At 36.0% G+C, this 72,089-nt stretch overlaps 3 protein-coding genes and 1 long non-coding RNA gene across 13 annotated transcripts; all 4 read left to right on the forward strand.

Moving 5' to 3' along the window:
• The first annotated feature begins 11,744 nt into the window (after window positions 1-11,744).
• Window positions 11,745-17,625, forward strand: LOC113271699 (acyl-CoA-binding domain-containing protein 1-like). Of its 5 annotated transcripts, none has more exons than XM_026521600.1 (9): window positions 11,745-12,128; window positions 12,925-13,146; window positions 13,246-13,393; window positions 13,835-14,564; window positions 14,659-14,764; window positions 14,878-14,975; window positions 15,348-15,439; window positions 16,766-16,863; window positions 17,275-17,625. In XM_026521600.1, the coding sequence occupies exons 4-9, from the start codon at window positions 14,053-14,055 to the stop codon at window positions 17,434-17,436; spliced, it is 1,068 nt and encodes a 355-aa protein (XP_026377385.1). In that variant the 5' UTR covers window positions 11,745-12,128; window positions 12,925-13,146; window positions 13,246-13,393; window positions 13,835-14,052; the 3' UTR covers window positions 17,437-17,625. The 5 variants fall into 5 exon arrangements, with proteins under 5 accessions (XP_026377385.1, XP_026377383.1, XP_026377387.1 ...); XM_026521598.1 differs by having other exon boundaries at window positions 13,246-13,389; XM_026521602.1 differs by having other exon boundaries at window positions 13,246-13,389; window positions 14,881-14,975.
• A 143-nt stretch (window positions 17,626-17,768) lies between these two features.
• Window positions 17,769-19,983, forward strand: LOC113271701 (11-beta-hydroxysteroid dehydrogenase 1B-like). Of its 2 annotated transcripts, XM_026521604.1 has the most exons (7): window positions 17,769-18,044; window positions 18,324-18,376; window positions 18,467-18,659; window positions 18,756-18,841; window positions 18,933-19,064; window positions 19,155-19,322; window positions 19,420-19,983. In XM_026521604.1, exons 1-7 carry the CDS (start codon window positions 17,906-17,908, stop codon window positions 19,636-19,638), a joined length of 990 nt encoding a protein of 329 aa, XP_026377389.1. In that variant the 5' UTR covers window positions 17,769-17,905; the 3' UTR covers window positions 19,639-19,983. The 2 variants fall into 2 exon arrangements, with proteins under 2 accessions (XP_026377389.1, XP_026377388.1); XM_026521603.1 differs by lacking the exon at window positions 17,769-18,044 and having other exon boundaries at window positions 18,061-18,376.
• Window positions 19,984-23,471: 3,488 nt separating this feature from the next.
• LOC113271702 lies at window positions 23,472-27,231 on the forward strand. Of its 5 annotated transcripts, none has more exons than XR_003322284.1 (8): window positions 23,472-23,613; window positions 23,785-23,851; window positions 24,060-24,645; window positions 24,852-25,168; window positions 25,275-25,363; window positions 25,628-25,781; window positions 26,420-26,720; window positions 26,814-27,231. It is a non-coding gene; the product is annotated as an uncharacterized LOC113271702 (long non-coding RNA). The 5 variants fall into 5 exon arrangements; XR_003322283.1 differs by having other exon boundaries at window positions 24,060-24,316; window positions 24,530-24,645; window positions 26,420-26,862; XR_003322285.1 differs by having other exon boundaries at window positions 24,530-24,645; window positions 24,852-24,943; window positions 25,043-25,168; window positions 26,420-26,862.
• Window positions 27,232-37,470: 10,239 nt separating this feature from the next.
• LOC113271703 (11-beta-hydroxysteroid dehydrogenase 1B-like) lies at window positions 37,471-39,290 on the forward strand. The gene is made up of 6 exons (XM_026521606.1): window positions 37,471-37,786; window positions 37,890-38,082; window positions 38,170-38,255; window positions 38,344-38,475; window positions 38,580-38,744; window positions 38,841-39,290. Exons 1-6 carry the CDS (start codon window positions 37,604-37,606, stop codon window positions 39,132-39,134), a joined length of 1,053 nt encoding a protein of 350 aa, XP_026377391.1. The 5' UTR covers window positions 37,471-37,603; the 3' UTR covers window positions 39,135-39,290.
• The last annotated feature ends 32,799 nt before the right edge of the window (window positions 39,291-72,089 follow it).

The following is a 72,089-nucleotide window of genomic DNA, read 5'->3' on the forward strand; positions in this document are numbered from 1 at the left end:
TATCTGAATGCTTACAAATTCGAGTACATATTTGCTGCACTGCTTCCAGGTAGAGTAAAAATCTGTAAGAATCAATGATAAATAAATTAGAAAACGTCATATATGTACTGATAGGTAATACACAAAAGAAAACTGAAAAACAATTGATAATAACAATTTATGAGTCTTGTGACTCTATAGATTATCATTTCCACATAGTGACTAAGGGTGAAAAAAACAGTTGTGTACCAGGTGGTGTCTGTTTGTAGCATGAAGCAAGAAATGGGTATTCCAGTGAGACAGCAATATCGCACAGCAGCAGGTAGTCAGGAAACTTGTGGTAGAAAAAAGAATTGTTCTGCCTCAGAGGTCTACATGATTTTGGGAGAACGATAAAGCTTTCAAAAACTAGTATCAGTTAACAAAATCACATTATATAACTATAAATATTAGGCTAACCTTTTACTTATCTGCATGCCCATGAGCCTACATTAGGCCATTTGGCATTTAAGAAACTACACAGGGTGAGGTCTATCTATCCAGTTGAGGATAACAGTTCCAGAGCAGTAAACAACATCGAGAAGATGCACCAAGCTACTATTCTATTTATTTTGGTATGTATGACAAAAGCAACAAAATCCGAGCAACATACATGTTCCAGGTGCACCTCTGCCTGCTAATTTTTCTTCTAATGAGGATGTGGATGAAGGGCATGGAGTAATTTATATAGCTGAGATGCATCCACTGGTGATCCAAAGTTGAGTAACGCAGAATGGGTTCCCACCTTCACTTGTCCGTGATAGATAAGATACAAATTGTATCATGAATCTTAAAAGGAAATACAGAAAAGAGGAAGACCACATAAGAGGAAGAGCACAAACACATGAATCAAAATCCCCTTCAATTCTTCACCAAGTGGAGCACCAGCAATGAGTAAGATACAGTCATGCAATTCCAATTTAACTCCTTCAATTCTCATCTCTCTAAAGATACCCAACGCTTCTAATGCATTTCAAGAACACTTATTCATCAAACACTTCACAACATCACTAACAAACATAAAATTCAAATACTACACATATGAATCAAAGAAGGTCTATAAACAAATCTAAGCAAAACCCAACTGTGTACATTCTTTTCATCAACTATATCCCCACAAACTTTTAAAACAGCAAGAGAAGTATAAAATTTAGGACGAACTCTGGACAGTGATGTTTATCAACAATTGATAATAACAAAAGAAAACTGAAAAACAAACCATAAAAGTATCAGATCTACTAATGAAATAAACACAAAACATGATTGTTTATTTAGATCTGAACTTGTTCCATCAAAATCCACAAGTATACCATATACGTACCGATGATTAATACACAAAAACAACTTAAAAGCATATCAAAAACAACCAAAATGAAACTAAAATCAGTTGCATGTGAAAACCAAGTAATGAATCTCTAAAAACCAGAATCGAAACACTTTTTTTCTTCAATATTCCATATATATACTTCTAGATCGAAGAAGAAAAATATCAAAAACTACAAAAATAACAAAATTAAAGCATAATTTTTCAGTACATCATATATGTACTGCTGATTCATAATCTAAACTTCAGCTGCATGTGAAAAACTAGTAACGAATCTATGAAAAAAATAGAATGAAAACCGAAAATCATTGTTAATATACATACCTGGAAACACAAACAATCTTCTCGTCGTAAATCATAACGATGCATCTTCTTCTTCTTCTCAAAAATAAACTAAGTTTCTATCAGTACGGGATATACATACTGTTGATTCATATACAAAAAAGAACTGAAATACGTCTAAAACATCTAAAATGGAAGTGGCATAATCGAATCTAGCAACGAAATGAACAAAAAATGTGATTATTCATCTAGATCTAATATATAGTCGACAAATCAACCATGGAGATCGAAAACATAATCAAGCACAACAATGATTAGAACGCCAAAACCTTAAAAGAAACATTATAATGGAAAATCTTCATCATTTGATTCGGTAGAAACGAGAAAGAACAAAAAAAAATCTTCATCTTCATCTGCAACAATGGTGAGAGGAAAGAGAAGAAGAAAATGAATATGAAATGTGAACAATATTTCTCATGCTTTTAACATATTAAATAGGAAAGGTTATTTGTGGTATTTTCATATTACGTATACCTGATCTCGCACGTGTGCAGGACCTGGGCTAAAAAAATTTGGTCCATTTTCATTTTTTCTTTTAATTATGGACCTCTGATTACTGGGCTTTAATGGGTGGACCTGCCACTAACTAAGAACACTATAATGGTACCTATTGGGAATTCCTACTAAAGCAAAACCAACCCTACTTAGTACTTACTTTGAAAGTCTTTACATATTCACAATGGGTTAATACAAGGACACGCTTGGGAGTTTTTCCTTTTTTTTTTAGAACATACGTTTAAGTGCAAATTCTTGCATTCGATGGATGAGGTAAAAAGAAAAGAAAAAAAAAAAAAAAAGCAAATAAAACAAATAAAAATGAACGAGGTACAAGTGTCTTACAAGGTTCAGTTTCTACTTCTGTGTGTTGTCCTGTCGATCAACAGCCTATGTCGTTGACCAGGCCTAGTTGGGCGGACGACCGGAGGGTCAAAGGGAGGAATCCCTTTTATGACCAAAAATATATACAAAATCACTTATGGTGGGTTTGTTTGTAAAATTCACCGATTCCAGAAATTTATAATCCAATGGGATTACAAATTCTGGGAATCATGTAAATTTTTTGTGTGTTTGGTAATTCAATATAAATTCCTAGGATTTATAAAAGGTTTTTTTATATTAAAGTTTTTGTACCGTTTGACATTACCCTCAAATCTTAAAATTGCATATATATAGGATCTAGAGTTAAAAAAAGTGGGACCATAAATCCCTTGATAAATTTCCCAGCAAATCTTAGAGGGGAGGGGTGGAACTCTATATGGAGGATTTGCTGGAAAACTGAATCCCGTAAGAAACGTGATTCCAAGGATTTAGGCAACCAAACATACAAAGGAAAACATAATTCTACCAAATCTCCTGGACCCATGAATTCCACCTTTAAAATTCTACATCAAGACCCACCATTATTCACTTTATTTAACGAGATTAATCACTCGTTCACCTCCTCCATCACCTCCAAAATCAACACCTCCAAACCACCTTCGCCAACACCGCAACTAGACTACCAGCTCCGCCACCACCACTAACGATAACAACATGTTCCATCACCATCACCACCTCCACAACCAGTAGTAGCTCGGCCAGTACCATCATCGAATAATATAATTCATCTCTACCCTAATCATTATTCGTCACTTGACTAACACCAGCACCACCACCACCATAACCAGGTACATAAGCATCTCTTCTCATCTTATTTTTAGTTCCAATTTCAAATGCAACTTCGATTTCAAACCTAGTTTTTAATTTCCATTTCAATTTTAAAACCCAATTTTCGATTTCCTTTAGATTCAATAGTTTTCTTAATTTTCGTTTCGATTTTAAATGTCATTCCGATTTTAAGCACAATTCTTGATTGCCTTTAGATTCAAGGGACAAGAGGCGAAATGCCCCAAAATCGACCCTAATCTTGTGAAAATGCCCCGGATATTAGGGACTAGATTAAAATGCCATAATCCGTTATTTTTGGGGCATTTTGGTCAAAATTGGCATCTTGACCGGTCAATAGAGTTTTGAAATTCCATTTTTATCATTTTAATCAAAATGTCCCAATCCGCCACTACCACCGCCACCACCAAACGAACAACCACAAACCACCACCGCTGCCACCACCACCACGACGACCACCACCATCACCACCCCCACCACCGCCACCTCCACCACCACCACCGCCAGCGCCACCATCACCACTACCACCAACACCACCACCATCTCCACCATCACCACCGCACCACCACCACCGCACCACCACCACCTGGACCCTAAATCCTGAACCCTAAACTCTGAATCCTGAATTTTAAACACTGAACCCTAAATTATGAATAATGTACCTTGAAGAGCAATTTCGACTACTTAACTCTCATTAACGGAAAATTTAACGGATTGGGACATTTTGATATATTCCTTAACTTCCGGGGCATTTTCACAAGGTTGGGGTCGATTTTGGGACATTTTACCGTTTATCCCTAGATTCAATGGCTTTATGAAATCAAGCTTAAGTAAGCTTAGTGTAAACTTTGGGGGTTGGAATTAAACTCTTCAAGTTATAAGCTGTCGGTTCCGTTAAAACCCTGATTTGTAGTCTTACTATAAGAAACAAGAAAGCTACTTTTGCTCTCGTTTTTCAAACCCTTAAACGTATGTATTTACTTCTACTTGTCTCTCTGTTGAATTTGTTATTACTAGCATTGATTTTGGGTTAAATTTGGAATAGAAAGGTTTGAACATGGTGTGAGAAATTAGGTATTTTTGTTTAGTTAGGAATGAAAAGTTCTGAAATTTGATGACTTAATGTGAGATAGTGGGTATTTGGGATCAAGGAGTTCTTTTTTGGGTTTGTTATTAGGGTTGGAAGGGTGATTGGAGATTGAGTGTAGATGGAATGGGTATTTGAGGGGTAATGTCGTATGAGTTTTATGAGCTTATAATGAAATAGAACGAATCGAAGCTAAAATGAAGTTGATTGTAGTTTGGAGGTGTGGGGAATTCGTTGTACTTAAAATTTACTTTCTTAAATGTTGCTAGGTTACTCTTTTAGCAATCCACGTTGGGGTCTTGATCGTACTACCAATTTTCAGGGTTGAAATGAAACAATAATTGGATTTGTTGAAGTTAGTGCACTTTTTTTATAGGCCTGTAACGAAATTGTAGTTAATGGGTTAGTGGAATTTTTGAATTCTTTGATGCTTCAGCCGAAATGCTATTTGATTGTTTTTCTTGGATAATTAGATCTTTCGATTTTAAATGAATTGATTTTAGGTATTTGTTTATTAAATTTGAATTAGAAAAATTTGAACTTTGTGTGAGAAATTTAGTGTTTTTTGTAGTTAGAAAAGAAAGTGGACGATTCTATAAGAGAGGTTGAGTGTTTTGGATCAGGGGACTCTTTTTTCGGGCTTATTTTTATTCTCGGAAAGCTTGTTGGCAATGGGGGTTTATGAAATTCTCAGGTTGAATCCATTAGAATTTGTAGGGATCAGGTCAGAAGGTTTTCTCTTGGTTATGTTGTTTCTATCATGTCACAAGTGAAGCCCTGTTACTGTTTTTTACATGGGTTAACAATAAATTATACTCTCAACATATCTAACTACCGATTATACTCCAACGACTATTTCATTCAAAACAAACTATTCGTGCGGGAAGAATTGTTGAATCTCAAATATCAATTTTATTGGCTTAATCAACTTTTTAAAAAAGTTCTAGAGGGCTTAGAAATTTTTCTCAACCATTAGTATCCGTTTAAAAATCTCTAGTTAACTTTTATCTAATTTTTCTTTTCTTTCGCCTATGAATTAATTTTTCTACATTCTTGTTCTAATAGTTTTTACCGTCTTGATTGTTTCTTTTTGTTTTGTTTTCTCTCCTCTCCCTTAAAGTTTGTTACTTCTTCTAATGGTTTTTTAAATTCTTTGCAAGGCCTCTTTCAACATCATGGCAGGCATCCATTTTTGGACTTTGGCATGGTGGTTTTTTCTTCTGTCAACTTTATTGTTGCAGCAATCAACAGTTCTGACTTCGTCTCCAATAGTAGTTTTGCAGCCCATCAACAAAAGGATGGTTTCTATCAGTATGATCCAGTATTTCAGTTTAGAGCATGTTTATGATCCCAATGATTATATTGAGTCAAGTTACAATGATTTTTTCATTCCGATCCATAATGTAAATTTGAATTTTCAAAATTCAAAGTTTCCTCCTATTACTCAGCGTGATTGGTGGGCATGCAATTCAGTATTGATTACGTATCAGTTGACCTCTATCCCATTCAAGTCCACCTATATTTTTCCAGCTCAAAAGAAGATATCTTTTCCTTTTTCCTCTCAAAATAGTTATACCAGTATAACTAATTTTGGTGATATTTTATACGCTTCTCAACAATATAACACGGAGAAACCAAAGTATTGGCGTATCATCTTCCCTAAAGTAAAGTTTCAACTTCTGTTGAGAGCTATGGCTTCATCTTCAAACAATCAGGTCTCCTTAATTACCTCAAAAATACAGGCAGCCAAGCTTCGTGATCTCAATGCAAGACAAGTTAGGAAAGTTGTTGGTTCGAATAAAGCTATATCATCAGCAACGGAAGATTTGAGCAAATCTCTCATTGGAAAGATATTCACAAAAGATACTTTTGAAACAGATCAAATAAGAAAAGAAGTCACACAATTGTGGAAGCAATACAAAAATATTGAATATGTGTGCTCTTGATAAAAAAATATTTTTCTTTTTAAGTTCACCTCAAATGAAATTGTTGAAGCTGTTCTTAAGAAGGGATCCTGGAATATGAAGAAGTATCATCTGAATCTCAAAAAATATGATCCCTCCATTGTTGTAAAGGATCAGGTTTTTTCTCATAAAGAATTGAATGTTCAGTTCAAAAATATCATTATTGAACATCATTCGGTACAGGTTATTGATGAAGCTCTAGTTGAATTAGGTCCTAAGATTAAAATTGTACCAGACAATTGTAGACATGTCGCGGAATCAATGATTACTGCAAGAATCAAAATAGATCTAAAGAAACCTATGCATAGAGGTGGATGGTGGAATACAACAGCTGGTGGGGTAACTTGGGTTCGCTATCATTGGGAAAGACATCCTCATTTTCTCTGCAAAGAGTTCTTCACTATAGACCATGATGATGAAGAGTGTGAAAACATAACTTTGGATTTAAAAATAAGAAAATACATAAATGAGGAATACGTCACTTACTACCATAATCTTCCTAGAGCCTATGGTGTTGAAATAACTGAGGATTTAGATCTTTTGTTGTAAAGGGTTTGTGAAGTAAGTCAGAGACAGTGTGAGGAAAAGAAAGGGCGGAGAAACAAGAAGAAGAAAGAAGAGCTAAGAGATCGAGAAGTGAAGATACTGAAGAGTACATAGTGCCAAAAGTCACCCTGAGTCATGTTTTACAGTCTCATGATATTCATAAGAACATTTTTGGTCTTAATACTGGATCATCTGTTAGATTGGAACATTTTGATGGGATGAAGCATGACTTGGCTGAGGAAGTAGAACTACCTGCCAGAGAGTACTCCCATGCTATGAATGAGGCTACTGCAATCTTGGTAACTATTTCCTTACCTACTACTTTACAAACTACTGTTCCTAATTCTTTTGCTTTTTCTTTAAATATTTATGCAAACATGAAAGCACTAGCTTGGAATGTTCAAGGTCTAGATAAAAAATTCACCAGAGATCAAGTTTTTGTTCTGGTTAAGAAACACTCACTTGATTTTTTGTTTCTCTCTGAAACAAAAATAAACAGTGATAAAATGATATCCTTAGCTAATTCTTTAAGTTACTGAAATTATGATTCACATTGATAGAATTGGTCTAGCTGGTGGGCTAATACTAATGTGGAAAGATGGAGTGCATTATGAAGTACATAATGCCTCAATTAATATGATACATATTATCACCAAAATTGATCCTAGTAAACCAGATGTTCTTGTTACTTTTTTGTATGGTTCAACCTATTTTGATAAGAAAAAAGAACAATGAGACTTTCTTCAAAGAATTAGTGAGAATATCAGGCAACCTTGGATTGTATTAGGTGATTTGAACTTCCATATGCATGACATATCTGAAGCTGTTAACTTTTCTATTGAAGATAGGTTTGTCCAAGATAAAGTTAATACTTGTGGTCTTATGGATATAGGTTTTACTGGTAAACATTACACTTGGACTAGTAATAGTTTCGAGACTGGCAGTAGAAAGTCTAAAATTGACATGGCTATAGGTAACAACTATTGGTGTAATTATTTTCCCCAAGCTAAGCTCATGCACTTGGTTCAAGTTGGATCTGATTATTGTCTTATTTTGTTAATACCACAAGTTACTAGCAGGAACACCTGGAGGCCTTTTAAAATTTTTTCCATGTGGATGAAACATTTTGCTTTTAAAACTCAATTATCTATTGCTTGGGATACTAATTTTTCTGGATCTGCTGGTTTCCAACTGATGGTTAAACAACATAGTACTAGGAAAAGACTTTCACACTAGAATAAAATTGAATTTGGAGATATTGATATAAATATTAATAACCTACAAACTCAATTGGAAATAGATCAAAATGATACTTCTGGGGCTCAGCATGAAAACATTTTTACCCTCAGTAGGAAATTGGATGAATGGTTTAACGTTAAAGCTGAATTTTATAAACAGAAATCAGGTGATACCTTCATTACTGATGTGGATCAAAATACTAAATACTTTCACACTTTAGCCAAAAGAAGGATGTTTAGAAAGAATATTGATTGCTTATGTGATGATAATGATGTCTGGTATAATGCTTATGATGATATTGATAATATGCTTCTTAGCCATTTTGAGAAGGTAAGTTAAACTTCTAATCCAGTTTTTACTAAAACCACTTTTGATATCCTCCCAACTGTTATTACTGCTCAAGATAATTCTCAGCTAAATAGAATACCTTCATGTGATGAAATCTTTGAAACCATTAAACATATGAATGATTGGGGATCACCTAGGCCAGATGAGTTTCAATCTGGTTTTTACAAATACAATTTGGACATTGTAGGGAAGGATGTTACTAATGCTATTCAAAGTTTTTTTTTAAACATGGTTCATGCCAACAGATTTCAACAAAACTTATCTTAGTTTGATACCAAAGACTGATAATGCTACTAAACCTGTAGATTTCGGACCTATAGGTTTGTGTAATACTATTTATAAGGTTATTTCTAAGGTTATAGAAGATAGAATTAAACCTCATCTAAAGCATCTGATTTCTCCTTATCAAGTTGTTTTTGTTCCAGGTAGAGATATCCATGACAACATAACTGTGGCTCATGAGATGATTCACTCCAAGAAATACAAAGAAGGTCATAGTGGTACTATGGCTTTAAAAATTGATCTTTCTAAATAATTTGATAGAATAGAATGGACCTTCTTACTTGGTGTTCTTAAAAGTTTTGGCTTTGATGAAAAATTTTATGGTTACATAAATCAGTGTATTTGTACTACACACATCTCTGACCTTTTGAATGGGTCCCCTACTCATGGTTTTAATCCTTCTAGAGGTCTTAGACAAGGTCATCCTCTATCACTTTATCTTTTTATACTCTGTATAGAATTCTTTTCTAGACTGTTGTTAAATGCTGAAACTAATCATAAAATTTCAGGAGTTAAAGCTGCTAGGAATGCTCCAGGTATTACCCATCTAATGTTTGCTGATGACATCCTTATTTTTTCTCAAGTTGATATGCATAATATTGCTGGCATTTTGAATACTCTTGATTATTTAGGTAGTGTGTCTGGTAAAATGCTCAACCTGAATAAGTCTAGTGTTTACTTTAGTCATAACCTTAGCCCTGATGCTAAAAAAATCTTGCTAGAGAGCTCAAAATTACTGAAATGAAAGATATTGATATCTATTTAGGTGTCACTTTGTTATTAGGAAGGAACAAAACCAAATCCTTTAAGATATTGGCTCAATCCTTTGGTAGTAGACTCAAGATATGAAAAGGTAAAACTATGAACCACTCTGCGAGAACTGTTATGATAAAACATGTTTTGAATGCCTTACCTACTTATCATATGGGCTATTTTAGGATTCCTAAAACTTTAATCAATCAAATGGAGTCTATTCAAAAACATTTCTGGTGGGGGCACAGTGGTAATAGAGGTCTCCGTTTATTAGGTTGAAACCATATGAGTATTCCAAAATCTTTGGGTGGCCTAGGTTTCAGAAATCTTGAACACTTCAATACTGCTATGTTAACTATATTAGCATGGAAAGCATGTAATGATGATAGTTCTCTGTGTATGTAAATTGTTAGAGCCAAATATGGTAGCTTGCTCCATATTGATAATTTAAAAGAAAATTCTTCTTGGGTTTGGAAAAGCATTTATTATGGCATTGAGGTTGTTCAACAAAACTCTATGTGGATTGTTCGGGGTGGTACTAAAATCAACATTTGGCTTGATAACTGGATTATTGGTTTCAATAGTCCACTTGTCCCAATTGTGGGTCTTTCTAGCCTTTTATCTTATACTCTAGTTTGTGATCTTTTTCTACCTGGTACTAGATATTGGGATGAGCAGCTTATCATCTCTATTTTTAATCTTGATACCTCCACTGCTTTTTAATATGCATATTCCTCCCACTGGTGAAGATTATTTGATTTGGAAACCTGACAGAAAGGGTAATTTCACTGTTAAGAGTGCTTACAATAATCTTTGTGCTAGTTCTGTTAATAATGCTACTGCAGGAGGCATCATTCCTAAAGAGGTTTGGAAACATCTATGTAAAATTAAAGTCCCTCATAAAATTCAAATTTTTGTCTGGAAATGTTTAAAAAACATTGTTCCTGTTAGAGTTAAGCTTGCTAGTTATAATCCTGATATTGAACCACAATGTAAGTTATGTAATCACAACCTTGAAACTGTGAATCATTTGTTGGTTGAATGTGAGTATGCTAGATCCATATGGAATGCTTTAGATGTAGATATCATTTCTGATACTCAGCACTATAACTTCTTTCAATCTTGGGTAGCTTCTTGGTTCATTGCAGATGGAGAATTACAGTATGATAACTATAATGAGGATTATGTGATTAAATTAATGTGCATTATATGGTATATATGGAAGGACATGTGCAATATAATCTTTCAGGATATTGCTCCTAATAAAAGAAGTACTACATACATGATACAAAATTTAATTCATCTATGTAACCATGATGTTACTCCCATTTTTTTACAGGATTAGTGTAGTTCTCTTATCAAGGAATGGATCCCTCCCGAGGAAGGATTTCTTAAGATAAATATAAATGCCTCTTACATTTCTGAAACTGAAAAAGGCAGCATTGGACTAATTGTTCGTGACCATGCAGGAAACTCAGTAGGAGTGAAAGGTATCCAACTGGAGGAGGAAGTGGAGGCAGATGTGGGAGCTGAACATTTTGAGTGCAAAGCTCTAGTTAAGGCAGTGGATTGGATGAAGGAAAATGACTATGACAAAGTTATCTTTGAAATGGATTTTGCAAATGTGGTTAACTCTATCAATAGTGGAGAATCACAAGTGCACTGGATTAATAGAGACTTCATTTCAGCTATCAAGAACAAGTTTTCGAATTATTCTTTCTGCTTTTGCAAGTTAGTTAATAGGCAAGGAAACATTGTAGCTCATGAGCTAGCAAGAAAAGCTAGACTTGATGCTCAAAGTTTTTCTTATGTTTCAAACTTTCCTCCTGATATCTCTAAATTCATTGAGGATGATTATGCTTTTCTACATTAGCTAATCAATAAAAAACCACTCTTTAGTATCAAAAAAAAAAAGAAAACTCTCAACATTCTACCTATATCTGTTACTCGACTAAATGAGATCTTATTACAGGTGAATGTCATTTTGATGTCAGTACAAACATTGTTTTGTTTTTCTCAGCCCTTCTCACTGTGGCAGTGGTGTTCTAGTTAGGCCGACCGATCGGGGACTAGAAGAGAGTGAGTCCATTTTATGGCTACTTTTTTGTATTGAAACCTAAAAATTGTCCATTTAAAAAAAAAGATTGGTTTTTCTCCCGTTTAAGAGTTTCTCCCTGTTTCCACTGAAATTACTAAGTAACCCTTCCGTCCTTTTTTTCGCCTGCACATTTTTCTTTATTCTTCGTTTTCTTCGTCCTCCCCAAATCACACAGAAAACACCATCTCCTTTCTAGTTCGCCCCCAAATCAAACCTTGCAGAAAACTTGACTCCATAATGAAACCTTGTCTTCAAGATTTTAACTGAATCTTTAAACCTAAACCCACTTCAATTTTTCCCCGAATCAAATCAGTTCTTCAGGATTTCAATTGTATCCTTATACCCAACCCCAATTGCGGTTACACTTCAACCTAACTTTACATCAAATTCAATTTGATATGAAGATTTCTTCCATTATTCTGCTACCTTGACCACATCCTAATTGGTTTCCTCATACAATTGGTAAGGAAATGCTACACTATTTACTTTATATTGGGTCCTCTTACTTTTTCGTTTCAATTTTTTTTTATCATCGCAGTAACATAATTATCAGCTGTTGCAACTCTTATGTCGTCTAGTTTAAGGTTTTCCTGAATGTCCCTCAGTTGAATTTTGAGTTACTAAAATGTTCGTGCCTAAAGTTATAGAACTTCTTAGATCAATAATGCTAGTGTTTATGTTAATCCTCTAACATTGATTGTGAAGCAAGTTACTACTACCTACTAACTCTTTAAAACTAAACTACGGTGTAGCTCTAAAACCACCTCAGTACCTTCAGCAACGGATACTAAACTCGCTTTTCGTAGTTAATTTGGAGCACTCAAATCGCAATCATCCAATTTATGAAACAGCCCCTTGAAAACCAACATGAGTGTCCAATAGCTGATATGCATATCACCAGTTGCATCTTTTCCATTCTTCCAAAATTATGACACAAATGTGAGTTTTTACATCCTTGGAGATAGTACAGTAAGTCCTGGACTAGATGGTTGTTTAACGTGTAATAGCTTTTGACTTTGTTTACCATGAACACACATGTGACTTCCTTTATTGTTGGGCATACAATTTTTTTAAGATTTCTTGCCGTGATTATTTAAACAAGATGGTTTTGTCCTGGTAGGAATTTATGTATACTGCAGGCAAATAGAGAACTGCACTAATAATATTACCATGGATCAGTAGCTGTAGCGATATTTTTCCAGTTTCCTTCTGTTAATGTCTCCTGATTCCCTCATATGAGACTAATCTTATTTATCAGACTACATAGACGTTGATCGAAGATTACATAGATGCCAAAGAAGTTACATTCGGACACACATTCATCTTTCTTTGCTCAGTTGACACACATGTTCTTTGTAACAGTGAGTGCATGAGGTGATTCATCAAGTGCAAGCCATTGTTCAATAGTAAAAAGCTTCTGAGCTAAAGAAGCATACCAACCACTTGAACGTAGTCAACATATCAACCACTTTTTGCCTGGGTAACCTCTTCATCATAGACTTTTTCTGCTTTCACACACTTTTTTTTTTTCTTTCTGTTCTTACACGATTATATGTGTGAACTTATGGTTTGAATGTAGGGACTATAGGAGCAATAGATCAGCTCTCTTTGACGGAATAGAAGAGGGAGGAATCAGGGCTGCTCCATCATACTCCCATGAAGTTGATGAGCAGGAAAATGATAGAGCTATGGATGGACTTCAAGATAGAGTCCTCTTGTTGAAGTGAGTAAGTTGCATTTTTAGATTTTACTTTTCGGTTTAATTGCGTCTCTTTCTGTGTCTGTGTCTCGAAAATGTGGAGATCGACTTTGTATGAGTCTGCATCGCATCATGCAGACATGTACACCAAACTCTTTGAGTTCACTTTTTGACACAATTTATTGCTTACAGACGTATACCAAGGGTAATTTTCACTTTAGTGTAACCTAAAGGGGTCCAAGGGTGTTTCATTTTTCACTCTCTTAAACCATTCAGTGTGTAGTGAATTTTCACTAATTACTACTCTCCTTGAACACCTCTGGAGTGGCTGAAAGTTCTTGCCACTATACTGGTGTGTACACTGGTTGAATGTAGTAAATCTGTACGGTATAGTTCGAGTGATTTAATACACCATCTCAATTTGAAATGTGTTGATGTTCAGATGGTTTTTCTTCAAACATTTTTGCAGGAAAAGAAAAGCAAATTGGTTGCATCTGTCTTCGGGGATCACAAATTTTCTTTTAGACTCCCATTGCAGTGGTGTTTCGTTTTTCCTCGGTCGGCCCTTCCACCGTGGCAGCGGTTTTCTAGTATCTCCGTCACTTCCACTTCCTCTTTCAAATATGAAATCGGCATAATCAATTTCACTCAAACAAAATTCAATCCGAAATTTCCAAAATCAAAACGATGATGATGATGATCAACATCATGGGAGGAGATTGGCAAGAGATTACCCAATCAATCATAATCGGTTTAATCTTCTCATTCCTCGTCGCCAAATTAATTTCAATGGTAATCTCAATCAAAGATGCAAATCTCAAAGTAACTCGCGAACAAGAAGAAGAAGATGACGATGATAATACAAAACCTAATCAGGAATCAACATCATTACCAGAAGTTAAAGAAGAAGAAGAGATTGTTGAATCTGATGAGAAGAAGAAATCTGCTGCTACTACTAGGGTTGTAAGTGAGAGTGATGAAGATGGTGATGATGATTGGGAAGGAGTTGAAAGTACTGAATTAGATGAGATATTTAGTGCTGCTACTGCATTTGTAGCAACAGCTGCTGCTGATAGGTTGTCACAGAAAGTATCAAATGATGTTCAGTTGCAATTGTATGGTTTGTATAAGATTGCTACTGAAGGTCCTTGTACATCTTCTCAGCCTTCTGCTATCAAATTGACTGCTAGAGCTAAATGGTAAGTGTCTGATTGCTTTTAGGGTTTTTGAATTTAATTGAATTGATTTGATTAAGTTGAAGATGTGGTGTAATGGTTTGTTTGTTCTGTGCAGGAATGCTTGGCAGAAACTTGGCGCAATGCCACCGGAAGATGCAATGGAGAAGTACATTACGATTGTTAGCGAGATTTATCCTGCTTGGATATCTGGTTCTTCTGTGGTAAGTGTATTATTCGTTCTGTTGATGGGAATTTTGCTTTGGTTGTGTTGTGTTTGTATGTCTGGATAGTTCTGGATTTTGATTTTCTGAAATTTGAACATGGGGATGACCAGAAGAAGCATGGTGGGGATAACGATGGAAATGATTCGAAGGGCCCTATGGGACCTGTTTTCAGTTCGTTTGCATATGAGGAAGAGTCCGAAAATGAACTGTAAGGTCTTTTAAGGATTAGATGTTTATGAGGTTATTTTTGTTTGTTTGGAATGTTTAAATCTGTGACTAAATAATGTGCTTAATGATTGTTGGGTCTTGTTTCATGTCCAATTAACTTCTTAAAATATTTATTGGTACTTAGATTGTGAATGTTTCTTTAGGTCTTTAACTACCTCAATTACAATTATGAAACTAGATCAGAATAGGAAACTTTGGAACAATTTTACTTGCCTTTCGGTTCATATATAGAATAGCTATGAAGTGTTACTTTTTCTATTTCCTTTTCTTATAAGTCGTTGAAGGCTATGAAGTGTTACTTTTTCTATTTCCTTTTGACTATCTTCTTTATCATCTGCTTTTCTTGTTTCAGTAAGATGGAAGCTATACATACATCTGCAAGAGAAGGAGAGCTGGATAATCTGGTGAAACACATAGAGAGTGGTATTTCGGTGAATCTTAAGGGTTAGTTGCTAATTGAATAATGAAACATGTTATTTGTTTAGCGAAAACAGTTAGCTGATTCATTATTCTATCCGTTATAAGTTATTTAAGAGGATAAGGTCTCGACCACCATGACGACTAGAATATCAACAGATTGGTCTCTCAATATTTACATGTCTGTCTTGTGGAGCATATGTAGTTTTTTCTTCTACCAGCCCTAAATGAGAATTCGTAAGCCAAGTGCTTGTATATAACTGGAGCTAATGGTGTTTCACCATTTACAGTTAAAAAAATCTATCCCTGTATGAACTTGCAGGACATATTAGTGTTGTGCTATTTAGCCTCTTCGAATAGCTCATGTTTTCAGGACTCAGTGATCTCATTTGTTCTGATTCTGCAACGTTCTTTCTATAGTTCAGGCTTATCTTGGCAATTGTCCAGCTTAAACTACACAGTTTTGCAAACTACATAGAACAGTACTAGTGTAGTATGTATCTGAAGTATCAGAACCTGTGTGCCTGTGTATTCTATTTAGCAGATTTCACCTTCTCTGCATCTATTGCAAACTCCCTTTGCTATTTTAATCAAGATAATTTCTCTGTATGTCTCTTGTCTTGCTCCCCATCCTACTAGACCCCTAGCTGTCTCTCTCTCTGATGTGATTTCATCTTGGTTGAACATGACGACTTTTTTGAATTTTTCTAACAAATATCAGATTATCTAGAGTCCATGAATTTGATATTTGATTGGTAGGTTAATTTGAGGACTATGACCCATTCTGGAAAAGAATAACTAGGTCAAGTTATTGTTACGGTGTAAAGAATGAATGACTGAAAGTTCTTTCACATGCCTGTGGTTCTCTACTTGAAACTTTAGCTCTTGCAAACATAAGAATGAAAGCACACCGGAGCTTTCGCGAGGCTTGTGAAAGCTGGTCCTTGATTTTAGTAGGAAGTTATTGTTCGGACACATTAGTGTTAACTTGCAGGACATATTAGGGTTATGCCACTTTGAGTAACTCATGTTTTCAGGACTCTGATCACATTTTTTCTGATTTTGCAACATTCTTTTCATAGTTCAGTCTTATATCCGCAATTATTCCAACTTAAACTACACGCACAGTTTTGCAATCTGCATAGAACAGGACTACAATAGCATGTATCTGATGTATCTAAGTATCAGAAGCTGTGTCTGACTGTCTTCTATTTAGCAAGTTACACCTTCGCATCCATTGTGAACTTTCTTTGTTTAGGCAGAGTTTTAGGGCCTGTTGATAATCATTGTATCTACCAATCCGAAACAATTATATGCTAATCTTCTGCTAATAAAAAATTGGAATAATTGCAGATAGCGAGGGACGCTCTCCATTGCACTGGGCCGTAGACCGAGGCCACCTTGACATGGTAGAGTTGCTTCTCAGCAAGAATGCTGACGTGAATGCTCAGGTATGTCATAAATAGCATCTCTCCTGTTTCATGTTCTTGCCACCTGCCAGAGAGTGTACAGGTGTTAGCACACTAATTTGATGACAGAACTAGTAGGTCCCTATAGGTTGTATGTAACTCCACTCTACAATTTGCTCGACTCAAGAGATTGTGTAAGAAGTGTAGTATTTGATGGGTCAAAGTTTTAACCTTCTTGGATGATTTACCATCTGATCTATGCCCAGCCTTTCTGCATGTTTAGTATACCATCATGAGCCACATTGCAAGCAAACTTCATATTCGTGATGGCTGTAAGAAAGTTGGTTGAGCACTTCATATTTTTGTTTCAATTGGACAGAGCTTAGGGAGTGTCTGTACATCTGTTTGAAATACATTATTCACTGGAGACTCATCTCAATATTCGTTTCATAGGACAATGAAGGACAAACTCCACTGCATTATGCAGCCATGTGTGATAGAGAAGCCATTGCAGAAGTTTTAGTAAAGCAAAACGCTGATACTGATGTGAAAGACAATGATGGCAGCTCTGCATCCGATCTTTGCGAATCAAACTGGTCTTGGCTGCGTAAATAGATGATATTAACCTTTCATTTCTCATCCTAAGATTTTGTGGGTCTAGTAGAGTTTATAATGTACATCCAAATTTTGAACCTGAACCATATTTTCCTTCGTCTTCCTCAGTAGCACATGCTTATGGGTGCTTTAAAATCGACTCATTATTGTATTTAGTTGGTTTATAAAAGGAAAGAGGGTTTTTGTAAAGAAGCTCAATGTCCGAAGAGTGTCTATTGGTTTTAAGTTGGGGCTTCAATTCTTCGCCTCGTCTTGTCTATTCATAAGCTAGCTTGGATCATCTAGTGGGAATTTAAATTTGTATTATGGTTACTAGAAAAGATATACGTAATTTTCTTGTTCACGTGAAAAACTTTCAAAGATTTTCTTTTAGGGGTGACGCTGATTAACTTCTACGGTACGCTCAGAGTTGAACTGACCTGATGGGGTCAAAATAGCTATAGTATCTCCAGGGGTGACGGATTCAGAGATGACCCAAGGGATGGGCTTAAGCAAGGAAGGGGCTCTGCAAGTTGATAAAGAACTCTCAGATGTACGCAGTACTAATAAATTAGCTGCAACTGCTGTCGGGTGGTATCACCTAAGGGATGTGTTTTGGTCATTTCTAGGTAACCATCACAATCTAACTAGCAAGTCATTATATCAGAATACCGTACGAATAAGACCTGTCCCATAAATTCTTGCAAATGATCTGCTTATTAGTTCAATACTGTGTCTGAGCTATTGCTTCTGTAAGAGAGTCATCATGGAACATTTCCTGATCCACAAGCTCCTAAACTTGTTTCTTCCTCCTATCATTTTCATCTTTCTATGCATCATAACACCTCCTTATTACCTCTTCAAACTTGTCAACACCATCCTAATCAAACCTCTTTTCTTTGTCGAAGACATGACCGGGAAAGTTGTTTTAGTTACTGGTGCTTCCTCCGGCATTGGCGAGGTATCATTCTAATATTACTTTATAGCTAGCTGAACTTTTGTGTATTAAACCTTGGCTAATGTAATACTGTTCACTCTATTTTTTCAATAGCAACTAGTCTATGAGTATGCAAGGCGTAAAGCTCACTTGGTCATTGTTGCAAGAAGAAAAAATCTTCTTGACGAAGTTGCAAAGAAAGCTCGTGGATTCGGCTCCCCTGATGTTTTAGTAGTATGCACGGATGTTACCAAAGTCGATGATTGCGAAGGATTCGTCAAAGAAACTATAAACTACTTCGGACGTCGTAAGTATTATCACATTTAGTATAGTACATCTTGAGATTAATTAAACTCTAATGCCTTAAAGAACTAGTACTAATGAAAATGTTATATGTAAACAGTGGATCATTTGGTAAATAATGCTGGAATCTCTAGTTTATGCCCATTCAAGGAAGTCAAAAACATTCCCAATGTTGCACCTATTATGGTAACAATGCAGCCACTTGCATGCACTCTACTGATTTGCGATTAACTCTAACCTGATTGAATTGACTTCAGTGTTTTTTATTTTCTTGCAGGATGTTAACTTTTGGGGATCAGCTTATACTACTCATTTTGCAATTCCGCACCTTCAAAAGAGCAAAGGTAGAATTATAGCAATTGCTTCAGTCACCGGATGGTTGCTTGCACCAAGACTTAGCTTCTATGCGGTAAGAACCCCAAAAACATGTTTCCAAATGATGCGTGAATGTGGTACTTAGCTTGTTCATTTCTTATGATCATGTTATGTTAAACTACAGGCTAGTAAAGCTGCATTGATAAGCTTCTACGAAACACTCAGGGTAGAGTTACAACCTGACGGGGTTAAAATAACGATAGCATCTCCAGGTGTAATCGATTCGGAGATGTCCCAAGGAAAGATGTTAAGCAAGGAAGGCGCAATGAAAGTTGACAAAGAGCTCTCAGATGTATGCTAATTAACTTAATAAATCACACAACTGCTTACTAGATTTTCTTACGTATATGACTATTGATAGACTTTAATTAGTTTCTCATATGGCGCAGGGCATGAAAGAAGCGTTCTTATTAGGCATGATACCTATTGTTAGTTCGGAGATATGTGCACAGACGATTGTCAATGGAGCATGCAGAGGAGATAGATCGGTATCAGAACCAGCTTATTATGGAGCTTTTTATCTGGCAAAAGTGTTTTGCCCAGAGATAGTTCATTGGATTTTTACTTGGATGAACTCTATCAAACCTGCCATTAAAGAACCACTCTAACCATGGGCCATGTACAACAGGCTGATGTACCTGCAAGTAGCTAGTTCAGTGTCATGACTCGTGACAGCTGAACTAACTCTGAACTTTCTTGGTGAAAACAAGTTAAAAATCATACACATGGTTGGTTGGTTGGTGTCTTTGTAGTTGAAAATATTTAAGACTTGTCTATTTTATTTTTAATAAAAGACCAGCACTTGGCTAAATTCTTCAGAGATCTGGGAGATGACCATGCCCAATTGCTGGGAGTTTGCATGGACCATATACCCTATGATCCTTGAGACTTATTATATAATTGATGAGAAACTTATCTTCCACACATTTTACATGTTTGATGATATTTGATCTGTATTGGGTTGTAAATTTGTGCTCATCCAGCTGAAAATCAATCGACTCTGGACAACCGCCATTTAACAATGTTCAAGCGTGGTTCAGTTAATTATGCTCCGCCCATATTTCCCATAAAATTGCCGCAGACCAACTCCCTACACCCTAGAACTAGTAGATAAAAGAAAGATGCCGGGAGTAGGGCTATACAAGAACCGGTTAGACGGTCTGGAACCGAAATTATCGGACCGGAACCGAACCGGTATCGGAGTAACCGGTACAGAGATCGGGACAGAAGATTAAAAACTGGAGTTGGCCGGTTCTGGGGGAGGACCGTCTTATACCGGCTTGAAAGTCCTGGTTAATATGATTATATTTCTATAAATCAATCTCAATCATCCATTCTAGGTATGGTATAAGAGATAAGGGTGAAGTCTCGATCGGTTTCTCTTTCACTCTCACTTTTCTTCTTCGTTTTTTTTCCCGCAGAGCAGCGACTACTCTTAATTTATCATCTTCTTCGTTTTGATGATAAAATCAACCCATGAAGATTAAATCTCTATCTTCATCAAAGAAGAATAAGAAACCCAATCCCGGAAACCCATTAGCAGACGTTAATTTATCATCTTCTACTGTTTCAATTGAAGCTCCATCAGATGGTTATGAAAGTAACGATATAGGTTTGATTCAATGAAGGTAAATCAGTAAATCACTCATCTTTTGTTTGATGAACTATGGATTCTCCATCATTAATTGCATGTTTAGTTTAATTCTTTTAATTGCATGATTGAATCTGTGCTAGGATTACAGTTGAAATAATTGTCTCGAGATTTAATATCTTCGATAGGCAAGATAAAAAAGTAATCACAAACACTTCGTCTCATCGTTTGTGATTCCACAATAACGTGTTTCGTTAGTCGATTAAGTTTATTGTGAGGTGATTGATAATTCAAGGTTGTTCTTCGGAAATATAAGTCCGGGTTATCCATTAGTTCATGTTCACCTTGATTTATCAAAAGACAACAAAAACTCTTGGTTATTTCTGTGGGAGACAGATTTATTCAATCCTACAGACTTTTTTGTGTGAGACAGATTTGTCTATCAAGTCTTCGACTTTGGGTCTTAGAAACTCTTGGTTGTGGGTGAGATCAACTAAGGGAATCAAGTGCGTAGTATCCTACTGGGATCAGAGACATAAGGAGCGCAACTGTACCTTGAATCAGTGTGAGATTGATTAGGGTTCAACTACAGTCCAGTCTGAAGTTAATTGATAGTAGGTTAGTGTCTGTAGCGGCTTAGTACAGTGTGGTGTTCAATCCGGACTAGGTCCCGGGGTTTTTCTGCATTTGCGGTTACCTCGTTAACGAAATTCTGGTTTCTGTGTTATTTCTTTTCCGCATTATATTTTGTTATAGAATTGAAATATCACATGTTGTACGTTAAGATCAATCAACTAGAATATCCAACCTTGGGTTGTTGATTTACATTGATTGACACTTGAACATTGGTCTTTGATACCGTTCAAGTTACTCCTATTATTCAATCGGGCTCGCATATTTCTATTTGCTGATTGCGGATTGAATTAAGAGTTAGAGATATTAAATTCTTTGATATACTTTACTCTAGATTGAGGCTGACTGTCTAGTTGATTCTCTAGAAAGTATATTGGAGTAAGTCCTCTCAGATTGCTAAACGAATTGTTGGGTGTGGTTGTTAAACCCCCGCATTTTCAGTAGGGGTGCTATATGCTTTAAATGAGTTACTTAGAATCCAAACTAGGCTATTTAAACTTGTCATTCTTGAAAAAGCAGGGGTATAACAACCACATCCAATATTTCGCTTAGCAATCTGTATGGACAAACTCCAATATACTCTCTATAGAATCAACTAGACAGTCAGACTCAATCTAGATAAAACTATAACAAATGAGTTAATATCTCAATCTGTCGATTTGATCTATACTCAAGAAAATAGAAATTTGCGAGTCTTTATCAAATACTAGAGACTGGACTAGAGGCTAAGAACCTCCCACTGTGGTCGCAATGTTCGTGGGTGAAATATGGTAAGGAGGAACTAGCCTAATCACAGGAAGTACTCCCAAGGAGAAGGTTGATAAGTTGAAGTAATGGGGGATTAATTATGATCTTAAGAAGTGTACCCTCCTTTCCTTTTATAATGGCTCTCTTATGGATAAGTACCCATAAAATTACCATATTACTAAACTACCATTTCCCTCTTCTTAAGTTAATACTAAACCCTAAAGGGCCTTTCTCTTTAATCTAAAGCCCAACTTCCTTACTGTGTTCTCTTGTGGACTAGGGATTCCCATCTTGATGGGTTTGGCCTAGTCCCCAAGTCCCTTTTACTCCTAGAAGAGGAACCTTGATAAGCTAGGGGGACGTCATTTGTATGATTAACCATTTTCATGTATCGAAAATAGTCCATAAGAAATCCTTGCTGCAAATCAAAATTCTGACGGCTTAAATGCTATCATACATGCCATTACCATATATCTTCAGCACCATGTGACTACGTGCACTAAGTTTAAAGAAGCCTAGGAAATCTTTGAAACCGTATTTGAAGGAAATACCAGTGAGAAAGAAGCTACTCCTCAAAACATAAATTCTGATTGGAAAAACCTTTGTATGATAGATGAAGAAACATCTGATGAGTTTGATCACAAAGTGTCTAAAATAGTTAATGCATCTTTTGCATTGGGTAAGACCATTCTTGAAAAGAACGTTGTGATGAAAATTCTCAGTTCGCTGCCATCTAGATACGATTCTAAGAAGCATGCCATCATTGAAGGAAATAATCTTGCAACGTCGTCCAAAAATACTCTGGTTGGGAAGCTAAAGATCTTTGATCATGAGCATACATCCAAGTCTAGTAAGGATGTTGCTTTCAAAGAACTAAATAACACTAAATTACTTGACAAAAGTAAAAGTGTTTACATCTCTGAAGATGATCTTTCTGAGGCTGATTCATCAGATCAAGATCTTGACAAGTCAGTCTTGTTGATCACAAGACAGTTTAGGGATCTTCTTTTGAAGAGAAGTAAACGGTTCTCCAGAGATAAATCCAAGTCTCAGATAAACCACATAATCGCGTTCCTCCTAAAAATAGGGATAATGATGAAATTGATGACGAGGATATGCCTCAGTGCTTTAAGTGTAAAAGTTTTGGTCATTTTGTAAATGAGTGTCTAAATCGAATAAAATACACTGGGAACAAAGGTCTGGCTGCAACTCTGATGAAATGTCTGACAACTATGATTCTAATGCAGACGAAAAATCAAGTGTGGCAATTCTTTGTGAAAATATCTATACCTTTAAAATCCTAACCCATGCGAGGCCATGCGTGGCGCGGTGGGAATACCTCCCTCCTCTTTCGATGGTGATCCTCACCCACTCATAGAATTGTTCCGTTTCACTTTTCCTCAAATTAGAGAGAGAAAAAATGTTTTTTTCATAAAATAAAGAAATTTTTTTATTAAAAAACAGTCTTCCCGAAAAGAAAATCCTGCGAGAGATTTTTTTCCCCCTCTCTCATAATCCTAATATTGTTTCCCACGCCTACGACTCTCTTCTCCACCACCTTCCTTCTCTTTCAGAAGTTTAACAGAAGATCGATGTTGCTCTTTCGATTTAGGTTAACGATTGCACTCTCTCATACTACTTTTTTTTCTTCTTTTTTGGATCTAAGTTTCGACTTTTATAAAAATCCTGAAGTGGGTTTTCAATTTAGATTGATTCCTGTATCTTTCCGTATTAGATAATTCACTCCCAAGTTATTTTTTATTTTTTTTATTTTAATATGTAGGAAAAGATGACGGCAACTATTACTGGCATGAGAGAAACCAAGCAATAGTACGGGAGTTAATCCAAAGGTAGTTTTTGTCTCAGGCTCTCTATTCTCCAGTAAATACCAAGTACAGTGGAAATTCCATTTCCACACTATAATCTTACCATTTGAAGTATTTTATGCTTCATCTCTTCTGTACATAATTTGGTTAAAATTGCCATTGCATTTACTTATAAATACCTTCGAAAATGACCTGTTTTCTTGAATCACCTTCATCTTGCTCTTTTCTCTAGAATGAACACATTGTACCCAATGCCGCCCATGAGTTTGGTCTCTTAAAGTAAGTCTATGAGTACATTTCGGAGTATTGAGGATGGGTTATAATGTAAATGGGGATTAATGTACCTAGGATGAAAAGTTTATCCGTCGTTGGTCATAGTTGTTCTGGAGGAATTCGGTATGGGTTTGTGTGAATCGATCTCATTTATAAAATACAAGAAAATTAATGTCCATGTTTATTCAAGAAAGGAAATACTTGATTAAGAACCAGGTATGTATTCATAATATCTGTCAAAAAACCATCTATAGAACCAGGTACGTATTTATAAATTTTGTTCTGTTTCTGTTTAGGGCGTGAGTTTCACAAAAATCAAAAGTTGTTTAAGGTTTTCACACCTTGATTGTGTGATTCGACTATTTTATTTCCTTGGAATTTTCTGGAAGGAATTGATAATTTAGGTTTGGGAATTGCCCTTTTTTTTAGAGATTATGCGGGAAAATAAGAGGATACTAGAGAACTTTAAAAGGAGAAATATGTTACAAGCATTATATAAGGAACTTATTGTGGGGATTGAGAATATCCCTAAGCAAGGGCATATGGTATGTTTTTCTTCAATTTTAAGTTTTTTAAGTTGAGTTCTTATAAAAAGATCCTTGCTGCAGCTTGATATTTTCGTTAAGTACGGGAATTACAGCAAAATTGAGGATCAACATTAGGCATACCATTATTGAATTTCACTTACCTGCTAATCGTTTGACTGAATATCATGCTGACTGTTTCATTTTTATTGCATACATGTATCCAGGATCTTCATGTGATTATGTGCAGGCAACCACAACTATAACACAAGAACAATGGATGGTGGGCGAAAAATTATTTCTTAAATGTGAAGCCAAAGTAATGTGCATCATCATTTCCTGTTCTTTCTTTCCCAACCATTATGTATATGGAAGTTTTACTTACCAGCTAATCGTTGTACTACGTACGAAAATTGAGGAAAATTGTATCATACCCCGTTCGCGACAAAAGGTGATCGACGCAAGGCTTCGAAAGAGTTGGAAGTATAGAAACTGTAAAACTAATAAGGTATATGGCATGGATATGCACTTCAGGGATGAAAAGGTAAGAAAAGGAATGGTGGATATAAATAACCCCTGATTGGTTTGTGATCCTATGTGTGCATATACTTACGTCGAAAATTAACTTTACGTGGTTTTTTTTTTTTTAGGCAGACATGTAATTGAGGCATTAACCTGCTTTACAATCTGCCATATTTGTAACAAGTTAATGGACAATAGTGTACACATAAAACATCAGGTAATAACTATCAAGATCTAGATTGTGGGTTGCAGATTTTAGTTCGTTTTGATGTTTCACATGAATTTCAGTGTTATTCATGCCCGGTTTCTCAATTAAATGATATAGTATAAGGGTCTCCGTACATTTTGCTGCACCGAGTATGAGATTCAGCTTAAGATTTTCTTTAAGCATAGAAGTATTCATCATAAAACATCATATGAACCTCTTGACTGACTTATCGTATCGTGGTATTGATTCGCTCTTTTATTGATTTGTTGACAGGTGCCAAACGGGTATTCTCTACCAAGTATGAATTTGTTTTGTTGGATTGAATTGAACCAACTTCAGCATTTAAAATTGGGACATACCGTGCTTGGAAAATGATGTTGACTTGAGGTTTATGCTGGCAACTAGGAGGATCTTGGCAGGACTTACTGTAAGTTTTACACTTTCTGTGCTGTGAAATTTGCAACTTCAAAATCATGCTCTTATTCTTAATGAATTTATAGTGGAAACAATGCGCTCTTTCATTTTCCGTTACTTATATATCTATATTAGTTCGAGATGATTTTCTGTCGAAACCTTTGATAATATGTGTTAGAAAACTTGGATCAATTGTCGAGAAAATATGGTCACTTTTTTCTATTTGTCCTGCATCACAACTATGGAGTTCAAAAACATGGAACAAATGACTATTTACTAGGATAACGAGAAGCTTGATATTACAAATCTGATAAAATCGATAGTTATATAGAACTTAATTAAGATGCCCACTTGGAATTAAGTACAGTGCTTTCGGGGACGGGTACACCAAATGTAAATATTTCAAAAAATCATTGAAGATGATAAAACTAAGTGATTATGACTGGTATGATTACCAGTCTTTAAAAAGAGATGTTGAGATGTTACCGAACAAGTATCTCTTAAGACAGACATGAATAGATCAGAGCTTTACCATTTTTTAATCTTCACTGGACTAGGTTCCTAATTCTTAGTGTTTATTAGAGAACCGAAACTTAATGTTAATGTTTTCCAATATTATGGTCCTTAATATTCATACTTTCTATATTGCAGAGAAGTGCTATTGTTAAACAGCATTAATGCTGTGTTATCTATTATGTTTTTATCAAGAAAAATAAATGGAGATGCCAGAAATTAGTAGGTCGAAAGCTTCACAAAACTACCATATAGCTCTCCGCACTATTAAGGATTCTGTTGCATATGTGTTCATACCATGGGTGTCTTGATGTGGATAGAGAAAAGAAAACACATGAAGATAAAATAGCAAAAGATTTGGACTTGATTGCTGAAAGGTGGCTTGAAGAACATCCACTAATAAGGAGACTTCAATCACTCTCAAAACCAGCGGGCAACAGTAGGTTATCCCCTGCCTGGAGTTTCTGTCATTCAAGTTGAAAAAATTATGTGATTTATTACTTAAGTTAAACCTTCTTTTGCATCTTCGCAGTTACAAACCGATATTCAGTACATTAAAGAGGACATAATTTTAGTTGAAAGAGAGAGTACAAACTTACACCCAACAAAGATACTCATTGTAAAATATTAAAATGTGGATGCTTATGGATGATCATACTACATCCAAACCTATACCGATTATCTGCAAAGCAGTTGGCTTATCTCCAATAGTCATAAATCTCTACACTCTAAATGGCTGACAAGGATACAAATTCTTTTCTTCTCAATCATTTCATCGTGCCTATGGCCCTATTTTATAAGTTTTAGTTAGAAGTGCAAAACTTACGCCGATTGAATGCAAGAATGTATACGTACTTCTGTATACGAGTTTAGAATTCATGGATTGAGTATTTATTACAAATGTATTTGGATTATTGATTCTTTATTACCTTCAGTAGCACATAATTAAAAGCCTGTTAACTAAGTTTTTCAAGCAAATTTTATTAGCATGCCCATTAGATATGGAATATTACTAATTAAGTCCTTAAATATGTAGATAGTCCAGTATTCACCAAAATTATGGTAAAACCCATACGGAAAATATTAAAATTTCAGTGTACGGTATCGCCATTTGTCACCCATTTGTACCTATGGATATTTTAATTTGTTGCATATGTTCTGTGTTTTCGACATTTCATAATCTAAATCCCTTTTGGAGATGCAATCAGGTTTAATGCATTGCCACGAGGTGGAGGTTGGAATCATAACTTCTCATCGAACCCGGTGTATAGCACAGGTATATACTAAATCAAAAATCCTAAGCATTTATCGGGACGGGGCAAGGTGAAGTCAAGCCACACCAAATCAAAAATTCTAAGCATTCATTGGGATGGGTGAGGCGAAATCAAACCACACCAAATCATAAATACAAACATGCATCGGGACAGGGAGAGATGATGCGATGCCAAGCCACATCAAATCAAAAATTCTAAAAATTATCAGGACGGGTGAGGCGAAGACGAACCATACCAAATCAAAAATGTATCGGGACGGGGGCGAGACAAAGCCGAGCCACACAAAATAAAATATATGGTTAAAAGAAAAAGATGAATTGGCGAAGCAAGTTTGCGGAAATCTAGTTGATTTTGATAATTGTAGCAATACATACATCAATCTTGATATTTTTTTAGAAGAAAACTCAACCAATCTGGAAGATAAATATGACCTTTCTATTGGAAACTATGTGAATAATGTTTCAGGTTCAACTATGTGTCTAGCAGCTTGCACATTTCAGATGCCTGAGTTATATTCAAGGTTGGCGTGCTCGTATTGTTCACTCAAAGGTCATGAATTATCAAAGTGTTACAAGTACAAACACAAATTGAGACATGTCAACAAACTTCAACGAAGTGCAAATCGATTAGCAAGCAAGCTTAAACTTGCTCAAAAGACCCCTGAGGTATGTAAAATTTTTTATCTTCGTCTAAGAAGTTAGTTTCCAAGGATAAAATAAGACCATTATAGAAGAAAGTATGGTCCAATCGTTTTAATAGACATGGGTCTATAGATTCTTCTCAAGAGGAACATGGTGGACAGATTGTTGTTTACCGCAACACAACTTAATTGTGTTGATTTGTTGATCTTGTCTCATGTGCTTGATCAAAAGAGACAGGGTTGTGCACCTCTCAGGCTTTAGGATATTTTTTTTCTTAGTTTTGTTTTGGTGCAAAATTGGAATTTCTTGTCAATCAATAAAGGAGGGTTATTATCAACAATTCAACTCTCTCTAGGGTTCACAATTGTGCATGCACAAACCTGTTAAAGGTTGCATAACCCTGAATTCCTTTTTCCTTCCCTGAAACTTCTTTTATCTTAAGACTATTTGTTGAGTTAAGTTGTGATTTTCTCTCACAAACCCATATGCTTATGGATACTCCAAGCATCATGTCTTCTGATGGAAAGGATGTTAATATGATTGTCAAGTCATCAATCATGAAGGAAAAAGATAAATCTCCGTTGCCTCCAACTTTGAAAAGGAAAATAAGGAATTTGAGGAAGCCAAGAGTTGTTCCTTCAAATTCTCAGAAGTTTCTGATGTTCTTGAAGTATTGAAGGAGACATGAAAGGAGATTCAAAAAATAAAGGCTTTTGTGCTTAAGACTCATGAGATTCAGATGTTCATGGTTCGATATCAGTCAAGAAGGTTCATTGATATTAACTCCTATCTTCATGAACCTTATGTCCCAATGACTGTTGACGACAAGGAGTTCGAGAACGGTAAATAATTCTTCAAAGGTCTTAACATCTAGTAAATCTTTTTACAAGAATATTATTCTTGTGTTTTTAGGAAGAATAACTAGTTTTTGGAATAGCCATTATTGTGATTACACATAGCTATGTCCAACGTTTTCATCTTCATGTTTTTAGATTTATTTGTTTAAATTCTAAAAGTTGTTTGGAATATGATTTTTGCAGTATTAATATATATAGTTTTATATATTGCAAATTTGTTATGGGATATGTGTGTTTGCGTTCATGAACTATGATTGTCCCATACCTTGTCAAAAATTAAGTCTTTCATATGTCATTATGCGAATATTGGTGGAAGATAGGATGGACTTTTGTTTATGAGGATTATGTCTATTGTATGTCATTGTGCAAATAGTGATGGAAAATAGAATGAATCCTTGTGCATTCCTCAGTATTGATCTTCCCTGATCCATATTTTATGTATATACTGTACGGCTCCGTAAGTTCGCTTATGTTGAGAATTTCCAATTAAATCAATCATGGATTTTCTTGTGGTTAATTTAATTGAGTATTTTTGGATTCAAATTCATATTCATATGTGATTTTTTATGTCCAAATAAATCCTTATTTTCTTGTGAAAGTAAGGTCGCTCTTATTGTTCTTTCGGGAATCACATTTTATGGGGGAGAGTTCTTAATCGAACTTGTGCTTCATTGTCAAATCTTTGTGGGGAGTGCGGCTGTGGAATATTATAGGGGTTATCTTGTATCTTTATAAACTCCTTGATGAAAGCATTTAGCTTCGGCTATATTATTGCATCTAAAATGTTGATATGTTCTTTCTTTTGGTCATGAAATGTCTCTATGGAAATTTCATTAGGATCCCACTAGTTTTCGTACCTTTGCCAATTTATTGACAAAAAGGGGGAGAATTAATGTATAGTTCACACTATAAATATATATGGTTTCAGATCATTATGTAAGCGGGAGTAGTTTCCATGTGAGATGGAGTATTGACTAAGGGGGAGTGGTACATATCACCATAGTATTGTTGTCGAAGTTGTGATACAATTGAACTTTGATGTTGTGCAATAATACTATGCCATTGTATAACAATGATTGAGAATTCTTGTTTTCTCATTGTTATGGCTACGGATTTTCAACAACGATGATACTAAACTTACAACCTTTGGGATCATTGGAGTATTTGGAAGTGACGGAAATTTTGAGTAATGTTGAAGAACCAAGAAAATCAGGCATGTGGAAGAGAAGCTACAAAAGTTTATTTATCTATTTTTGTATTCCATATGTATTGATAGTTTTTTCACTAAAATTCACAAAGGGGAAAATTGTTAGAGCACTGCTCGGTCGAACTCGCATGTGTTGCTATTTCAAGCATGTTTGTCAATATTAGTGATCAAAACTATAAGTCTTGATTTCTAGTCTACTCATAGCTAAGTCTCGGACTATGATAGAAAGTGTAGTTGAGCTCAAGACTCCATGGGGATCATACAAAGGCGGAGAACTACTTAGGAACCGGTGGAACTTCATCGACTAAATGGTATGTGGAGACTTGAACTTATCTATCACTCAAAAATCTATCTACTTTATCTCATATCTTGAGACAAAAATCGTTTTGCTATCTAGACTTTGATTATACACATTTTCTATTTCGAGCCGCGTTTATCTCGCTTATCTACTTCTAGAAATATGTGTTGGTAACCTTTCGCTTTGGCCAAGTTCATCATTACTAGTGACGAAAGTCATATTAAGTTTCAATTACTTGAAAATTGCATTGACGAAAAATAGTGTGTGAACAACAACTATATAACGTCCTCTAAGAATGTTTTAATGATTGAAATGAGATTTTAGATTATATAACTATGGTTGGATATAAAAATTGTGTGGTAACTCATACATGTATACGTCCTTATTCCTTGAACCAAAGTATGCATACTTTGCTGCTCAGGAAAATCGGAACTAGAGCCGCGTACTTCCGAAAGTTCACATCCCGTAAATTTCTGCTGGAGTTTGTGAATTAAAAAAAAGAAATTATTCCGGGTACTTAAGTCCGCATACCAGTATGCGTACTTAAGTTGGTTATTTTCTAAAAACGATTATTCGTGAACTTAAACTTTTATAAACTAAGGAATGCAAGTTTGCAAACCGTGGCTATAAAGTTCATGAATTGATTCGAGCGAATCAAATCGTTTTTTCTTCGATTGTGTCTTGTATACTTCTATAAGATCTAAGCAATTGAACAACTCTCTAACTAGTTTATTTGAGTCATTTGAACTAGTTATGGTAAAGAAGATTATGGTTGATATGAAAGTGCTCATATGGCTAACCATTTGGTTAAACACTGTTGAACCAACTAGATGTACATGTTTGGGTACGGTTACACAAACCTAAAACGTTCATTTCATTTGTGTGTAACAATCTAAGTTTCAATCTAACGGTTGGAAGATATTATCTTGAATCTAATCAGGTTTTCATCTAACGGTGAATATTGGATGCTTTGTTACTAAGCTAACATTGATTGCAAACCATGATTTGAAAGACTATATAAAGGAAAACTTTAACTATTGGGAAACCTAATCCCCACACCTCCTGTGTGATACTAGTTGTATAAGCTAGAGTCGATTCTCCTTTAACCTTAGGTTTCTACCGAGACCCTATAGGTTAACGACTTGAAGACTCCAATGGGATTGTGAAGCCAGACCGATACTACTTTTCTTGTGGTTGTGTGATCTGATCTTGTTGTTTCTATCGTACTAAGTATAATCTTAAGATAGTCTTGAGATTGATTTCTCCGATAGGCAAGATATAAAAGAAGTCACAAACATCTTCGTCTCATCGTTTGTGATTCTGCAATATCTTCTTTCACTAGTCGATTAAGATTATTGTGAGGTTATTGATAATTCTATATTGTTCTTAGGGAATATAAGTCCGGGTTATCAATTGGTTCATGTTCACCTTGATTTATCAAAATACGGAACAAAAACTCGCAGGTATTTCTGTGGGAGACAGATTTGTCTATTAACGTAGACTTTTCTGTGTGATACACATTTGTTTATTAAAGTCTTCGACTTTGGGTCGTAGCAACTCTTAGTTGTGGGTGAGATCACCTAAGGGAATCAACTGTGTAGTATCCTGCTGGGATCAGAGACATAAGGAGTGCAACTGTGCCTTGTATCAGTATGATATTCATTGGGGTTCAACTATAGTCCATACCGAAGTTAGTTTGTAGTAGGCTAGTGTCTGTAGCGGTTTAATACAGTGTGTGTTTAATTTGGACTATGTCCCGGGGTATTTCTGCATTTGTGGTTTCCTCGTTAAGAAAACTTCTGGTGTCTGTGTTATTTCTTTTCCGCATTACATTTTGTTATATAATTGAAATATCACATGTTGTGCGTTGAATCAATCAATTGGGAAATCCAACCTTTGGTTGTTGATTGAAATTAATTGATCCTTGAACATTGGTCTTTGGTACCGTTCAAGTGATTTCTCTTGTACTCAATTAGACTCGCAGATTTCTATTTGCTTGAGTAAGTATTGAATCGAGAAAGTGAGATATAACTCTTTGATATACTTTTATTAAGATTGAGTGTGACTGTCTTGTTGATTCTATTAAAAGTATATTGGAGTTAGTCCATATAGATTGTTAATCGAAATATTGGGTGTGGTTGTTATACCCCCTATTTTTCAATTGGTATCAGAGCAAGCAAACACGTTTAAACACCTTACAAGTGTGTGTTTGTAGCGATCTGACTCTATGGACAGGAATTCTATCTCCATAAACATACCACCAGTCTTCGATGGCTCAAACTTCTTATGGTGGAAAATTGTTATGCGTGTTTTTCTTCAAGCTCGTGATTTTCAAACATGTGTACGTGTTGTTAATGGCAATGATCCTTCGGTTAATACAGAAGGCGAAGTATCTATACCGAAGGATACTGGTAGATATAGTCCATAAGAAATCCTTGATGCAAAGAAAAATTATGACGGATTAAATACTATCATACATGCCCATTACCCCAGATCTTCAGCACCATGTGACTACGTGCACTAAGTCTAAAGAAGCTTGGGATATCTTAGAAACCGTATTTGAAGGAAATACCAGTGAGCAAGAAGCTACGCTTCAAAACCTAAATTCTGATTGGGAAAACCTTCGTATGACAGATGAAGAAACATTTCATGATTTTAATCACAAAGTGTTTGATTGTGTCTATTTTCCAGGGTTTTCGGTTACATTTACCAGAATCGGTAGTTAGATCTTCATTTTATCTCCTGATTGTGTCCATTTTCTAGGGTTTTCGGTTACATCGATAAGAATCGGGAGTTTATTTTTATAGCTTACTTCTGATTATGTATAGCTCCTTGCCACTGAACCCTAAAATTGACATAATTGGTAGCTAGGTTATATCTTGCCTTATGATTTGAGTAGAGGATTAGAACATGTAGGGACACATAATTGGTGCCTGGAATCGGAAGATACTATATTGTATTTTACTTCCGATTCAGGTTAGAAGAATTCAACCCACTATCGATTATGTAAGTTGTAAAATTTGAAAATTTTGTGATTTTGACAAAATCCAATTTCGGGGCTACGTTTTAATCGGAAGTCAAAGGCTATTTCTTTACTTTCGAGTATATGCAATTGGTGGATATGTTAGATGGTTTTGTTCCGATTATATATGTCTCATGACATTATCAATTTCTGAACCCAAATTGATGCATATTCGAGAGATAAAACTAGAATATAACTTTCAATTGTGTGTAATCGGAAGAAAAGCTTTTACTCGTGCTTTCGATTGTTCATAATAAGAAGTTTATATTTTAATTATAATTTCCGATTTAGTATTTTGTAGTGTAGTTCTTACTAACCAATTTTATTGTTTAGGGACAGACGAGGTAAGAAAGATCAGGGTACAACTGTTACAGGGCCTCGTCAAAGAGGGGGTAAGAAACAAAGCGGTAGTGCGCGGAGAGAAAGGAGTCAAAAAGAAGTAGAACCAAGCGCTCAACAAGGAACTCAAGAAGAAGTAGAACCAAGCGTTCCAGAAATCACTCAAGATGAAGTTGGACAAAGTGTTCCAAAAATTAAATTAAAAGAAGAAGGACAACCAAGTGATACACAAGGAGAAAGAGGAGTTACAAAGTAGCCAATCGCGAAGAAAGCATCACACCTTGTCCCCATTGAGTTGAAGAAGATGGATTTTGAAGAAGAAATCCCTCGGCTGCCTAGAGATGGAGGAGCATTGTTATTTGGATACAAAGCCTCCTGGGACAGAGAAATCTTCGAAACCGAGGTAATAATCGTATTCTTTTTTACTAACGTATTGTCGTTTTATTCGTAATAATACTCTATTACTTTTGTAATGTGTTGTGTGTTTAGTAGTATCATTCCGATGCGATTCGTCTACTCAAACCCACTGTCGCACCATCAAAAGTATTGAAAGATTGGCCTTTAGACGGTGAATATTAAAGGTTCAAGACAATTATAGCCAACTCGAGATTATCTAGTGCTGCCGAGAACTCAATGTTGGAACATGATCGGGTCGCGATATCGGCTTTTATAGAGAGATTGTATCCCGAGACTGACACCTTTGACATGATGTTTGGGGAGATGACCGTTACTGCAGATGATACAAAGTAGATTCTTAATCTCAATGACCATAGCGTAGCTGTCAAGTATAACTACATAAAGAAGTTAAGTTGGGAACAACTTTATGATTTGTGTAAAAATTGATTTGGTTGGGATAAAGAGACATCATGCATTGAGTTCAACAGGTGCTTTTCTTATAAAACTAGACAGTTTAACATGAGTCAGTTGATCAAGATGCTCAAAGGCACCGCGGAGAAAGAAAAGAAAGGACCGTTAAGTGATGCCGAAGTGGATTCCGCGGCCACCGCCTATCTCTTGTGTGTATTGGGATGTGTCATACTCTCCAATGCCAGTGGAAACCGAGTAGAAGCCAACCTTCTACAACTATTGCATCCTCTCAATAAGGTCGCGGACTACTCTTAGGGCACGACATGCATTGCATTCATGATGACAAAGTTGAGAAAGGCATCGAGGCTTAGAACTAGCCAAATTTCCGAAAATGTGAGTCTATTCCAGGTATTTTATAAACTCTATTAATTCATTGATCGTTATGTATTTTTTTCTCTATTATAAGAATCAATTTCTAATACTTGGTTTGATATCTATGTAGACATGGATCTATGACCTCTACCCTAGTATGAAATTGGCATTAGAAAACCCGGATTGGGAGAAAGTACACCGAGAGGAACAAAGTACAAGTTCACAAAGAACCGTTCAAGGACAAAGGAGCAGCAATTGGTTCAATTGACGGAGAAATTAGATTCAATTAAGGCCCCAGAGGTATGCTTTGATCCATACAAAGAAGACTGACAGTACTAAGAAGAAAACTAGGAAATAGGTGATAATGTGTTGATGTTATGGATTATGTTGTTTTAAGAGTTTCTTTCGGATTATGGTATTTTAAATACTTGTTTTGGATTATATGTTCTTAAGTTTATGGGTTATGATTCTTATGAATGTATTTTGAGTTTTGTTTATTACTTGATTGTCTGAAACTGTTGAATTTTTCATAATAGTCAGAGGATAAATATCAACTTTACCTACCAGTTTTGGTAAATTTTCAAAAATATGTCAGATATGTGCAGAACTGGTAGTAACATTAACCTTAACTACCGATTCTGGTGACTTTTACAAAAATTTGTCAGATAGGTCCACACTCGGAAGTAAAAATATTAACATTTGCCACCGATTATCATGATTTCATTTTCACATTTCTTATGAACCAAAAAACCCTTATAATCGGACACAATATTTTCTCATTGTCTACCGATTAACGTGGGGTTTAAAATCGATAGGTTAGGTGATCTTCATAAGCTACCGATCATGGTAGTTCCCAAATTTGAAAAATTGAGATTTTTTCAAATTCATTTTTGGGAAACTTCATAATCGGGAGACATGTTAGTCTACCGATTATGGTAGTTCCCAAAGTCGTAAAATTTAAGATTTTTTCAAATTTCAATTTTGGTGCAACTTCATAATCGGGAGACATGGTAAATAAGTATCCTCCGATTGTAGGTTATTTCAAAATAGCAAAACTTTCAAACTACATATTACACATTATCCTCCGATTATCCTAACATCTATCAGTCAATAGTTTTATCTACCGATTGTGCAGGGCATATTTGTCATTTCAAAAAATCGGAGATAAGGGATGGTTTTAATTCAGGTTTGGATGACCCTATTTTATCTTATTAGCCACCCCTAATTTTTTCAGGTTCACCCCTAATGATGCCAGTTTTTTTTTTTCCTTCCAAATTCTTTATATTTTTCAATCTAAAGTTTTTCATCTAAACTTCTTCCCCTTCTCTTTTGTCTAGTAATCATAAAAGCATCTTTAAAGGTTATTGGTATCTAAATTTTATCCATCCTAGAAGCCGGTTGTTGAACTCTTATATCTGCCAAGATCAAAATCTATTTAACGTCTCTGTAACTCTTTATCTGTTTTCTGAACAACCCATACCAATACCATTCAATGTTCTCATAATTGATCTTGTGGGTGTACCGTACGGTCATGGTCTGCTTCATTGACTCTGAAGTTAACGACACTCCCAAGTTTCAATACTCATGTGAGACCATGGTAATATTTCTTTAACTTGAGGCAAATCCATGGTAAAATGATTAAAGAAAAAGAAAAACAAAAGATTTCGATCTCGGAATACGTTACCGTTGAAGATGGTTCATAGTTCTTAGCCTGAACTCTTGTTGTACTGTACATGCAGCTTAATAATGTAGTTGGAATTTAACGAAAATCAGTTGTATGAAATTAATTACGACGGTGAAAATCTAGATATCCCATTTAATTCTTTCAACGGTATATATAGCAATCCCCATCCGCATTCTTCATTTCAAATCGGATATGACATGCTTATTGTCCGTATACATATAGGTGCGCTTCTTTCACCGCTGCCTCTAGCAAGGACTGAGGAAAATAAATGCTAAAAAGAGAAGAGTGGTAGAAATTTAATCAATTTCACCTCGATGTCTTTCGGATCAACATCATAAATAGTGATGTAAATCTATTTAATCATGAATATAGCTATGTTCATTGAATATGGATAAATTTTGGAATAATCACCAGCCAACTAGCTCAATTAGTTGGTAATTATATAATTACCAAAATCAATAAGATAAAAACATTTTTCAATTTGTCTTATATAAATTTTAATATCATTTTTCCGGTGTTGCACTTTTATCCGCCTTTATGCATCATCTAAATTCAATGGATGCAAAAATTAACATGTATGGGTGAGCTGGGAGCAAAGCAAATGTTTTGCATTTGCTGTGATGCAAAGCACAAAAACGATCTAGGTTGGCAAATTCAGAAGCATGCCTAACGCTACTTACAAAATATAAATGCCTTGTACGTATATATATTTTTTTTCTATAAATATTTTCCCTTTGCTCATGTACTACAGACGTCTTTCCCTTCCAGACGCACAAGCACGTCAACACACAAACAATCTAGAGATTTAAGGAGATAATAATATGGAGCTGATTCATGTAATAATGGACATAGTGGTTCCACCCATCATTCTAATCTCCCTCCTTATCGCCATACCTCTTAATCTTATCAACAATTTAGTCTCTTTCATCCAGAGATCGTTTTCCCTTGAAGACTTATCTGGAAAGGTTGTTCTAATTACCGGTGCATCTTCCGGTATCGGGGAGGTGTGTATTTAGTTTCCGTTACAGCTAAATCTTATACATAGATTGAATTTTATAGTCTGCAGACAATTTGTACTAAACTTCTTGTTATACATTGTATGTACAGTTTCTTGCGTATGCTTATGCCAAGAAAGGAGCTCGCCTAGTACTAGTTGCTAGAAGAGAGAATCGTCTTCGAGAAGTTGCAGAGAAAGCTAAGAAGCATGGATCACCTGATGTTTTAGTTTGTGCAGCTGATGTCTCCAAAGTTGAAGACTGTAAAAGATTTGTTCAAGATGCCATCAACCATTTCGGGTGTCGTAAGTTCATCAACCTATCCCTTTTGATTTAATTGTTGTATCATCAATATCTTATATATGAACACATTTTGATGTATATATATTCAGTGGATCATCTTGTGAATAACGCCGGCGTGACTAGTGGCTACACATTTGAGGATACGACCGATATCACCACACCTATGAACCTCATGGTAATTCCCCTACTCCATTTACTTCTCAACATGGCAAGCAAAACTTGCAAAACTGAATCATCATATTCTGGTTTTTTCTTTTGTGTAGAACGTGAACTTTTGGGGATCAGTTTATCCAACTCATTTTGCCGTTCCGCATTTGAGAAAGAGTAAAGGCAAGATCGTGGTGATTGCATCTCTGGCCTCGTGGTTGTATTCTCCGCAGATGATCTTCTATGGTGTACGCAAACTATATATCTTATAATTTCATTTTAGCAGAATATTTCGATTACGCTGGCTAGTTACTCATTTGTGTACATATCTTTTGGCATCTACATTGTGTAGGCTAGCAAAGCTGCAATGATGAACTTCTTCGAAACACTGAGAGTTGAGTTGGGTTCTGCGGTCAAGATAACAATAGTATCTCCAGGGTTTATAGAATCAGAAATGACTCAAGGCAAACACCTTACCAATGATGGTTCCATGCAGGTTGATCCAGAAAAGAGAGACGTAAGTTCATTACATATATATATGTATACCGTTTGTTTTATCAATTTAACTGCATGTGACTGCAAGACTAAATGGTTGATATTTGATGATGATCAGTCTCTGGTGGGAATGTTTCCGGTACGGGGAGGATTCGAGTGTGCCAAGACAATCGTCCATGGTGTACGTAGAGGGGATAGAAATATAACAGATCCGTCATGGTTCAGAATTCTGTACATATGCAAAGTATTTGTGAGTGAGGTAGTGGAATGGTTTTTCAGTGTACTGTTTGTACCACAACCGGGAGTAACCGAAAACAGTACCTTGACCAAAAGGATTTTAGACTTCACCGGAATGAAGAAATACATCTATCCTGCTTCGATTGACTCGTCGGCCGATGTCAAAAAAAAATGATATTAGATTCATCGATGAGTTTCAAATTTGATTGTTTTGCTCTTAATTGGTAGACTAATCTTGATTCCATTAGCCAATGTCTTAGCATAATTAATGTTGCTCTATTTGATAATTAAGAACTCTAGAATTAGATTCGTAAATCTTGGTTGTTTCTTTACTTCCGATTGTGGATGAGTTTACTTTGGGCTACGTCACTATTGACTGTATTAAGCCCATTTTATGGAGTTATGTATTCACCCGTCATCGACGATTCGACATGGAGGAAACACATGTTGCATTTTTGAAGAGGTGAAATCCCTGGTGGCCAACAAATTTGCTAGGTGAGGCTAACCTAATCAGCTACACATGTTAGGTCCTAATTTGGTACAAATTAAGGTTACTTTCTTGATTGGTTAATGAAATTCCTAATTTAGTCGGTGGGTTGTTAATCACATCGTAAGCAGAAGCAGCAAGATAGACGAGCTATCCGAATTTCAATATGTCCGAAAAGAAAAAGCAATTAGGTTCGGGGTTGAGAGCTTGGGTTTTCGGTAAAACGATCTGTCGTATTAACGGTGGAAACCCTGGATCATCTGTTTCTAAAATGCACTTAGGCTTCTCATTTATGGAATTTCTTTATTCTTTCCCTTCAAGTCTGGTGTGTATTGCCCAATGATTTCATGACGTTAATGAAGAGTTGGAGATTATTTGTCTGTAAGGTAAGGAGAAGAAAAATCTGGGAGCTGATTCCTTTTGCCATTATGTGGGAGTTATGGATGGAGAGAAATAATAGTGTTCACGGTGGCAGAAAAAAAATCTGAGGATGAGTTAACTCATGCAGTTATTTTAGTGGTAGAGAACTGCTCTGTCGAACTCGCAAGCGTTGCTATCTCAAGCTTGTTTGTCAAGTTTAGTTGCCAAAACTGTAAGTCTTGATTTCTAGTCTACTTATAGCTATGTCTCGGATTAGGATAGAATGTGTAGTTGAGCTTTAGACTTCACGACGTTCATCGATTCAAGACGAAGAACTACTAAGGGGAGCTTGTGGAACTTCATCAACAAAAGGTATGTGGATGCTTGAACTCATCTATCACTCAAAAGTCTATTATATTCTATTCCCTATTGAGACAAAGTTGTATAGCTATATAGACTTTACATTATACACATTTCATATTATGAACTAAATTTAACTCGTTTATATCTTTCTCGAAATATGTGTTGGTAAGCTTTAGCTTTAACCAAGTTCATCTTTTATTCTTGACGAAATTCAATAGATGATCATGTGAAAACCGCCTGGTAACATCTTAATTATATGATTTGTGTGAGACAGTCATTTGATGTGGACTCGGAATGTTTCTTATTGATCATTTGATCACTTGAAAATTGTTTTGAAGCTAATACTTTGTGTGAGACAGCTATTTTCGTCTTCTAAGAATGTTTCAATCATTAAAATGAGAGTTTAGAACAATTAACCATTCATTGGATATAACACAGTATGCGTACTTGTATGCTAACTATTGCAAGTGTATTCCAAGTCCGGGAATTTAGTATGCGTACTCGTATGCATACTGATTCAACAGTTGAAGTCCGGGAAATATAGTATGCATACCCGTATGCGTATTGATTTCAACTGAGTTCAGTCATGAACGACAGTATCCGTACCCGTTTACATACTGGCGAACAAGACCAAGTCCGGGAACTTAGGTATGCATACCCATTTTCATACTTGAGTGGGTTAACTTTTAAAATCGGTTATGTATGTTTATATACTCGTGAACAGATACATTTATATAACAAGGAATGCAACCTTTGCAAACTATGGATATAATGTTCATGAATTGATTCGAGTGAAATCAAAACCGATTTTGCTTCAATTGTGTCTTGTATATCTATGAGAATATAAACAATTGAAAAACTCTATAACTAGTTTCATTTGAGTCATTTAAACTAGTTGTTATTAAGATGAAAAAGTTTGATATGAAAGTATTCATATGGCTAACCTCGGTTAACTATTGTTGAGACAACTATGTGTACAAGTTTAGGTACGGTTACCCATATCTAAAATGAAGGTACATTTCATTTGTGTGTAACAAGTTAAGACCATCTAACGGTTTAAAAACATTGGCTTGAATCTAACCAGGTTTTCATCTAACTGTGAATATTGAATGCTTTGTTACCAAGATAACCTTGTTTGCAAACCTTGTTTGCAAACCTTGTTTGCAGACTATATAAGGGAGATCTCTAGCAAGTAGGAAACCTAATCCCCACACCTCATGTGTGATACTAGTTGCGACTAGAGTCGATTCTCCTTTAACCTAGGTTTTTCCTAAAACCATTATAGGTTAACGACTTAAAGACTTCATTGGGATTCTGAAGCCATAACCAATTATTTTCTCTGTAGTTGCGTGTTCTGATCTTACTTTGCTCTATCGTATTGAGTACTATCTTCTCTAAGATTTGCTCGATATTTATCTCTGATATGTAAGATATAAAAAGTAATCACAAAGCACTTCGTCTCATTCTTTGTGATTCCACAATATCTTATTCCGCTACCATACGGTTAAGTTATTGTGAGGTGATTGATATTAGTAGGTTGTTCTTCGGGAATATAAAACCGGTATATCAATTGGTTCATATTCAAAAGACGAAACAAAAACTTCGTAGGTATTTTGTGGGAGACATATTTATCTATTCAATGGACTTTTCTGTGTGAGACAGATTTGTTTATCAAGTCTTCGACTTTGGGTCGTAACAAATCTTAGTTGTGGGAGAGATCATCTAAGGGAATCAAATGCATAGAGTCCTGTTGGGATTCATAGGCGTAAAGAACGCGACTGTTCCTTAATTAGTGTGAGATTTGTTAGGGTTCAACTACATTCCAATCCGAAGTTAACTTGTCGTGGGATAGATCCTGTAGCGGCTTAATACAATGTGTTGTTCAAATCTGGACTAGGTCTCGGGGTTTTTCATCATTTGCGGTTTCCTCATTAAAAAAACTTCTGATGTCTGTGTTATTTATTTCCTGCATTATATTTTTTCTATATAATTGAAATATGAAAGGTTGTGCGTGGTTCAATCAATTGGTGAATCCAACCTTTGGTTGTTGATTGAAATTGATTGACGCTTGGATATCGGTCTTTGGTACCATCCAAGTTATTTCTCTTATTAATCTGGCTCACAGATTTCTATCTGTTCGATTGCAGATTGATTTGAAAAATTGATATATAACTCTTGGATATATTTTCCTTGATTGAGTATGACTGTCTAGTTGATTTTCTTGGAACTATATTGGAGTTAGTCCATACAGATTGGCTAAATGAAATATTGGGTGTGGTTGTTAGATCCCCACTTTTTCAATTGTTATCAGAGCAGGAAAACACGTTTGACCTCATAAGTCTGTGTTTGTAGCAATCTGACTCTATGGACAGTTGTGCTATCTCAAACAACGCATCACCAGTTCAGATACGTTTTGACTTGGTTCAAAGCTCTGGTTTTCCTGAGAAATCTTCCTCATCCTCTCCATGGTCGGAAGCTATGTATAACTGGGAAACACGCCTTGATGAACAGTTGGATGATCTTTCGGGTGAAAGTGATTCAGACGATGGATACGATGTTAATGAGGAAGTCTCTCAATACATCAAGCTTTTTGACCATCTCGCAAAGAAAAAGAATTCAACATCTAGATCGGATGAGTTTCTGACTCCTCTCTGTCTAGAAAATTAGAAAATGAGAAAGCTCTTTAAAGGCTACGATTGTGGATATAATCTCCTACAATCTCTTCTTAAAGATCGAGAAGAAGATGTGCGTTCAAAGAATTATGAATGTGAAAATCTTCGTCGAAATCTCTTTATGTTGAAAGAATAACTTGTTGAATCCGAAGCTAAATGTAACTCTCAACAAAGTTGTTTTAGAGACAGAGAGAACGTTTTTCTCTCCCGAGAGAAACAATTGGAGGATGAGCTTTCTGCTGCTCAGAACAAGGTAATTATGCTAGAGGAAAACTTGAAAAAGTTTAATCTTAGTTCATCAAAATTATCCACTATGCTGGGAGCCTGTAAGAAACATCGTGATACACGAGGTTTGAGATATGAAGGAATAGACGCTCCAAGCAGTAGCAAGATTAATTTTCGTTGTACTAAAAGCAACTTCCTGCGGAAAACTTGCTCTAATGGCGAAAGTAAAATATTACCTTCAGCGGCATAAGCCTCAATAGAAAAAGGAAGTCAACCTACTACTCATATGAGAAAGATTAATAACATTCCCTTCATGTTAGAGCACTCCTCGGTCGAACTCGCAAGCGTTTCTAACTCAAGAATGTTTGTCAAGTTTAATTGTCAAAACTATAAGTCCTGATTTTTAGTCTACTTATAGTTATGTCTCGGATTAGGATACAATGTGTAGTTGAGATTTAGACTTCACGGCGTTCATCGATTGAAAACGAAGAACTACTAAGGGGATCTTGTGAAACTTCATCAACAAAAGGTATGTGGAGACTTGAACTCATCTATCACTCAGAAGTCCATTTCTATTTTATAGCCTATTGAAACAAAATTCGTATAGCTATGTAGACTTTATATTACACATATTTGATATTTAGAGCTGAGTTTAACTCGCTTATATCTTTCTCGTAATATGTGTTGGTAAGCTTTTTCTTTAACCAAGTTCATCTTTTATTCTTGAAGAAAGTCAAAATATGATCATGCGAAAATCGCCTGGTAACATTTTACATGATTTGGATGAGACCGTCATTTGATGTAAACTCAGAATGTTTCGTATTGATCATTTGATCACTTGAAAATTGCTTTGAAGCTAATAGTTTGTGTGAGACAGCTCTTTTCGTCTTCCAAGAATGTTTCAATGATTAAAATGAGAGTTTAGAACGATTAACCTTTGATTGGATATAACACAGTATGCGCACTTGTATGCTAACTGTTGCATGTGTATTCCAAGTCCGGAATCTAGTATGCATACCCGTATGCGTACTGATTCAACAGTTAAAGTCCGGGAACTATAGTATGCATACTGATTCAACTGAGTTCGGTCATGAACGACAGTATGCGTACCCGTTTGCATACTGGCGAACATGACCAAGTCCGGGAACTTAGGTATGCGTACCCGTTTGTATACTTATGTGGGTTAAGTTCTAAAATTGGTTATGTATGTTTATATACTCATGAACAAATACATTTATATAGAATCCGGAATGCAATCTTTGCAAACCGTGGCTATAATGTTCATGAATTGATTCGAGTGAATCAAAACCAATTTTGCTTCAATTGTGTATTGTATACTTCTATGAGAATATAAACAGTTGAACAACTCTATAACTAGTTTCATTTGAGTCATTTGAACTAGTTGTGATTGAGATGAACAAGGTTGGTATGAAAGTGTTCATATGGCTAACTTCAGTTAGCTATTGTTGAGCCAACCAAGTGTACACGTTTAGGTACTGTTACTCATATCTAAATGAAGGCAAATTTCATTTGTATGTAACAAGTTCAGAAAATCTATAACGGTTGAAACATATTAGCTTGACTTTAATCAGGTTTTCATCTAACGGTGAATATTGAATGCTTTGTTACCACGGTAGCATTGATTGCAAACCCTAATTTGAAGACTATATAAGGGAGAAATCTAGCAACTGGGAAAACTAATCCCAACACCTCATGTGTGATACTAGTTGCGGCTAGAGTCGATTCTCCTTTAACCTAGGTTTTTCCTAAAACCATTATAGGTTAACGACTTAAAGATTTCATTGGGATTCTGAAGCTAGACCCAACTATTTTCTCTATAATTGCGTGTTCTGATCTTGGTTTGTTCTATCGTATTGAGTATTATCTTCTCTAAGATTTTATCGAGATTTAATCCCCGATAGGTAAGATAAAAAGTAATTACAAAGTTCTTCGTCTCATTCTTTGTGATTCCACATTATCTTGTTCTGCTACCGTACGGTTAAGATTATTGTGAGATGATTGATATTACTAGGATGTTATTCGGGAATATAAGTCTGGTGTATCAATTGGTTCATGTTCACCTTGATTTATTAAATGACGGAACAAAAACTCGTAGGTATTTCTATGGGAGACAGATTTATCTATTCAATAGACTTTTCTGTGTCAGCCAGATTTGTTTATCAACTCTTAGTTGTGGGTGAGATCAGCTATGGAAATCAAGTGCGTAGAGTCCTACTGGGATTCAGAGGCATAAGTAACGTGACTGTACCTTAATTAGTGTGAGATTGGTCAGGGATCAACTACATCACAGTCTGAAGTTAACTTGTAGTAGGCTAGAGTCGGTAGCGGCTTAATATAGTGTGGTGTTCAATTCTGGACTAGGTCCCATGGTTTTTCTGCATTTGCGGTTTCCTCGTTAACAAAATTTATGTTGTCTGTGTTATTTCTTTTCCGCATTATATTTTCTATATTATTGAAATATCACAGGTTGTGCGTAGTTCAATCAATTATTGAATCCAACCTTTGGTTGTTGATTGAAATTGATTGACGCTTGGATATTGTTCTTTGGTACCATTCAAGTTATTTCGCTTATTATTCTGGCTCACAGATTTTTATCTGTTCGATTGCAGATTGATTTGAGAAATTGAGATATAACTCATGGATATATTTTTCTTCATTAAGTTTGATTGTCTAGTTGATTCTCTTGGAACTATATCGAAGTTAGTCCATACAGATTTCCTAAACGAAATATCGTGTGTGGATTGCGGAAATAAAGGTCATCTTGAGAAGAGATGTCGTTTTCATTTGCGGAATGAGAAACTTCATAATATTCTTTTCTGGATGCCTAAGGAAGTAGTCAAACCGGTTTCTCATATTACTGGTCTTAAATGTCCAACTCTCAGACAAGAAAAGTGTTGCTATGAGCCAAGCCTTGCCTGTAAAGATAACACAAATGCTTTCTACAATTGGAAAAATAATTGTGTTGTACGGACAAATGACTGCTTTGTTGATCTAATGAGTTAGAAAACTTCTTCAAACTCTTCTTCCGTGACTAAAGGAATTGTTGGATCAAAAGCGTCAATCGTTTCTGAGTATATTCATATCAAAAATCGTGTTTTGTAATTAAAGACCAGTATAAATAGACTCAAGCGCAGCATTAAGAAGGCAATGAAGGCGTCAGCTTCAGGTATCTCTTGTCCTCCTCTCGTTAATTCTCTTGAGACTAACTCTATTGACTTTACTGATGATACCCAAGAAATAAAAAGGGAAAATGTCAATACCCTTGATGAGCTATATGTTCGTCAAATTATAACTTGACTGCTTACAAATGTGCATCCTCTTTGAGACCGTGTGAGGATGCTCATAATTCTCAAGAAGCTCTTCTTTTTGACAAAGTGGTCTTTGTTGTATCCGTTTTTCGGTTTATTTTAAAAAAAAATAATAAAAATGATCATCTTACTCTTGAGCCTTGCTCCTGTTAATTATTACATGATGTAATATAATTGATCAATAACTCTTGAGAAAATTAAATTTGTTGCTCACTTTGAAAATATTCATTTCTCTTCTTAATGACAATTGATTTGTTGACTTCGACAATTACCTTGTGCTCTATTTATGAGATAAGTTGTTCTGTCTTTAGAAGGATGAAAATAGGCTCCATTTGGTTCCTTGGTTTTGAACTTGGATCATAACCACGAACCTTCGTGTACCCGAACCTTACTGAACGTAAACGAGTAACCCAAGGGTTTCCCTATGAAAATATCGTATATATATCATGGACTCCTTCTGATATATACTCATTCCCTAACATCAATATTTCTTGTGGTATTAGGGTGTGCACAATGGATAGGTGCAAAATGGAAGACAAAGTTGAAGAGGGAAAAGTCATTGAGTTTCACGAGAACCCTGTTTACATAACCTGCTACCATGCAGTTGATCATGAAACTGTTAGAGCATAGCTCGGTTGAACCCACCAAGTGTTGGTATGTCAAGTTTGGTTGTCATATTTAGTGAACCAAAACTCATTTAAGAGTCGCTTGATTAATGTACTAGAGTCAAGTTCGTATAGGTTAGCTTGAAAGTATTAGGATATGAGACATTACAAGTATTGCGAAGACTTGAAGAAGTGAAGAATTAAGGAGCTACAACCACAACATCATCCTTCCACTTGAGGTTAGTGATATTTGACTTGAACTGTTTCATTCCCTAACATATCTTTCAAGTCGTGCATATTGAAAACAAAACTGCGAAGCATGAACACTCTATATAGACATAGTATTAAGGAATACAATACGAGGTTTATTGCTTAACCATTAAACTTTATAGATAAAACATCAACATATTCGTATGAATGCTATTGTGATTATGTATGGGTATGAGGTGAGGATTTCATCCTAGGAAACAATGTTTTTACATGTGTTTTAAGGAAGTAAGTTCACAATCTTGTGTTGTGAACCGAAAAGGAAATCGCCAGGCGTTATTGGGGATGTTCTTCATTGCATATCTTATGAACAACCAATATGTGTGATTAGTATAACCGCTCATGACTTGTTTGTGTTCTTGGTAAAACTATTCACATGAGGTATGACCTATGTATTGGTATGACTTTTATTAGTGAAACCGATCTTAAATAATCACCTGATGGTATGATCGAGTTTGTGTGTGTAAGGCCGAATATGGGTAAAGGGGAACCGATCCTAGTAAGAGGTGCAACACATACAAAAGGGAATCGATCCTTTTATGAGGTGCATAAAGGTATATAGCAGAAAGGGAACCGATCCTATGGATATGTGCAACACGTTTTTAGGCAAAGGAGAACCGATCCTATGGACATGTGCAACACATATGAGTTAGATACCATATATATGTGGGGAACCGATCCTAGTACCTAGTCAACCAAAGTTTCGAAAGCTAGTGTGACTATGCACAATACTCACATGGAGGTAGAAACAAAACTTGTTTTGGTAGAACCGTTAAACCCATGATTTGTGATTGAGTGTTACTTGCTCAATCATATAGTTCTTGAAAGTCAGATGAACCAATTCTAAACTTGTTTGGAAGTGTGGTAAATAGGTTTCAAGTGAGTAAGTATGAAAGAGGACTTACAAAGAAAGGATTTCGACACACTTCGAACACGTGCATTAATGAGTATATTTTTATTGTTCAAAGATATTTCTTAACAGCTAAGAAGGAAGAAAATCCCAGGATCGAAATTAAATAAGTTAAGAATCTTTTTATTTAATGTTTTTAATTGTATATGGAAAATAAGAATTAGTAATGTGCATTTACTAGCTAAAGATTTTCCAAGGAGATTTTCGATCAATATTTTGGACAGAGCATTCTCAGGAATTATGAAAACCGAATCTGTAAATTATTATTAAATATCTTGAGAATATTTTCGGTTTTGGAAATTCCTTGATGTCCAAACTTCCTTGTCTATAAATCTTAAGTTTGCATTTCTAGAAAACTAATCCTTCGTGACAGTAAACTTCCTATGTTGTATTGTTACTGGTGTAGCCGCCTATTCAGAGAGGAGAGTAACCTAATTAGGAGAAATCTCTTACGTTCGCTCAATTTAAAGTTTTCTTTGGGATTGAGAAGCTCTAAGATTACCGTTGGTGGAACTTAGATAATTGCGGTTTATCTTTTGTTTTCGATTGATTTGTTTGACTAACGGTGATTGAACTTTGATTTCACCTAGTTTGTTTATGCTTGGGAATCTTCTCTTCTGATATAAGATTCACTCAAACTAGTTCGAAGTTTTTAAAGGGATCTTTAGACTATTGTTAGTGCTAAAGACGATCTTGTGATAATCCATTGTTAACAGACTTATTTTTGTGCGTGATTGATCACAAGAGATTCAAGTAGTTGTGTGCAGGTGTTTATTGAAGATATAAGAAGATTGATTATTTCTGACTTGGGTTTATAAATCTTTGGTGTGCACAATACTTGTTTCGGTAAAAGAGGATCCAATTAATAATCGGTTTATCCTTGTGGTAGGTTTGATTGATTAGTTGTGCAGATCGACATCAATACGTTTCCTTGGGATTAAAGGTATTGATTGCAAAATCTTAATGATTACCTTGGGTGATTGAACATAAGATAGATCTAAGGACCTGACGAAGGAGTTTATGTTAAGATAAATAGAAGAGCCTTTGTCCAACTCATATCACTTGGTTTAAGAGAGTTGATACCAAACAGATTTGTTGTTCCTTTAGTTTTTGGGACACGAACCAAAGGAATTGTTCCAAGTACGTGATTTGTTTACAAGTTGGAGGCGTGGGAATACAGTTGGAACTAGGTGAACTATAGGTTTAGTTACTTGGTATCAACTATACGAAGTTGGTTTATTTTATGTAGCGGCTTAATCCCGAGAGTATTTAATTCTGGACAAGGTCCCAGGGTTTTTATGCATTTTCGGTTTCCTCGTTAACAAAATCTTGCTGTGTCATTTACTTTATATTTTCGCATTATAATTGTTTTATTATAATTAAAGTAAATTACACAAACGTTAATTCTTATTTACTTGATAAGCGATCCTATTGTGTTTGGTTAAGTCCGAACCCTTGTATCAAGTAAACATACTTCGTTGTTGTATTGTCTCGATCTCGTATCCATAGACGATCACACGAAGTGTGAACCAATTTATTGTATTGTCTCGACTTTGTCCATAGACAATCACTTTCGGAAAAAGGACTTATAGGAAGGAAAAGTTTTAGGTTGAGGTATATTTGGGTACCCTCGCCTTTCAATTGGTATAAGAGCAGGCAAACACGAAAAGATCTAACAATATGTGTTTGGTGCGATCCATCCTATAAGAATGAACTCGAGTTCTCATGAATCGAATTCAATTAACGTACAGCCAAGATTTGATGGAACAAACTATCTATGGTGGAAATCTGCTATGCGCTCTTTTCTTCAATCACGGGACTTTAGTACATGGCTATTAGTCGTCGATGGTTATATTCTTCCAAAGATAGAAAATTCGGATACTGAGCTTAAACGCCTAGTAGATTTTTCAAACGAAGAAAAGGGACTTGCTAAGCAGAATTCAGATGGTTTGAATGCTATAATACATGCTATAAGCCGTGATCTACAACATCATGTATCAACATGTCAAACTTCGAAAGAAGCTTGGGATAATCTTCAGATCGTATTTGAAGGAAACACTTCAGATAAAGAAGATAGAGTTCAAACTCTTACATCCGATTGGGAAAACCTTCGAATGGATGACAACGGCACCTTTGAGGAGTTTCATGTTAAACTCTCTGAGATAATCAATGCCTCCTTCTCTCTTGGGAAGACTATCTCTGAAAAAGAAATAGTGTGCAAAATTCTCAGATCGTTGCCATCAAGATACGATTCTAAGAAGCGTGCAATCATAGAAGCTAATGATCTTTCTTCTCTTTCTAGAAGTTCTCTAGTAGGAAAACTAAAGATATTTGATCAAGAGAACATGTCTAAACAAGAGACTGTTTGGCCGACAAAGCCATAAAAAGTGTTCCAACCCAATATTCGGAACTCTCCGAAGATCAGGAAGATCAAACGACTGAAGATGAAGCTGAGATAAATCATCATTTGTCTCTTTTTACTCAACGATTCAAGAAACTTTTGAGACATCGAAAAAGAGAATTACCAGTGTCAAAAAGGAAAAATGTTCCTTCACAAAAACGTGAAGACATCTGGGATGATGATGATAATGTTCCTCAGTGCTACAAATGCAGAGGGTTTGGTCATATCTCTCCAGATTGTCCAACCAAGGATACACAGTGGAAAAGAAATGCTTACACTGTTACACTTGATTATTATCCTAATGAGAATGATCAATATGATGAGGTAGATCATGTTGCAACCATCGCAAAAGTCTATGAATCTGAAAGTCTTCCATGTCTAGATACTCAAGAGGAGTTTACCCTTTCATTTTTCAAAGAAATATTTCCTTGTAAAGATAAAAGAATTCACCTTCTTGAATCTGACATCATTGAAATTTAACAAGTGTTGAAAAATCATCACCCTGTGTGAATGTATCAAGTGACAACGAGGTAAGACTAAATAATCTTATGAAATATAGATCCAAAAAATGTAATAATTATGATGTTTGCTTCTTGTGCAAACAAAGAGGGCATTATCAAAGGCAATATCCTGATACTAAACAGAGAGAGAGACTATATAAAACCGAAAATTCAAGATCTAAGTATATATCAAAGATATCTTCTAACAGGACAAATAGGTTTCTCGAATGTCAAGATCTTGCGTCAAGAGTATATGTTGAAATCTCCAAAGGAAGAAAATTCAACAACCAAAAGGTGACAACCTGACTGGTTATCATAGATCCTTACTTGTTACTCTTAAAAAGTATACAGTAAGGATATTGGTGTAAATATTTGGGTAAAAATATTTCTAAAAATTGATTTTCGGTTAAGTTTTTAATTGAAATAATATTCTCAAATATTTTGAGAAAAAGTTCTAAGAGTTTATAAGAGAGAAAACCTTTTACCTCATTTTCATAAGAGTTTTGACAGTATGTCTATCTCTAGTTGCAACTCTCGAAAAACCGAAAAAGTCTGGACCATATTGTTTCCTAACAAGAAACTTCGTCTTGAGTCATCTGATGGCGATTCTGATTCTTCTCCAGAACTTCAACAAGATGTTCCTAATGAAGAGATCTCTTCTCTCAATGATAATCTTCTCAAGAATCTTTCACTAAAATTAGATCTAATTTTATGTGAGGTAAGGAACATGGAAAAAGATTTGCGAAAGGAAATTAAGGAAGTCAATGACAATGTTGTTAGTCTTGAATCAAGACTAATAATTGTAGAAGATGATTGGAAATCCGATAAAATCTTCTGATCCGGATTCAACTTCAGAGAAAACTCTAAAAGATTGAAATTAGAGTTTGAAAAATGAGAAAAATAGACATCAATTTTTGATTTCTTTCATTGATTGTATTAAGTCTATTATGAATAAAAACTAGTATGAATAAAGTTATTTGATTTATAATTTTTCTTGTGATAGTTTTTGATTTTCATAGCCTGTGGTTGAATGCTTATTTATTGCTATGAATGTTTATGGGATGTTTGATTTCGGTTTTATTACCTTGATATTCGATCTCATAATATTGTGAACCCTTGTGGTTTGTGTGACTTTTTGATTTAGCAGGATTAAGTTGTAGCCCATGTTGGTAGGTTTTATCAAAGTATCATGAGGGGTTCTGGTAGAAACAATATGTGAAAAAGTCACAATATGTTGAATCGGTTTTGGTTTAGCATAAAAGCATATGTGTTTCGCAGGTTTTCAACTTTTTCTTGCAATAGTTAAAAACCGATTTTCAATCTTTCTCTGGTAAAGGTTGGTTGTTGTTAGCATAAGGATGACAACATAATGATATTTCGACATCAATTCTCTCTGTAAGAAGACGATGCAAACATATTGGAGAAGTGAATGCGAAATTGAGGTAACAATCTTGTTAGTTAATTGTTTTCCTATTTAAGAAAATCTTGATTGCATAAATCTTTTTTCTTTTGCTTAACAAAGTTTCGGTACAATTGATATTTTTATTCCATTATATGTGTATGGATGTATGTATGATTCAATTGGTTCTGGTTAAGTAAAACTATTGCTATCTTGCTTTATTGTGTGGTATCGATCGTTTAGGCTTACAAGATTTCGGTGCAATTGCGGTGCTTTAATGTCTATATTGTTTCAATTGCTTCTGGTTGAGGTGAATAATTATGTAAGTTGATTTATTGGTTTGTATGGATTATTTATGGTTTAACAATATAATATGTTGACGGGATGAGTTGTTTAGTCCAATTCGATTCCGGATAAGATAAACTAAGTTAATTCCGATCTTAGTTAGACTTATCAAAGTGGAGTTTTCGGTTATTCAAGTCTAATCGAATGCCTAAACAAGAAATGCTAGTTAAATAACCTAGTATTTGGCTTGTTTAAAATCTAAAGGTCTAAGTTATATGGATAATTAGAACCTGATGAGAAAAATAGAGTTTATCTTTGTTTTGGTCTTATCGAATGAAGCGGTTGTATTTATACAATCGGTTTAGCAAAGGAACTAAGGTGCTTAGTTGATTTTCGGTTTGCTAAACTAGTTGGGAAAATTGCTTCGGGCAATTATTTCCATGATAACATATCAAAACATAATTACTTTGTAGTTTCGGTTTTGATATTGGTTATCAAAAATGGTGTGTGGAACCCTCATGCTTGACTCTACAGGTTGCAAGTCTATTTTGAGATTTGTAAGATCCTTTTCGTGTTGTCCTTTATTTTTTCGTTTCCTTGTCATTTTGTGACAAAAAGTGGGAGAAAAATATGAAGTAAACAGGTGATACTGGTATCAATTTTATATTGATTGGTGTCACTAGGGAAGAGGACAATGGTGCTTGAACGTTTATTTAACGAAAGAGGAAAAACACAGACTAAGGGGGAGTAACATATCATATGAATTGGTATAAAAAAGACGTGCGGATTGAAAATTTATCTATCTCACCCCTAGGGGGAGTATGAGCTTTGTTATTATAATGCCAACAACGGCATTTTTAAGGATTGAATTAATGCAGGTTATGTGCTGATGAATTCGGGAATCAAGCGTATGTGTAATGAATTCTTGTAATTTGTTTATCCATATGATTGTAAGAGTTTTATCACTAAAATTGACAAATGGGGAGATTGTTAGAGCAAAGCTCGGTTAAACCTACCAAGCGTTGGTATGTCAAGTTTGGTTGTCATGTTTTAGTGAACCAAAAATCATTTAAGAGTCGTTTAATTAATATACTAGAGTCAACTTCGTATAGGTTAGCTTGAAAGTATTAGGATATGAGACATCATCCTAATACAAGTATTGCGAAGACTTGAAGAAGTGAAGAAGTAAGGAGCTACAACCACAACATCATCCTTCCACTTGAGGTTGGTGATATTTTACTTGAACTGTTTCATTCCCTAAAGTACCTTTCAAGTCGTGCATATTGAAAACAAAACTACGAAGCATGATCACTCTAGATAGACATAGTATTAAGGAATACAATACGAGGTTTATTGCTTAACCATTAAACTTTGTAGATAAGACATCAACATAATCGTATGAATGCTATTGTGATTATGTATGGGTATGAGGTGAGTATTTCATCCTAGAAAACAATGTTTTTACATGTGTTTTAAGGAAATAAGTTCATAATCTTGTGTTGTGAACCGAAAAGGAAATCGCCAGGCGTTATTGGAGTTGTTCTTCATTACATATCTTATGAACGACCAATATGTGTGATTAGTATAACCTCTCATGACTTGTTTGTGTTCTTGGTAAAACTATTCGCGTGAGGTCTGACTTATGTATTGGTATGACTTTTATGAGTGAAACCGATATTAAGTAATCACCTGATGGTATGATCGAGTTTGTGTACGTAAGACCGAATCTGGGTAAAGGGGAACCGATCCTAGTAAGCGGTGCAACACATAAAAAGGGGAATCGATCCTTGTATGAGGTGCATCAAGGTTTATAGCAGAAAGGGAAACCGATCCTATGGACATGTGCAACACGTTTTTAGGCAAAAGGGAACCGATCCTATGGACATGTGCAACACATATGAGTTAGATACCATATATATGTGGGGAACCGATCCTAGTACCTAGTCAACCAAAGTTTCGAAAGCTAGTGTGAATATGCGCAGTACTCACGTGGAGGTAGAACTGAAACTTGTTTTGGTAGAACCGTTAGACCCATGATTTGTGATTGAGTGTTACTTGATCAATCACATAGTTCATAAAAATTAGATGAACCAATTCTAAACTTGTTTGTAAGTGTGGTAAATTGGTTTCAAGTGAGTAAGTATGATAGATGACTTACAAAGAAAGGATGTCGACACACTTTGAACACGTGCATTAATGCGTATATATTTATTGTTCAAAGATATTCCTTGACGGCTAAGAAGGAAGAAAATTCCATGATCGAAATTAAATAAGTTAAGAATGTTTTTATTTAAGGTTTTTAATTATATATGGAAAATAAGAATTAGTAATATGCATTTACTAGTTAAAGATTTTCCAAAGAGATATTCGATCAATATTTTAGACAGAGCATTCTCAGGAAAATTATGAAAACCGAATCTGGAAATTATTATGGATATCTTGAGAATATTTTCGGTTTTGGAAATTCCTTGGTGTCCAAACTTTCTTGTCTACAAATACTTGAGTTTGCATTTCTAGCAAACTAATCCTTCGTGACAGTAAACTTCCTCTGTTGTACTGTTACTGGTGTAGCCGCCTATTCGGAGAGGATAGTAACCTAATTAGGGGAAATCTCTTACGGCCGCTCAGTTTAAAGTCTTCTTTGGGATTTAGAAGCTCTAAGAGTACCGTTGGTGGAACTTAGATAATTGCGGTTTATCTTTTGTTTTCGATTGATTTGATTGACTAACGGTGGTTGAACTTTGATTGCACCTAGTTTGTTTATGCTTGAGAATATTCTCTTTTGATATAAGATTCACTCAAACTAGTTGGAAGTTTCGACAGGGATCTTTAGACTGTTGTTAGTGCTAAAGACGATCTTGTGATAATCCATTGTTAACAGACTCCGTTCTGTGCGTGATTGATCACAAGAGATTCAAGTAGTTGTGTGCAGGTGTTTATTGAAGATCTAAGAAGATTTGAAGACAAAGAAGAGATTGAATATTTCTGAATTGGGTTTATAAATCTTTGGTGTGCACAGTACTTGTTTCGGTAAAAGAGGATCCAATTAATAATCGGTTTATCCTTGTGGTAGATTGGACTGATTAGTTGTGTAGATCGGAATCAATACGTTTCCTTGGGATTAAAAGTATTGATTGTAAAATCTTAACGATACCTTGGGTGATTGAACATAAGATAGATCTAAGGACCTGACGAAGGAGTTTATGTTAAGATAAACAGAAGAGCCTTTGTCCAACTCAAATCACTTGGTTGAAGAGAGTTGATACCAAATAGATTTGTTGTTCCTTTACTGTTTGGGACACGAACCAAGGGAATTGTTCCAAGTACGTGACTTGTTTACAAGTTGGAGGCGTGGGAATACAGACGTAACTAGATGAACTATAGGTTTACTTACTTGGTCTCAACTATACGAAGTTGGTTTATTTTATATAGCGGCTTAATCCTGAGAGTACTCAATTATGGACAAGGTCTAGGGTTTTATGCATTTGCGGTTTCCTCGTTAACAAAATCTTATTGTGTCATTTACTTTATATTTCCGCATTATAATTATTTTATTATAAGCATGTGTGGCTTCTTGTCGAGTAATGCCAGCGGCTATGAGAGTTTTCAAAGGAATGATATTGATGGTTGTGCCAACATCAACGAACACTCTTCTGAATTCATTTCCTTTGAGATGTACTGTGGTGAGCAGTCCCCAGTCATACATTTCTTTGTTCGTTACTGAAGGTTCAGAGAGCATCTCCTGGATCACCAAACGCTTTCCTGACACGATGTGGTTTAATGCAGCAAATATGTCTTTCCTTTGATCCTTTGATAGGTACAACAATTCACATGCATGTTTAATTAAGGATTGAACTGCTTCCTTGGCAGGTGGTTCAGATAGAGTGAAAGTTCTGACTGGGAGGGGGTCTCTGTGTACTCCCTCAGTCCCCAAGTTAAGCTCCCCTGATTCAACCTTTTCCCTGAATATGCATTTCAAAACTCTGCAGTCACTTTTGGGATGATTGACGAATCTGTGGAAGCGGCAGTAACGAGGACTCTCCATTTCCTCTTCAGTTGGTTCTTTCTTGACATATGTGTTGATGGTGGATTTTCAACAAAGGTCAAAACCGTAAAATCATGATGCATATTTTTGACACGGCTTTCAGGCATGCAACGATTAATATTTTACGAATCCATGATGAACATGTATGTTGAAAGGCCTCCACTAGCTGACCGTTCGATCCCTGACATTTCATCGTGCCCTCTATGTATAATAACATAATTGGGCGGTTCTCCATAAGATTGAGAGCATTAACGCCTTCAGGACATCGGTGATGCTCACTGTTCCCTGACTACATGAGAGAGACCCCCCTCTACATAGAAGAACGATTGGGCGGTTCTCTGTAAGATTGAGAACAATAACGCCTTCAGAACGTCGGTGACACTCACTGTTCCCTGACTATGTAGAGAGACCGTGTATAGATCCAGGCGGTTCTTCATAAGATTGAAAGAAATAACGCCTTCAGGACTTCGGCAACACTCGCTGTCTCCTGACTATGCACCTTTCAGAACGGGTATGACGCTTTAACTGGCTAATATCCCTTCTGCAATGGATTAATTCTACCGTGACATTCACCACTAAATTCCTAGAAGATAATCTATTTTATCTCATTACTCTGATTTCATGATCGAATCCACGGACGATCTCATGGAATGGTAAGAGATAATCTCATTACTCCGATTTCATGATCGAATCCACGGCTGATCTCATGGGATGTTAATAACTACTTTTATTACTCTGATTCTATGGTTGAATCCACGATCCCATGGAATGGTAATACTCGTTTTATTATTCCGAATTCATGGTCGAATCCACGGGATCCTATGGATTGATAATAACAAACTACTCACTTCTATTGTTCAATTTCATGAATCATTCTCCACTGAATTTCATAAATTAGTAATAAATACTCAACAATCGAGCATCTGGACTATCACTGAGTAAATCCCATATAATGGTGCAAGTGTACTCAATAATGATGCACGAACGAGCACCCAATTGTGCGAACGAGCATCAAAAAATGTGGACAAACGAGGAATCCCGTACAAAACAGGAGAGAGAAAATAATAACATTAAAATAATGGAAAAGCGCCCGTGGGCCGGGCTTACCGGCTGGCCCACGATGCCTTAGTCGTGGCCGGTCCCATGCTTCCTCCATTATTTTTTCTTATTTTGTTATTTTCATAAAATCATGAAGACTCCTCCATTCTAACAAATTTCCTTGTTTGAGAAAAACTCATGGTTTCTCCATATTTTCGTAGTTTAATGAAAAATAATAATCTAAAATAGGGAAAGGTGTCGCGGGACCGGGAAACTTAGCCGTCCGGCCATTCCCTAGCCATGGACGGTCCCACACCTTGCAATCCCCAATCTTTCATAAATTGTTATTTCTTTCATCTCATGAAGCTTCCCTGTTTCAGCAAAATCATGGTTTCCCCATATTTTCTCAAATATTGCGCAAACCACAGAAAGGCCCAATGTCAACATGGTCACATGACCGACTAGGCTACTCATGAAAATATATTAAAATATTATTATTTTAATATTCATAAAATATTGATCAAACAGGCATACTTGCTCGTTCGAGCAAAATCGAGAATTTCAGTCAAAGATCGAACTCTTCTGAAAATCCAAGATATTGCTCAAACGCACATCAAAAAATATCGAAACTCTCAGGACTGAGACAAGAGCATTATGGTGACACGAGCATGTTCCCTTGACTGACCAAGGGCGGCTATAAGGCTTGCAACGAGCCGGTCCCACACGTTTTCACAATTTTGACCTAATTTGCGCAATTGCTCATATTGGGTCCAAACTCTTCCCAACCAACTTGATATTTTCTCAGTCGACCATCAGCTGGTCCCACACCCTCAAGGGCCGGATATATGCCATCTTGGTCGGCCCTCACTTTTCCATAATTAGGTTTTATCATCTAATGCTCAATCGGACACTATTTCAATAAATGACGAAACCGGAATTTAATCGTCATTCCTTCACCAAACGGTTAGCTCAGGACCCTGGTATACGCTCACTTGAGAAATTGGGCATCACATGGACGTCTGTAGCCCCATGTGGTCGGTCCCTCCTTCACTCATGACCTATTTTTAGCAATTCGTCAATTAATGAGCAATTGATCAAAAATTAGGGTTTCGAACAAACGCTCCACGAATCATCATTCTGAGCAAGTTCAAACACTAAATAAATTTATGTTGATCCAACAAGCAATACGCAGATTAATTATATAATATTCGGTAGCCTATCGATATTTTAATTAATATTTTATTGGGTTACGCATCAATAAGTAATTCGTCGAATTGAGCAATACTTGTTCAATTGCTCGAATATTGATCCAACTATCAATATTCAATAATTTATCAGTAATTCGTCGAATTGATCAATACTTGCTCAATTTCTCGAATATTGATCCAACTATCAATATTCAGTAATTTATCAGTAATTCGTCGAATTGAGCAATACTTGCTCAATTGCTCGAATATTGATCCAACTATCAACATTCAGTAATTTGTCAAATTGAGCAATACTTGCTCAATCACCCAACTATCAATATTCAGTAATTCACAATACTTGCTCAATTGCTCGAATATTGATTCGACCATCGATACCCAGTAATTCGTCGAGCAATACTTGCTCAATTACTCGAATGTTCTATTGAGCAATTCGTCATTTATGCTCAATTCAACAAGACCTAGACTCATTGTCTAATCAGTCAACGTGATTAATCAAATACATGTCTGTCATGCAGATTCCACGATTCGTGAGACATCAATCACGTCACATGGGGGATATCAATTAGGGTTTTGGTACGGCAGCCTACGACACGTGGATTCATCCACGATGAGAATGTGAGTAAGTCGTGCAACGGTTGAAGGAGTTATCAAAGTAGTGGGTGAACATTTAACTAAGTCTCCACACGACCTGGAACTGGTTTAACCATGATCTTCCACTTTCCCACTCTTTCACTCAAGAAACCGTCGCACTTACAGGGATTAGGGTGTTCATCATTTTTGCAATATAAATAAGTCCCAATCGAAGACAACAGATCATTATCATCATCGATATTCGTTTACACAAACTCGATTAAACAAAACTTATTCACAGAACTAAACATTCAGCAGTTCATCAATTTGCAGAAACCTTCAACACATCCACAATCCTTGATCATCATTGATCCCACACAATTCTCAGCTTCCGTCCTACAGATCAATCCATCTCCCTCTTTGCGACCGAATTGACTCTGGAACGTCCATTGACTTGGTTTAGGACGGAGTACTACAGATTGATCTCTCGAATCTAAGCACTCCCTTTGCAGTGCATCTGTGTGAGGTTGAACATTTTGCTCGGTTGAGGAGTATCGACAGCACTCTTGTCTCTTCACTTCCCTAAAAAACCAGCGACTCGTTTTTCCCCATCCACAATATGGTAACTTGATTGCACCATCTTGGATCCAGACCTCCAGGAGTTCGATCACCTCTTCGATGGAAAAGGGGAAGTCAGGTGCTTTTTGATCAGTTCCTGTGTGTCGGTCAGGGGTTTGTGCATCTTGCTTATCCTTTCTTTGTTCTTTTGAAGGAGCTGAGGTATGCTTGCGCGGCTCGGATTTGCGTTTGCTCCCTTCTGCGACAACATTTGTGGAGAGTTGGAGATTGTACTGCTTGTTGATTAGACGTCTGCTACCTCGAGTTTCTCATGGCTCTTCAGTTTTTGTGGCTTTATCCTTTCTAGTAAAGCGGGTGCGGTAGTTTCCGATCTCTTAGCCGCTTCATGAAATTCTGAAATGATCTGGAAGCGTAGATTTTCCAGTAAATCTCTGTATACCGGGATCATCCCATTGATGCACAAGTCCACAAGTTGCTGCTCCGTGACATTTGGATCATGACAGTCTAAGGCTTGAATCCTAAACCTTTTCACATAATCATTGGGATGTTCGTTGCTTCTTTAAAACATCCTTCCGAGGTCTGAGAGAGTGATTTGCTCTGAAACGAAGAAATATTTTCCAGTTGAAAGCATTAATCATTTCTCCCCAACTTTTGATAGTTCATGGTGCAATGTTGTTGTACCAGGTGTATGCTCTGCCTTTCAAAGATTTTGAAAATTCTTTGAGGCGGAGAACATGGTTATGTTCATATTCACCCAAAGCTTCCAGAAACCGAGAAACATGTTCTCGAGCATCTCATGTTCCATCATAAAGGGTAAATGTTGGATAGACATAACCTTTTGGTAGTGGAATCTTTTGCGTAGAAATAGGGTACGGAGGCTGGTGGCCGACATGTGGTGTCTTGTCTTTTCCATGGTTCTCCAGGAGGCGTTCCAAATATTCCCGAGCAACGAAATTTGACTCCTTCGCTGATGAATCGTCTGCAGTTTTGTGGACTTCATCGTCGTCCACTGTATGAAATGGAACGACCTCAGGGTCAGCATCTGATGTTTCTTTTCCTTTTCCCTTTTCTTGAGTTTTCTCTGACACCTTGTCTGTAAGAGTTTTCATATAATTGAATAATTCCTTCTGGGTGGCAGCCATGTTAGTCTGATTTTTGGCGAGAGTTTCTTGCACCTTCATGAGATCGCCTATGGTATGCGTATTTACTCTGACTTCTTCGGGATGCCGACCAAATAGAGGATGATTCCCGGCGTTGGGCGGAGGAGGAGTGACACCACCACCGCCACTGTTGGAAGCATGAATGGTTTCTGGAATATCATCGTTAGTGACGTTGCTAGTGCCAGCATTATTTGTATTAGGATCCACAATCGTGCGAGGCCTGAGATCTAACATCTTGAGAAAATGTGAGATTGCAACCGGAAGAATGATCTCCCACTGTGGTCGCCAATATGTAGATGGGGAAAAACGATTTGCTGGTTTTTACGGAATTGAGGAGACGACCGTGCGGAGGAGACTCCTTGAACCGAGCGAAATGTTTAACCTCACACAAATGCACTACAAGAAGGGAGTGCTTTAAGTTCGAGAGATCAATCTGTAGGACTCCGGACTAAACCAAGACAATAGCCGTTCCAGAGTCAATTCGGTCACAATAGAGGATGGGTCGATCTGTAGGAGGAAAGCTGAGAAATGTGTGAGATCAATGTTGATCGAAGATTGTAGGTGTGTTGTGTATTCTGCGTGAAGAAATAAGATAAGTTCTGATTGATTGAATTTATTATGTTGAGAGTAATTGCTCAGATGTTGAGTTCTTAATCTCTTGTTGTCTGTTTGACGAGAGATTTTCTTGTCCTTTCAATCATGATTCAGAGACTTATTTATATTGCCAGAATTGTAAACACCTTGATCCCATGAAGTGTGACAGTTGCTGGAGTCAAAGAGTGGGGAAGTGGGAAATCGTGTCAAAACCAGTTGCTCAGCGTGCAAAGACTTGATTAATTTTCCACCCACTGCTTTGCTAACTCCTCCAACTGATTGCACTACTTGCTCACATTCTCATCGTGTGTATGAACACACGTATCATAGACCGCCAGACCAAATCCCTAGTTAATATCCCCCATATGACATGATTGACATCTCGTGATTGTGGAGTCAGTTGCTGACTTTATGGGACGAGTCCTTGTATTGTTGAGTCATGATTTGCAAATTTTCTGAGACTCACGAATTGAACATGTCTGCTGAGACAAAGGTATAATTATGTTGATTGTTATTGCTAGTATGAGAAAATGTTTCTCGTTTGATAAACTGTTGAATATTGATAGTCAATATTCATAGACTGAGCAAGTATTGCTCATCTGAGCAAATATTGCTCATTTGATGAATTATTGAATATTGTTAGTTGAACCAATATTCATGGACTGAGCAAATGTTGCTCATTTGATGAAGTATTGAATATTGATAGTTGAACCAATATTCATCGACTGAGAAAATGTTGCACATTTGATGAATTATTGAATATTGATAGCTGAACCAATATTCATGGTCTGAGCAAATATTGCTTATCTGAGCAAATGTTGCTCATTTTGATGAATTATTGAATTTTGATAGTTGAACCAATATTCATGGCTAAGCAAATATTGCTCCTCTAAGCAAATGTTGCTCATTTGATGAATTACTGAATATTGATAGTTGAACCAATATTCATGGTCTGAGCAAATATTTCTCATTGTGATGAATTATTGAATATTGATAGTTGAACCAATATTCGTGGTCTGAGAAAATATTGCTCATTTCATGAATTATTGGTAGCAGGACTAAATAAAATATTAATTTAAGATACTGACAACTAGGCCTAGCATAATGATAAAAGTGTTGATCACGTGATCAACATAAAATTATTGGTGTTTGAATCTGCTCAGGATTATGTTTCTGCAGAGCTCTGGATTCGAAACCCTAATTTTTAATTAATTGATGATTTATTGAAAATCAACCACAGAGTGAAGGAGGGACCGACTACATGGGATGACTAGACCATGTAACGCCCAGATGCTCAAATAAGCTAAATACCTAAGTCTCATGAAGACCAGTTGGTGAAAAGATGATTAAATGTTGGTTTAATCATTTATTAAAATAATGATCGTGTGAGCGTTAGGTAGTAAAACCTGATTATGGAGAGATGAGGGACCGACCAAGGGGTCATGGGACCGGCTCTTGGTGGTCGTGGGACCAACTGATGGTCGTTTGAGCAAACTCCCAGTTGTTTAAGAAGAGTTTGGACCCAATATGAGCAATTAAACAAATTTGGTCAAAATTATTAAAACATGTGGGACCGGCTATTTGCAAGCCCTAGGTCCGGCCTTGGTCAGTCAAGGAGACATGCCCGCGTCACCATAATGTCTGTGTCTCAGTCCTGAGAGTTTCGATATTTTCCGGTGTGTGTTTGAGCAACATTTTGAGAAAATATGAAGAAATCAGGGATTTTTGCTGAATCGGGAAAACTTCATGAGATGAAGGAATAAATAGTAAAATAATGAAGGAATCATGAAGTGTGGGACCGGATATGGCAAAGGCATGGCCGGACTTCCAAAGATAATTTATAAGATTTTACATGATTTTAGGGAACTATCATAAAATCAAGGAGTTTGTTGAAACCCAGGAATTTGTTGAAATCAAGGAGTTTCCATGAGATGAGGGAAACATAAAAAATAATAATAATAAAATAAAGGGCATGTGGGACCGGCTAGGGAATGACCGAACGGCTAGGGACCGGTCCCACGAGTTTCCCTAATTTTATATTATTTTTCATGACTTGGGAGAAATTTCATGAATTCAAGGAGTTTTTTCATGAGACGAAAGATATTTGCTCAAATGAAGAGATTTTCATGAGATCAAGAAAAATAATAAAATATGATAAAATATAAAATTAGGCGTGGGACTGGCACGGCACGACCGGCCGGTGGGCCCAGTCCCCTAGCGTCTTGATTAATATTTTATTATTTATTATTTTCTTCCTATTTTGCATAGGTTCATCGTTCCTTCGTATTATGGAATGCTCGTTCGTGCATTCAGGTGCTCGTTAGTGCATTATTGCTGAGTACACTTGCACCATTTTGGTTGGGGCTTACTCGATAGCTGCTCAGATTTGCGTACATCGAATATTTATTACTAACCCATGGAATTCTGCTGGGAAGAACCACGAATTGAAGTAACGAAATACTATAAATGATGTGGAATATTTTCCAGTGATTCAGTTAATGAATCTAATAATTTAGGAATAATTAATTGATAACTCTATACTAGTACGATTGTCTAGGAGCATTAATTATTCAGGTGATATGAGCTTTTTGAAGCGTCATATTTATATAATCAGAGAAAACATTATTACATCCTGAAGACATTATTGCTCTATACTAGCAGACATGCTGTCTAGGAGTTGTCCAAGCTTGCGATTATATATAGAAGTGATTACTGAAATTGCTCAGTATCCATGAAATGTGTTGTTGCCTCAGCTGAGAGACTACACATCTACATATACCCTGAGAGACAATATTCTTAGTCAGAGATTCTTGTGGCATAATATTTCATGCTTCAAGGAGAGATATGAGCCTCAATACTCACCTGATTGCTGGATCAGGAGCATGCATAATTGTGGTTTTATGATTTTAACCCTTGTCGAAAATCCACCAGCTACAGCTGTGTCATTATGCAAATATTGATGAAAAATAGAATGAATCTTGAATATTCCGCAGTATTGATCTTTTCCTGATCCACTTCTATGTGAAAGTAATGTACGGTACCGATTAAATTAATTATTGAGGTTCCTTTGTGGTTAATTTAATTGAGTTTTCTGGGTACCAATTCATGTTTCATGTGATTTGTTAATTTCCAAAGAAATCCTTCTTTGCTTGCAAAATTAAGGTCGCTCTTGTTGTTCTTTGGGGAATGACATTTTGTGGGGTAAAGTTCTTAACTGAACTTGTGCTTAATTTCCAAATCTTTGTGGGGAATGCGGCTGCGGAATATTTTAGGAGTTTTCTTATATCTTTATAAAGTCCTTGGTGAATACACTAAGTTTCGGATATGTGAAATCATCAAAACAAAGTTGATATGTTCCTTTTTAGTCATGAAATATCTCTTTGAGAATTTTATTATGATCCCGCTAGTTTTCGTACATTTGCAAAATTATATTGACAAAAAGGGGGGAATTATTTTGTAGTTTACACTACATATACATATGGTTTACAGATCATTATGTAAGGGGGAGTGGTTTTCATTGTGAGATGAAGTATTGACTAAGGGGGAATGATACATATCACCATAGTATTATTGTCAATGTTGTGATACAATTGAACTTTGATGTTGTGTAATAATACTATGACATTGTATAACAATAATTGAGAACAATTGTTTTCTTATTGTTATGGCTACAGATCTTCAACAACTATGATGCTGAGTTGAACACGTTCAGAATCACTGGAGTACTTGGAGTGACAAAGAATTCAAGGAATGTTGAAGAACCAAGAAAATCAAGTATTTGGATGAAAAGTTACAAAGTTTATTTATTTTTTAATCCATATGTATTGATAGTTTTGTCACTAAAATTGACAAAGGTGGAGATTGTTAGAGCACTACTCGGTTGAAATCGCATGCGTTGCTATCTCAAGCTTGTTTGTCAAGTTTAATTATCAAAACTATAAGTCTTGATTTCTAGTCTACTTATAGTTATGTCTCGGTTTAAGATAGAATGTGTAGTTGAGCTTTAGACTTCACGGAGTTCATCGATTGAAGATGAAGAACTACTAAGGGGAGCTTGTGGAACTTCATCAACAAAAGGTATGTGGAGACTTGAACTCATCTATCACTCAGAAGTCTATTTTATTCCATCTCCTATTGAGACATAGTCGTATATCTATATAGACTTTACATTATACACATTTGATATTTCGAGCTGAGTTTAACTCGCTTATATCTTTCTAGAAATATGTGTTGGAACGCTTTCGCTTTAACCAAGTTCATCTTTTATTCTTGATGAAATTCAAAAGATGATCATGTGAAAATCACCTGGTAACATCTTATATGATTTGTGTGAGATAGTCATTTGATGTAGACTCGGAATGTTTTGTATTGATCATTTGATCACTTGAAAAATACTTTAAAGCTAATAGTTTGTGTGAGATATCTATTCTCGTCTTCTAAGAATGCTTCAATGATTAAAATGGGAGTTTAGAAAAATTAACCATTGATTGGATATAACACAGTATGTGTACTTGTATGCTAACTGTTGCAAGTGTATTCCAAGTCCGGGAATTTAGTATGCATAATCGTATGCGTACTGATTCAACAGTTGAAGTCTGAGAACTATAGTATGCATACCCGTATGCGTACTTATTTCAACTGAGTTTGGTCATGAACGACAGTATACGCACCCGTTTGCATACTGGCGAACAAGACCAAGTCCGGGAACTTAGGTATGCGTACCCCTTTGCATACTTGAATGGGTTAGGTTCTAAAATCGGTTAAGTATGTTTACATACTCATGAACAAATATATTTATATAGAATACGTAATGCAATCTTTGCAACCCGCGGCTATAATGTTCATGAGTTGATTCGAGTGAATCAAAACCGATTTTGCTTCAATTGTGTATTGTGTACTTCTATGAGAATATTAACAATTGAACAACTCTATAACTAGTTTCATTTGAGTCATTTGAACTAGTTGTGACTAAGATCAAAAAGGTTGATATGAAAGTGTCCATACGGCTAACCTTGGTTAACTATTGTTGAGCCAACTAAGTGTACACGTTTAGATACGGTTGTTGCGACTGTAACAATAAAACACTCAAGAAAGATGTTAGAATAAAAAGATTAATTCTGGAAGGTAAGTAAACACTCAATTGGACTGCAAACAGAGGACAGAGTCACGTGTTTAACACGCTGTCCTTAACACGATATTTGAACGGTACGCCTCAAGAATGAGTGATGCCTATACCCTGTGGTCAAGTTCGTATCCAAGATAAAACTGCCCGTTACAAGCACTGTTAGCACTACAATACTTGCCCACTCTTACGACCTCAACAGCGAATGCGCACGGAATGAAAAATAAAGGACCACACAGGGGGAGAAGACGAAAAGAAGAGGATAGTAGCTCTTCTGGACACAAAACGATATGAGAGAAAGTGATCGCTTTATATAGGGGAGAATAGAGAGAGGTCTCATAAACGCGCATTAAAACAATTTCAATTAATTCAGATTTTTTCCAACGGTTTTAAACGTTCATGCATCACTTAATATCGATTTGAAACGTTCATGCGTCATTATGTTTGATATAAAATGTTCATGCAAATTTAAGTTTGATATAAAACGTTCATGCAAATTTAAATTTGATATAAAACGTTCATGCAAATTAATGTTCATGCATAAACATAATGTTGCCCAAAGAATTTTTTTTTTCTTCCAAATATTAATTCGATAATTCAAACGAAATTTTGCCAAAAAATATAAGTCTTGACCCACACCCGAACCCGAACCCGAACCCGAACCCAAGCCCCGCCCCGCCCGCCCCGCCCGCACGCACGGACGGCGACGGCGTGCGTGCTTCAGTGCGAAGCACCGCGCGTGTGTGAAAATGTGCGATTGCACCAACTAGACGATTGCCTAAGTCCTCTCCCTCGCACAAAAGTGCTAATGACCCAAGGGCCACTCTAATATCAAAAAATTCAATACTTATGGAGAGGTATCATCTTTAGTTTTCCCTATGTGGGACTAAAGGTTCATTCACAAATAGTGAAAATGAGCTAGTGTCCTTAGTGACCAATAGATCCAAGTTCCAATCCCACCAAGACCAAAAAACCAAACTATTGTATAAATTCATTTTCTCTAACAACGGTTACCCACATCTAAGTGAAGGACATTTCATTTGTGTGTAACAATCCAGGACCATCTAAAGGTTAAAAGATATTGACTTGAATCTAATCAAGTTTTCATCTAACGGTGAATATTAAATGCTTTGTTACCAAGGTAACATTGTTTGCAAACCCTGATTTGAAGACTATATAAGGGAGAACTCTAGCAACTGGGAAACCTAATGCCCACACCTTCTGTGTGATATTAGTTGCGACTAGAGTCGATTCTCCTTTAACCTAGGTTTTTCCTAATACCGTTATAGAACGAGTTAAAGACTTCATTGGGATTCTGAAGCCAGACCCAACTAATTTCTCTGTAGTTGCGTCTTTTGATCTTACTTTGTTCTATCATATTGAGTACTATCTTCTCTAAGATTTTCTCGAGATTTATTTCCAATAGGTAAGATATGAAAAGTAATCACAAAGCTCTTCGTCTCATTCTTTGTGATACTACAATATCTTGTTCCGCTACCATACGGTTGAGTTATTATGAGTTGATTGATATTACTAGGCTATTCTTCAGGAATATAAGACCGATGTATCAATTGATTCCTGTTCACCTTGATTTATCAAAAGACATAACAAAAACTTCGTAGGTATTTCTGTAGGAGACAGATTTATCTATTCAATAGACTTTTCTGTGTGAGACAGATTTGTTTATCAAGTCTTCGACTTTGGGTCGTAACAACTCTTAGTTGTGGGTGAGATCAACTAAGGGAATCAAATGCGTAGAGTCCCGCTGGGATTCAGAGGTGTAAGGAACGCGACCATACCTTAATCAGTGTGAGATTGGTTAGGGCTCAACTACATTACAGTCTGAAGTTAACTTGTAGTATGCTAGAGTCTGTAGCGGCTTAATACATCATGGTGTTCAAATCTGGACTAGGTCCCGGGGTTTTTATGCATTTTCGGTTTCCTCGTTAACAAAACTTCTGGTGTCTGTGTTATTTCTTTTCCACATTATGTTTTCTATATAATTGAAATATCACAGGTTAAATGCGTAGTTCAATCAATAGGTGAATCCGATCTTTTGGGAGTGGAAAAAAATACCAGAGACATGGAGATCTTCCATGGTTCGTCTTGTTCAAACTTTTTGATCCTAATCGCATCTTATCAAAGCCTAAAATTGTAAATAAATTGCTTGAGTAGAAGCCAAAGATGGTTTTCTGGGTTTTATTTTCAGTCTCTACTCGTTCAAATCACATGAATTTTAACTTAATTCTTATGATTGGAATAATTCTGAAACTTGAATTGTAATTTTAACCTATTTACTTCCATGGAGGATCTGAGTTTAAAATCTGAAACAGAGATTGGATTTTAAGGCATCCGATAAAATTAGGTTACCCTGTAATTCAATTAGTTCAACCGAACAATAATATTTTAGAATAGGAAGCATTTCCTTGGAATTCGATTCCCAAAATTTCTTTCCCCCGTAATTGAATACCCAGCCGGTGAAAAATTTGAAACGAACGCGCTGTAAGGAGTGAAGGTATCTCCCTGATTTATATCATCATCTTTGTGCGGTGGGTGTTGTACACCTTTTATTGCTGCGGCAATAGCAACAAACCAAAAAGTAGTGTTGGCCAACCCTTTTTTTTTACCGAAGCAGAATCCAATTCCACGCGCCACAAAATTTTAAGCATTTTCTATAAATTTTGAAATTATGTTGACAAAATATTTTCAGATTTTTATTTTTTAACTAATAGAATTCAAAAAATAACTTCTTAACGTGTATCTAAACAATTATGAAGCAATTGTCTGTTGAAGATCAAAACATGTTTCATTTGAAGATGCGAGAACCCTAATGACTAACGATAATCGAGTTTAGTTTCGGCTTAAATTTCTAAATTAGATTGTTTTTCCCCTTAAAACCAGAATTTAGTAAGTGTTAGGTAGGACTCATCTAATCAACTACACATGTTAGAACCTAATTTGGTACAAATTAAGGTTGGTTTCTTAATTGGTTACCAAAATCCACTAAGAAGAGCAGTGTATGGCATAGAGTTAGTGGGTTGTTAATCATCACCATGGATAGACAAAACCAGGATAACTAAATACTTTAAAATATACAATGGTAGCTAAATTGGGTGACACCAACTAAGATAAAGAAATTTAGATCTTAATTATTTGTTAGTGGAATAAGTGCCATCCTCTAAATACCTTAAAATATACAATGGTAGCTTAAAACCAAGTACCATCCTCTTATAAATACCCTAAACCCGAGATGATTCAAGAATAAGAATAAGTGTGGGAGTCAGTGATTACGATTTCTGAGTACTGTTGCTGCTGAAGTAAGCTAGATTTGTAAAAATGGTGATGCGTAAACATATTATCGTGGTTATTATAGCCATGGCCATGGTGTTGGTTTTCACGGTTTTGAACTTCGCCGAGTCTGCTTTGGTGGTAGAACTTAACCATTGCACTCCGGCTCAGGGGAAGCTATGCCTTTGTTTAGGTTGATGAAGAAAATATTGTATCATCTCAACACATGAAAACCCCTCAGAATTTATGTATGTTGCATTGCTTGCACAAAATAGATATTGGTACACCCCAGACAATTTGGTACCCATATTAGCAATTTTGTTTCATTCGTAGTAGAAATTTTCCCATGATTTTATTTGTGTTTTTATTTTGTTTTAAAAATCTAATAAGCTAGATAAGATTTCTTGTTCCAATAGGATTAATCTCAAATAGAGATTAGTAGTTCTAAACAGACCGAGGATCTAAATCACACAAAAACAACATCTCAAAAAGTTTTCACAGTTTTTTTAGGGGTCCCGATAGGCCTCGCCGGAGGACCGCATGGGACGTTTATGGTAGAGCCCATTGAAAATTATGTGAGGAGTTGTTTTGCCATAGTCTGTTTCGCCGGTTCAAACCGGCTTTTTGAATAGAGATTGAATAATTAGTTGTCAAGTCTTGAAGCAGACAGATCTTTACAATGTTTACATCCCCGTTCACCTGACAGTTTGTATAAGTAAGAAGAGTGCTACTGAAAGCGCCAATTTAGGGACCTTGGAGAATTCGACGCACTGCCAAAATCTCTTTTTATTGTCTTCGACATCTTCACCAACCCTAACTCAACCTAAGTTTTCGACTGCAAAATCAACCTCGAAATAGAAATAACATTTTTCCAGAAACGGAGGTAGTAGAATATATCCGGTGTTCTGCGTTCTTAACTCATAGATAATTTTTAGTAATTTTTCCCGGAGAGAAAAAAACAACGTTGTGCAAACGCCAGGCAATTTGACAATTTGTTGATATAGTATTCACTTTATAAAAGCAAAATCATTTGAAAAATAAGTGTTGTGATATGAGCGGCGCATCTTCTCAGCTGAAATGTAAATCTCCGGTCCACCAGGTGGGAATGCATTTTACCCACCATGTGTTCTTCTGATTTTTATTCTATTTTTTTGGGATCAAATTTTCAAGAAATCCACAACCAGCCTCAATCATTAATCTGGTGCATATACTACCCGCACTTTTAAAAGAGTTAAAATTCATACCGGAAAATAGGGATGGTTTTTATAAAAACAATTTATTTATTTTTCCCTGTCATGGTGGGAGGATTTCAAGGGGTCTTTTGTCTTTTACCTCATGGTTTGTTATTGTGATCCACTGAATCTTAGGGTATTTTTACTTTCCGTTGACAAATCGTGTTTTGGACAATACCCTCTTTCTATCCAACCTCTCTACCAAACTCTCATGCATCCCGAGAAATATTTCAGACCTATTTTAACCCTTTAGAGCAACTGCAGTGGTGCGATCAAAACCAAAGATCAAAGATCAAAAAAAAGACCAAAATTTGGGTTTAGTCCGTGTTGTGACGCAACGGTACATGATTAAAATTTCGTCAGGCGGACTTTAAAAGTCCGCCCCATTTTTTTTTTGTAAAATTTCATCAGGCGGACTTTAAAAGTCCGCCCCATTTTTTGTAAATTTCATCAGCCCCATTAAAATTTCATCAGGCGGACTTTAAAAGTCC

The sequence above is a fragment of the Papaver somniferum genome, chromosome 4, assembly GCF_003573695.1.
Source record: "Papaver somniferum cultivar HN1 chromosome 4, ASM357369v1, whole genome shotgun sequence".
NCBI classification, from domain to species: domain Eukaryota; kingdom Viridiplantae; phylum Streptophyta; class Magnoliopsida; order Ranunculales; family Papaveraceae; genus Papaver; species Papaver somniferum.

Excerpts from the sequence above, each read along its gene's own strand:
- LOC113271699 (XM_026521600.1), top strand. The coding sequence starts at position 14,053 with ATGATGATGATGATCAACATCATGGGAGGAGATTGGCAAGAGATTACC. Across the intron at positions 14,976-15,347 it reads GAAGAGTCCGAAAATGAACT|TAAGATGGAAGCTATACATA; the intron begins GTAAGGTCTTTT and ends TTCTTGTTTCAG. Across the intron at positions 16,864-17,274 it reads ATGCTGACGTGAATGCTCAG|GACAATGAAGGACAAACTCC; the intron begins GTATGTCATAAA and ends TTCGTTTCATAG.
- LOC113271701 (XM_026521603.1), top strand. The coding sequence starts at position 18,182 with ATGGAACATTTCCTGATCCACAAGCTCCTAAACTTGTTTCTTCCTCCT. Across the intron at positions 18,660-18,755 it reads TATAAACTACTTCGGACGTC|TGGATCATTTGGTAAATAAT; the intron begins GTAAGTATTATC and ends ATATGTAAACAG. Across the intron at positions 18,842-18,932 it reads CCAATGTTGCACCTATTATG|GATGTTAACTTTTGGGGATC; the intron begins GTAACAATGCAG and ends ATTTTCTTGCAG.
- LOC113271703 (XM_026521606.1), top strand. The coding sequence starts at position 37,604 with ATGGAGCTGATTCATGTAATAATGGACATAGTGGTTCCACCCATCATT. Across the intron at positions 37,787-37,889 it reads CATCTTCCGGTATCGGGGAG|TTTCTTGCGTATGCTTATGC; the intron begins GTGTGTATTTAG and ends TTGTATGTACAG. Across the intron at positions 38,745-38,840 it reads TTGATCCAGAAAAGAGAGAC|TCTCTGGTGGGAATGTTTCC; the intron begins GTAAGTTCATTA and ends GATGATGATCAG.